Source organism: Chamaea fasciata, unplaced genomic scaffold, assembly GCF_029207755.1.
Source record: "Chamaea fasciata isolate MVZ Bird 193981 ecotype frontalis unplaced genomic scaffold, bChaFas1.0.hap1 SCAF_15, whole genome shotgun sequence".
Classification (NCBI taxonomy): Eukaryota; Metazoa; Chordata; class Aves; order Passeriformes; family Sylviidae; genus Chamaea; species Chamaea fasciata.
The window spans coordinates 51,194-112,141 of NW_027094100.1; the positions used below are offsets into that span (position 1 = coordinate 51,194).

Below are 60,948 nucleotides of genomic sequence, written 5' to 3' on the forward strand. Positions count from 1 at the left end.
GCAGCCCCTGCCAGGTGAGTGTCACCTGCTGCCACCTCCTGAGGGACATTTAAGGGGCCAAGAGGAGCTCAGGCAGGGCCTGGCCACAGACGGAGCTGCCCTGTACCTGTGCTCACGCTTCTTTGCTACTGTTGCACCCTGCCAGTGTGGGAGGGAGAAGCTGAGCCTGGTGGTGGGGCTTTTTATGGCCGGCCACAGGCATTTCAGGGGAAAAGGGTGAAAACCACATGCTGTGCTGGACTCTGACTCTTTCCTCTCCCTCTTCCCTTTCCGGCTGTGGATCCACTGCTTTTAGTTGACTAATAAAGTATTTTGTGTAGAAATCACCGTGCGTGCCTTTTCATGGGAAGGATAAATCCCTGTGCCCAGTCTCTTCCCCACAGGGGCTGAAGCAGACTTCCCCTCCACCTCATCCCCAAAAAATAAAGGTAAGCTCAGCCTCCCCAGTCCCAGGAGTGAGATACTGCTCAGAGGCAGACACTAAAAGAGCAACTACAACAAAGCCCCTGGGAGGAGGAAGGTCAGTGCAGTTACCTGGAAACAAGTTAAAAAAACAGGCTCCAGCTTGTTTTTACATAATCCTCTTGATTTTTTTGTGTTTCCTCTTCTGCAAGGGTGGTGCAAGGGACAGGCAGAGGGAGAAGGAAGGGAGTAGAGTGTGTTTCTACACTCACTGCTAGGCAAGATGAAGGCTGCAACACAGGAGTCACTGTGGAAGCTGCTGCTCCCCACACCTCTATGGCTGGAGCAGAACTTGTGCACACCAGCCTTTCTGCACCTTTGTCCACACTTAAAGAACTCAGAACTCGCTCAAGACCACCTACCCTGGCTGGGCAGTGGGCAGCTGTCCTCCTTCCCTGAGGAGCAGGGTTGTTCAAGCGCGTCTCTGCAACACTTGGGTGCAGGACATGGGGACACTGCTGTTCCCTGGAACTGCTGCCTTGCACAACGCTCGGGATGGGGAACAGCTCAGTCTGTGATTTGAGCTCACAGTGTTGGCCTGGGTGGCTGCAGGAGGACCAGGAGGTCAGAGAGCACACGAAGGCTGCAAAGGAAAGCCTCAGGCCCTGTGGCTCCAGCAGCAGGTGGCCCCACACAGCCAGATGCTCCAGGAGGTCACAGCTGGGGGACAAAGCACAGGGCTGAAGGGACTGATCTCCATCGCCACATGCCCCAGCCCTTCTGCAGGGACTCACAGCATCGCCTCCGTAACGGGGAGGGAGGCCTGGAGCCGGGTGGTGACTGTGCTGCCATGGGCCTCGTACAGCCAAACCACCAGAGCCTCAGCCCTGTCCTCGGCCTTTGGGGCAGCTCAGACAGACGAGACAGGCATCACCTCTCCAACACCAGTTGCTGTGCTCAGCTGAGCCTGGCCACCACTCGGTGTGGGTGAAAGAGCAAGCCCTGCCCAACAACAGCACCTCAGCCCCCTGCCCTCCCCTCGTCCACCCCAGCACCTGCCTGACAGTCTCCAGCACGATGGCGCGTGAGCTGACAGAAAAGGCACTCCAGGATGGGCACTGGGCACAGCTGGCTGGACCACATGGAGGGGGCAATTCAAACTGTGGGCTTGCTGAATCACACCAGCCTCCTGAACGGAACCTGCAGCACAAGAACCTCCCTCCAGTCAGCCTCTGTACACTGATGGGCCGCACGACGGAGAGGGATTAAAAAAGAACAGGGACAGCAAACAGGACACAAGGATCCCATGGGAAACAGTGGCACGGGGAGCACCACAAAGCCACAGAGAATAAGCATGAACACGAGGCGTGGAGAAAGATGGAGAAAAAGAGAGAGTGCCAAACACATGGCAAGGACAGAGGGATACAGAGACAAAGAGGGAAACAAGGACCCAGAGAGGAAATGACCACAGCACACCAGTGGGGAAAGACAGGCAAGATGCTTCTCACTCCAGCCACTACACAAGTGCAGCTTCCCTGGAATTTCATGCTCAGCATCTCTTCCAAGCTCAACAGGTGAACAAACAGGTACCGCAAACACCTCCTTTCTTTGGACAAACCCATTGGGAGAACCTGGAATCCAAGGATGGATCTTAACATGGCAGTCCCACTTGCTACTCTCCACCTTTTCTCCAGCTTAGTCCTGGGCTGGAAAACAAAAAACAACAAACACCTTAAAACCAATCTAGAGGTGTCTTGAGGATGGCCAGGCCTGGGAGAAAGAGAGGTCCCACTACGACCCTCTTGGCCTTTTCCCACTCTGAGGACCTGTGGAAATGCCCATACAGTTCCTAGGTGGACAGCCTGGGATGTTTTCTGCACACCAAATGCCACAGCCCTAAGCACCAGAAACCGGAAGATGGTCGGGATTGCAATTCACAGCCTCAGTGAAACCTGTGTGGGACAGCCAAATCATCAGTGTGCAGAGGAATTAAAAGTCACCATTTTTAAAAGTTAAAATATCCATGGAAGTTACTGGCTACTTAAAACAGTGTGCTTCATACAGCCTCCCATGCTTATGGATTTATCAAAAGAAGCAGCTTCAGGTTCCTTCCTTTTGGAGCCCAATTCCAAACAGGAAACTTCTCACATCTGCTCCTGAGAGAGACAAATGGAACTTCAGGAGCTCAGGAAAGCGACTCCCTCCCCTGAGTCACGTCTCACCTGTCCGAGCACCCACAGAGCTTTTATACTACCTCTCTCTCAGCTTTCCACGTTCATTTAAATGTAAGAAGCCTGCAAGCTCTGCCCCAGCCGCATCTTCCCTGCGCCCCAGCACTGCCCCACCCGCTCAGGTGCTGCTCCCTTCTGCTGCGCTGCCCCTCGCCACGGGGCCGAGGTGGGAGAAACCGCAGGTTTTGCTTCCCAGGAAAGGCTCCGCCGGGCGGCCCCAGCCGGCCCCGCTGCTCCTCCCCGGCTCCGTGCCCGCGTCGGGACCGCCTTCGCCCCACGCAGCCCCGGCCGCCCGCTCCCGGCCCGGCTCCGCTCGGGGCCGCCCCCCGCGGCTGCCACCGCCGTCCTCGGGGCTTCTCCCGGGACCGGCCGTTCTCCGCTCCGCTTCAACCGCGCTGCGGCAGCTCCCGCCCTCCTCCATTGTCAGCACAGCCCTCACGGCCGCCACTGCCGCAGCCGGGGCCCGCGCCCGGCGCTCCCGAGCCGCTGCCGGCGGCCCCGCGGGGTGTTACCGGTCAGTCTCCCTTTCTTTACCTGAGTCCCAGCCAGGTTTTCCGGGCAGCTTTCAAGAAATGTGGCTGTAACTGCAGATCAAAAATGAAGTAATTGTGATAGCATAACTGGGGTGAGGAATGACTTTCTGGGTGTGAACAGAAAGCAGCCGCTGCTGCTGGTCGGGCCGGCCGCCGCCCGGCTCCAGCAGCGACAGCGAGTGCTCCCGCTCCGGGCACAGCGGCCCCCGACATCGCCTTCGAACCGCCGGCCGAGGAAGCGACAGGGAGGGCGGGCACCGGTCCGGGATCACCCCGAACTGCCCTCGGCTGAGTCCGGCTGCTGGCCGAAAGTCGGCGATTTTCGTCAAGCCTCGGCTATTTTCGGCTGCACTCGGTTACAATAGGTTGCGAGCAGCGTGCCAAGACTTCCGCCCTTCCTCGCCGCCATACTGGTTGAGGCTGAAGCCACTTCCGGTCGAACCGTCATCTTCAGTGCGGGCACTCGCTGGGGTGCCCCCCCGCTGCTGGCACAGGCGCCTGGCTCAATGGACCGCCGGCAGCGGCGCGGTTGAGCCCCCATCCCGTGTCCGCACACCCGCAAACGCCGCGGAAAATCGCGCCCGGACGGCTCCGGGGTCCGGGTGGCGCGCGCAGGCAGCCGGCTGCCACGCGCCCGGGCTCCTTGCCTTTTTCCCTCCCTTTCGGCCCCGAGCTGCGGGCGGGCGGGCGGCAGCGCCGCCCCCGAGCTCACAGTGCGGGGCTGCCACGCGCGTCGGGGACGGGCACGGGGGACAGCTGCACTACCGCTCTTTGCCCACAGGGTGGCAGCACTGCCGCACGGCTCCGGCGGGACGGGCACGGGGGACAGCTGCACTGCCGCTCTTTGCCCACAGGGTGGCAGCATTGCCGCACAGATCAGGCGGGACGGGCGGGGGGGGAGCTGCACTACCGCTCTCTGCCCACAGGGTGGCAGCACTGCCGCGCGGCGGCGCGGAGCGGAGCCATAAACGAACGTGCCCAGGAATGCCCTGGCGAACAGCCTCCGGAATAAATGGCCCAAAAGACCCCCGAGCACACCTGCGAGAGCCCTGCCAGCAACCAGACCGAAACAAAACAGCCTTTCGTTCAGGCTCTATTTCAATATTTTTTATCTTTGTGATTCTGATATTTACATTCATCATTACAATTCATCTTTTATATTATGTACATTATACATCATGTATTATGTTTATTATACCATTATATTTATTATATATATTAAATATAGAAAGTTATATAAAAATAATTTATTATTTACTATGTAATGTTATAAATAATACATTTCATTTAAATATGATTATGTACACTATAGATGTTTATATTATGTATATTACATATATTTATAAAACGTGTAGTATGTAATAGTATATTGTGTATTTATTATTGATATTATTTTTCATATCCTATACTTTTTGTTATTTTTCTTTTTCATTATTTTTTAAATTCGTTTGTTTATATTTTAAACGATATTTTACACTAGATGAATTCATGAACCTAACACATCAGAAACACAATTAATTTGAATTAAATGAGCCTGGTTTTCTAAGGGGTAAAGTTTTAATCTTTATTTAGATAATATGGGCATATTTTCTCTATCTGTATGGGGTTTTTTTGGTGGGTTGCGGGGGAGTTTATTTTGGGGGTTTTCTTTTTTTGTTCGCTTTGTTTTGGATTTCTTTGCTAATAAACAAGCAGGGTCGGAGAGTTCAAAATAAAACGTCTACTTTGTTTTTATTGCTCCCTCTGAAATACGCCTCGACAGCCTGGACAGCAGGCTGCTGCTGGTAACACTGTGCACGGGTAGGAGGAGACCTGGTCGGGGCTGGGAAGGAAAAAACGGCACCACGGTGGTCACAGCTTTCTCCCTTCAGGAGTTTTATGGAGCAGAAAATACAGAGCTTTTGCCAACTGCGCTCTCTATGACATCCCGACGTCCAGCGGGCACCGAGGTCATTTCTCATCTTTCTTGCCAACAGCCAAACCCCCAGGCGCCCGGGGGAAGAAAGAGTATGGGGGAAAAAAAAAAGGAACAAAGAAAACATGAAAAAATAAACCAAAACTATAGAAAATAATAAATAAAATTAAAATACCAAAAGAAAAAAATTTCAAAGTAACAAAAAAGTGGAAAAAAAATTTAAACAAAAAATTAAAATAAAAAACGAAAAGTAGTTTTAACAAGTAAATAAATAGCTAAAGAAAAAAAATAAAAATTAAAAAACTGAAGAAAAAGTCTTTGAAAAACCACAAAACGCAACATGAAAAACCACAACAAAAGAGCACAAAAATACAAAAATAACAAAAAATAAAATACAAAATTAAATAAACGCAGCTCTCACCTCCTGCCACTGCCTAAAAAAGCGCCATGGCTTTCCTCAATTATGCAGCAATAAGGGAAACAAACCCAGTGCCCCCCAGAACAGAAGGTTTTCTAGACAATTCCCACTTCTGCTTGGAAACAAATTCTATTTTAGTGAGAAGCTCATTTTGGACAAACACCCAAATGTGCCAAGGTAGGAAAGAACCAGCCCCTTGTGTCCAAGGAACAGCAGCTAGGCCTGGATTCAGGTTTTAATGGCATTTATGTAATTAAAAATGCAGTAAATTGAACTTTACAAAGAGACGAATCGTGACAAATAAATACTTCAAAGTTTTCTTGGGAAATCACAGAATTTTGTGGAGATGGTGCTGGACAATTGCTGATTTACCAACATTAATTGGGTAAATTTCCTTGGAAATGTGCTCTACAAGGTACAAAAATTCCAATTAGGATGGAAAATTGGAATAAATAAATATTCCCTTACTAAAATCAGAGAGAAAATCAGAGTTATTCCTTCAATTAAAAGGAAGGAATAACATCCAAATCCAAGCCTGCCTGGAAAACAAGCTCAGGAATTTCTAACATTGAAAACTTTTGCAAGAGTCATGAAGTTGGTGAAAGTTCATGGAATGATGATTAAAAATCTGCTTCCTCTGCTCTAATTTTAAAGGGAAGTGGGAATTCAACAGGTCCAGTTACTCCTATCCAAGAATGATCTGTGTTTTGTGGGAGTACCAATGCAAAGAAACTCCAATCTTACTTGGATTTGACATCTGAAACTCTCAGCAGAGTTGGCAAGTTTCAGTGGAACAAAAGAGCCACAATTCCTGTAATAACCAAAATTCACCTTGGCAAAAACAGGAGGAGGAGGAGGAGGAGGAGGAGGAGGAGGAGGAGGAGGACACCAGGAACACACTCCGGCTGACAGCAAGGATTTCTTGGAAAAGGCAGGAAATCAAACTGACAGTCTCTGTCCAGTTATGGCCAGGCAATTATCCAGGAGTCAGAGAGAAAAGTGGGAACCTTGGACTGGGATAAGGCCTTCCAGTGGCTTCACTTCCTACTGGCTCTCTCCTTTTTTTGCCAGCTACCTGGAAGAGGAAAAACAACAGGAATAAAGTCTCAAACAGGATGGCCTTGGTCCAGGCAGACTGAAATGCAGCTCCCAGGGAGGGAGGCCAGGCTGTGCCTCGGGGAGCTCCGGGAATCTGGGATTGCCCGTGGGATTCAAGGGCTGGAAAAGCACACCCACCTGCCAGGTTCAGTGCTGGGACAGAGCAAGGCCGGGGCTCGGGGGCAGCAGTTAGAGCTGGGACTGCAGGAGAACACCCCAAACCCGGGTTAAACATCCGGCACGACACGCAGCACGCTCCGGGAGAAACTCGGGCGGGAGAAGCCCCGGGATGCTCCACGTTCCTTGCCCTTGGCAGCTGTGCCAGGGCCTCCCTCAGAATGCTGACCTCACCGTGCAGCTCCTACAAAACAGGAGAACTTATGGGAATCGCCCAGAATCCCTGGACTTCCAGTTATTAAGAACCACAGCTGCAGCGAAAGGTGCCCAAACTCTACTGCAAACCAGCAGGGCTGAGGAGACGCAGGGATTTATTCCCGAGGGGACACAAGGATCCCTCAGCCAGCCAGGATTTCTGGGCAGAATTCCTGCAATAACCAAAATTCACCTTGGCAAACAGAGGCGGAGGAGGAGGAGGAGGAGGAGGAGGAGGAGGAGGAGCAGGAGGAGGAGGAGGAGGAGGAGGAGGAGGAGGAGGAGACCAGGAACACACTCCAGCTGACAGTAAGGATTTCTTGGAAAAGGCAGGAAATCAAAGGGACAGTCTGTGTCCAGTTCTGGCCAGGTAATTACCCAGGAGTCAGAGAGAAAAGTGGGAACCTTGGACTGGGATGAGGCCTTCCAGGGGCTTCACTTCCTACTGGCTCTCTCCTCTTTTTGCCAACTGCCTGCAAGAGGAAAAACAACAGGAGTCAAGTTCAAACACGGACAGGATGTGCTGGCTTCAGGCAGACTGCAGTGCACCTCGCAGAAATCACTGAAAGGCATGAAAGGAACAAAAGGAAATTAAAGAAGAGCTGCCACCTCCAAGGGCTCTCCAAGGCAGGCTCAGAACCCTTACCAACGATTGGCTTTAATAAAGCAACTCACACAAAGTCACCAACACCACACGGACACAGCACCGTTCTTTTGGAGTGGAGTTCTAGAGAAATGCGGAAGAACGGAAAAGCCTTCCTAAACCCGGAAACTCCTTGAAGAGATAGACAGGGCACAGCTGCTGACAGAGCCTTGGGATTCAGGGGGAAAACCCCAAGTTTTCAGTCTTTAGCATCTTCCACTCTGCCATCGTTGACAGCAAACACGGCTTCAGCCTCAGGGAGACGCGGAGAACTCCGAGATTTTGCAGATCCTGCTCTCACCTCTTGCCCCATATTTTTCCTTTCTTCCAAAACGATGACAACAAGAAAAGTCAACTATTGCAGTTTTGCTTGCTTGATGTGTTTTTTGGTTTTACTTACACGTGACTTTCAGATCCCCATCCACACTCAGAATCATTCAAACCTTCGAGCACAGAGCCTCCAGGCACCGCTTATTTCTTCTGAGATTTGATTCAAGAAGACCATTTTTCAGAACCTGACATGAGATTGGCAACTAAGTTTCATTTTACAACTCTTCCCCTTTTTAAACTGTGTTTCCTCAAAGCTTCCCAATTGTGCTAAGCTTAGAATTCACCCCAAGGAAGACCTGAAAAATGCCTTGCCATTTCCTTTCCTCCTCCCCCAAGCCCCATCAGGCTGGCAGAAGGCATTAGTACTGTTTCCAGAGCAGTTGGCCTCACTTGGACTGTTGGTCTGTAACGGCTGCAACAAAATACGCCCTCCTGGAAGCAGTTCAGCACTTACTGATCACTTCTTTGTTTTGGCACTTCCCAGCCAGGGCCTGCGGGTCCTCCTGCAGATGCAGGTCTTCGCTGACAAGGCTCCACTTGTGCAGCAGCAGCAGGAGCAGGAGCAGCAGCAGCAGCAGCTCCCTGAAATTTTAGAAAATATTAGAAAAATACAGGCAAAAGCTCACCTCTGTCCTCCCCTAAGAACATCCCCAGGACATCATCCCAGTTTTTCCCAGCTAGGAGCTGCAAGGAATTCAGGCAGGGGAAATGACATCAGGGAACAGCTTTGTAAAGTCAAAGGCAGAAAGAGAAGATCCACCAGCAAAGGGCAGGAAAGGGGAAAGGTTTCTGAAAACATTTCTGCAGTCTAATTAATAATTATTTCCGCTTCCCCAGCGAGAAGAACACAGACTCACAGCCATTCAGGCCTGACAGTCCCCTGCAGCCAGAGCTCAGCACACATCCACAGAAGCAAGTCCAGCATCTGAAAGAAAAAAAAAAACAAAAAACAAACACAACAATCAAACCAGTAGGAAAAGGTGATTTCTTTGGCTTCAAAGTTATTTCAAGTTCTTAAAGCCCAACACAGCTGATAGGAGAAACAGAGCCAGGGCTCCTGGCAGACAGAGGGTGTTTTCCCCCCCAGGGGACTGCAGAGGAATTGTCTGGGACTTGGACTGTCCCTCGGGGTGACACCAGTTGCTGTGACTTCTATCATTCCATATGTTTGACTCCCAAAACTTCCCAGCCCAGGGGCTTGAGCTGACAGGGCAGCACAAAGATTGTTCTCTGTGTGGTGCCCAGATTTGGGGTTCACTGTCACCTTTGCTAGTTTAGATGAATCATACCCACGGCCCCGAATTCCCTGCTCAGTTCCCGCTGCAATAACCTCACAGTGCCTCACGGAGCACGGATATTCCCACGCAGAGCTGCTGCTTGAATGCCAGACGTGTCAGGAACCAGCAGAGCTTCCAAGGAAGCTCAGCAGGATGGGGACAGGATAGGTTTCTATTCCATAGATTTGGTTAATTATAACCCTCACCCCCTGGGGGTCACCTGTCAGATTTCCCTGGAATTCAGCCACCCCCTGAGCTCGGGCTCCAGGTGATGTTTCAGAGCAGGAGAAGGCACTGGCCGGCCTGTGCTGAGGCAGCCCCTGTGCCCTCGGGAGGACACAGCTCCCTGCAGGAGCTCAGCTCCTTTCCGAGCCCCAGCAGTGGCCTCTGCAAGTGCCTTTCCCTCAGGCAAGGGACGCCCATCCCTGCCTTCAGCACACCTCCAGTGGGACCCACCTGCAAAAGCTTTCCATCACTTCTGCACTCCGGCCGGCTCCCTGGAAAAGTCCAGACTTCATCCAAACGAAACTCCATCCCACTCAAACCTTTGATTTTGAGGCATCTCCGAGGGCCGTTGCTCTGGATTTAATTTCTGTGAGAGAGGAGCGCCTTGGCTTTAATGCTGCCGACGGGTGATGTCCTCAGGCTGAAAGGGAGGGGATTTGGGGTGGCCAGGACATCCCTGGCAACTGTGTGGGAGCTCCGGGAGGTGGGAATTGCTGTCTGAGCCCCTCTGCAGACAGCCCGAGCCGCCGTTCCCGGGCAATGCCAGCTGTTCCCCGGGGAGCTCTTGGGCTGTGGGTGCCTCTGTCCGGGCTGCAGCATCTCCCCGTGCCCGGCGGGAGCAGCCCCTGGCCGAGGAGCCGCGGCAGCCCCGGGGCCGTGTCCGTGCCAGCCCCGAGCCCGGCCCCGGGCCCTGCGTTTGGCCGCCGCTGCCACGGGCGGGGCCCCGCAGGCACAGCTCCTCCCTGCACATCATCCCAGGGCTGCTGGCCCCGCTGGGGCTGCCGGCCTCCTTCCTCCCTGCGCCTCCGGGCACCCGGGACACCTGCAGGAAACCCCGAGGGACACTGCAGGCGGCACGGGGGGGCACCGAGGCCTCCGGCCAGAAAAGCAGCCCCGGCCTCAGCAGCTGCCATCAGTTTGGCCCGGCAACACTCACCTGCAGGAAACGCCCCTGTGCGGGTGGGACCGGCCCTGCCTCTCTGCAGAGCTTTGGCCGTGGAAGAAGGGAAGCCTCAGGACTTGTCCTGCTCCTTTCCGCCCGGAAAGAGACTTTGTGTGAGTACTTTTACGGCAGCTGTTGGGTAAATCCTGGAAAGGACAGGAAATCAGCGTCACTGGAAGAGCTTTGTGCTGTCGTGAGCTGCCAGCCACTTCTGCCCTCGAGCCATTCCAGGGGCTGGTGTGTGAAGCAGCTTTGGCAGAGAAGGCGGCACTGCACTTACCTTAGTGGGGCCAAGCGTTGCCATCCTATGGAGGTCCATCCCCATAATGCAGAGATTGGTTCAGCTGCTTGGAGCAGAGTCCGGGTAATGCCAAGGTGCTGAGTTCGATTCTCAAACGGTCCGTCCGCTTGAGAGTCAGATTTTAGGATCCCTCTCAGCCTCAGTATATCCTGTGACCTGGAAATAAGAGGAAAATTCTCGGCTGAGTTTTAATAAAACAGCTTTTGCCATTGAAGGGTGTGAGCTGCACTCGGCGATTTTCGGCCGCGACGAGCCCCACGAGCCTTCCGCCCTTCCTTGCCGCCATCATGGTTGCGTCTGAGGCCACTTCCGGTTCCGCCGGCATCTTTTTTGCGGCACCTCTAAGGCGCCCGGCAGGTGTTTACACAGACGCCTGACTAAATCCGCGAATCCGAACGCAAGCGCGGCGCGGCTGAGCACACGGCCCGTGTCCCCACACCTGGAGACGCCGCGGAAAATTGCGCCTGGGCGGCGCCGTAGTCGGGGTTTCGTGCAGGCGTCTGGCTAAACGCCTATAGGGTCCTTATTTTTTCCAGCCCTTTTGGCCGCCCTTTTTCGAAGGTCGGGCGCCTCGCGCCTGGGCGCCATTTTGTGAGGGGCGTCGCGTGACTTCCGCTTTTGCTCGCCGCCATCTTGGCTGCGGCTGAGGCCACTTCCGTCCCGGCCGCCATGTTCTTGGCGGCTCGGCATAGGCCCTCGGCAGGTGTTTACACAGACGCCTGAATAAATCCACGAATTTAAAAGCAAGCGCGGCGCGGCTGAGCACACGGCCCGTGTCCCCACACCTGGAGACGCCGCGGAAAATTGCGCCCCGGCGGCGCCGTTGTCGGGGTTTCGTGCAGGCATCTGGCTAAACGCCTATAGGGTCCTTAATTTTTCGCGCCCTTTTGGCCGCCCTTTTTGGAAGGTCGGGCGCCTCGCGCCTGGGCGCCATTTTGTGAGGGGGTCGCGTGACTTCCGCTTTTGCTCGCCGCCATCTTGGCTGCGGCTGAGGCCACTTCCGTCCCGGCCGCCATGTTCTTGGCGGCTCGGCATAGGCCCCCGGCAGGTGTTTACACAGACGCCTGAATAAATCCGCGAATTTAAAAGCGAGCGCGGCGCGGCTGAGCACACGGCCCGTGTCCCCACACCTGGAGACGCCGCGGAAAATTGCGCCCGGGCGGCGCCGTAGTCGGGGTTTCGTGCAGGCGTCTGGCTAAACGCCTATAGGGTCCTTATTTTTTCCCGCCCTTTTGGCCGCCCTTTTTGGAAGGTCGGGCGCCTCGCGCCTGGGCGCCATTTTGTGAGGGGCGTCGCGTGACTTCCGCTTTTGGTCGCCGCCATCTTGGCTGCGGCTGAGGCCACTTCCGTCCCGGCCGCCATGTTCTTGGCGGCTCGGCATAGGCCCTCGGCAGGTGTTTACACAGACGCCTGAATAAATCCACGAATTTGAAAGCAAGCGCGGCGCGGCTGAGCACACGGCCCGTGTCCCCACACCTGGAGACGCCGCGGAAAATTGCGCCCCGGCGGCGCCGTAGTCGGGGTTTCGTGCAGGCATCTGGCTAAACGCCTATAGGGTCCTTATTTTTTCCCGCCTTTTTATGCCGCCTTATTTGGAAGGTCAGGCGCCTCGCGTCTCGCCGCCATCTTGGTAGTGGAACCCACTAAAATGCCCCCTCGGCTGCTCGGACAAGCGCCTGACTGAATGGACTGTCGCCCGCGGCGCCGCTGCGCCCCCATCCCGTGTCCGCACACCCGCAAACGCCGCGGAAAATCGCGCCCGGACGGCTCTGTGGTCCGGGTGGCGCGCGCAGGCAGCCGGCTGCCACGCGCCCGGGCTCCTTGCCTTTTTCCCTCCCTTTCGGCCCCGAGCTGCGGGCGGGCGGCAGCGCCGCCCCCGAGCTCACAATGCGGGGCTGCCACGCGCGTCGGGGACGGGCGGGGGGACAGCTGCACTACCGCTCTTTGCCCACACGGTGGCAGCATTGCCGCACAGATCAGGCGGGACGGGCGGGAGGGACAGCTGCACTACCGCTCTTTGCCCACCGGGTGGCAGCATTGCCGCACAGATCAGGCGGGACGGGCTGGAGGGACAGCTGCAGTACCGCTGTTTGCCCACGCGGTGGCAGCATTGCCGCACAGATCAGACGGGACGGGCGGGACGGGACAGCTGCACTACCGCTCTCTGCCCACAGGGTGGCAGCACTGCCACGCGGCGGCGCGGAGCGGAGCCATAAACGAACGTGCCCAGGAATGCCCTGGCGAACAGCCTCCGGAATAAATGGCCCAAAAGACCCCCGAGCACACCTGCGAGAGCCCTGCCAGCAACCAGACCGAAACAAAACAGCCTTTCGTTCAGGCTCTGTTTCAATATTTTTTATCTTTGTGATTCTGATATTTACATTCATCATTACAATTCATCTTTTATATTATGTACATTATACATCATGTATTATGTTTATTATACTATTACATTTATTATAGATATTTAATATATAAAACTAGATATGAAATAATTTATTATTTATAACGCTGTTATAAATATTACATTTAATTTAAATATCTTGTTTATTATGTACATTATAGATGTTTATATTATGTATATTAAATATATTTATAAAACGTGTAGTATGTAATAATATATTGTGTATTTTTTATTGATATTATTTTTCATATCCTATACTTTTTGTTATTTTTCTTTTTCATTATTTTTTAAATTCGTTTGTTTATATTTTAAACGATATTTTACACTAGATGAATTCATGAACCTAACACATCAGAAACACAATTAATTTGAATTAAATGAGCCTGGTTTTCTAAGGGGTAAAGTTTTAATCTTTATTTAAATAACATGGGCATATTTTCTCTATCTGTATGGGGTTTTTTTGGTGGGTTGCGGGGGAGTTTATTTTGGGGGTTTTCTTTTTTTGTTCGCTTTGTTTTGGATTTCTTTGCTAATAAACAAGCAGGGTCGGAGAGTTCAAAATAAAACGTCTACTTTGTTTTTATTGCTCCCTCTGAAATACGCCTCGACAGCCTGGACAGCAGGCTGCTGCTGGTAACACTGTGCACGGGTAGGAGGAGACCTGGTCGGGGCTGGGAAGGAAAAAACGGCACCACGGTGGTCACAGCTTTCTCCCTTCAGGAGTTTTATGGAGCAGAAAATACAGAGCTTTTGCCAACTGCGCTCTCTATGACATCCCGACGTCCAGCGGGCACCGAGGTCATTTCTCATCTTTCTTGCCAACAGCCAAACCCCCAGGCGCCCGGGGGAAGAAAGAGTATGGGGGAAAAAAAAAAGGAACAAAGAAAACATGAAAAAATAAACCAAAACTATAGAAAATAATAAATAAAATTAAAATACCAAAAGAAAAAAATTTCAAAGTAACAAAAAAGTGGAAAAAAAATTTAAACAAAAAATTAAAATAAAAAACTAAAAGTAGTTTTAACAAGTAAATAAATAGCTAAAGAAAAAAAATAAAAATTAAAAAACGGAAGAAAAAGTCTTTGAAAAACCACAAAACGCAACATGAGAAACCACAACAAAAGAGCACAAAAATACAAAAATAACAAAAAATAAAATACAAAATTAAATAAACGCAGCTCTCACCTCCTGCCACTGCCTAAAAAAGCGCCATGGCTTTCCTCAATTATGCAGCAATAAGGGAAACAAACCCAGTGCCCCCCAGAACAGAAGGTTTTCTAGACAATTCCCACTTCTGCTTGGAAACAAATTCTATTTTAGTGAGAAGCTCATTTTGGACAAACATCCAAATGTGCCAAGGTAGGAAAGAACCAGCCCCTTGTGTCCAAGGAACAGCAGCTAGGCCTGGATTCAGGTTTTAATGGCATTTATGTAATTAAAAATGCAGTAAATTGAACTTTACAAAGAGACGAATCGTGACAAATAAATACTTCAAAGTTTTCTTGGGAAATCACAGAATTTTGTGGAGATGGTGCTGGACAATTGCTGATTTACCAACATTAATTGGGTAAATTTCCTTGGAAATGTGCTCTACAAGGTACAAAAATTCCAATTAGGATGGAAAATTGGAATAAATAAATATTCCCTTACTAAAATCAGAGAGAAAATCAGAGTTATTCCTTCAATTAAAAGGAAGGAATAACATCCAAATCCAAGCCTGCCTGGAAAACAAGCTCAGGAATTTCTAACATTGAAAACTTTTGCAAGAGTCATGAAGTTGGTGAAAGTTCATGGAATGATGGTTTAAAATCTGCTTCCTCTGCTCTGATTTAAAGGGAAGTGGGAATTCAACAGGTCCAGTTACTCCCATCCAACCTTGGACTGGGATAAGGCCTTCCAGTGGCTTCACTTCCTACTGGCTCTCTCCTTTTCGCCAACTACCTGCAAGAGGAAAAGCAACAGGAATAAAGTCTCAAACAGGATGGCCTTGGTCCAGGCAGACTGAGGTGCAGCTCCCAGGGAGGGAGGCCAGGCTGTGCCTCGGGGAGCTCCGGGAATCTGGGATTGCCCGTGGGATTCAAGGGCTGGAAAAGCACACCCACCTGCCAGGTTCAGTGCTGGGACAGAGCAAGGCCGGGGCTCGGGGGCAGCAGTTAGAGCTGGGACTGCAGGAGAACACCCCAAACCCGGGTTAAACATCCGGCACGACACGCAGCACGCTCCGGGAGAAACTCGGGCGGGAGAAGCCCCGGGATGCTCCACGTTCCTTGCCCTTGGCAGCTGTGCCAGGGCCTCCCTCAGAATGCTGACCTCACCGTGCAGCTCCTACAAAACAGGAGAACTTATGGGAATCGCCCAGAATCCCTGGACTTCCAGTTATTAGGAACCACAGCTGCAGCGAAAGGTGCCCAAACTCTACTGCAAACCAGCAGGGCTGAGGAGACGCAGGGATTTATTCCCGAGGGGACACAAGGATCCCTCAGCCAGCCAGGATTTCTCCCAGGCTCTTCCCACTGCTCTCTAAGGACACAAACAGCAGTTTTTCCCTCGAGTTCCCCTTTCCATCAATGCCAAGACTCGTGTTCTCCTCCAACCCCAGGTTCAGGAAGGAAAGTAGGAATATTATCACTGCACAGACTGTCCAGGAGGGTGTGACTGAGGCAGCAGCACCAGCTCCCACTCCACTGCTGCTCTGGGTTCCTGAGCAGCTCCTTTCCATCCTGCCCTTCCCAGCATCATTCCCTGGGTGCCATGTCCACAGACACCTTCTCCATGCCGCTTAAAACCCACAGACACCAACAGAAAGGAGATCAAAAATCAATTCACATGTTGCTAGTCAGAGAGAATGGGAGAGGCCTAAAAATCTGCATTTATTTTAGAACACTAGAGCAATTTCTTCATGACCCTGACTATCAGTGATGGGCAGATAAACACCTTCTTTAACTTACTACCTGCAAAAACATCAAGTTTCAAGTTTAGTAAAGATAAAATTTTGCTGCAAAAATAAAAGAGGTGGGATGTTGGCGTTAGTGCTTTAACCTTCGGACATTAGCGGCTATTTGTAAAACAAATTCATTATTGAAGCAGCTAACTTGAAAATAAGGGGTTTTTACAATAAAGTTAACCAAAAAAGAGTCTCAAAATTAAGATATAGGCTGCACAAATATTTAAGAAAAAAAAAGTTGTCTTTCGTGCGTATAACCTGCCAGCCTCTCATGTTTTCAGTCCTTACCATTTATTTTTACCAAGGTGATGATTAAAACCTTGTCAAAAGCTCAAAAAAAAAAATTCCAGGACAAGGCAGGTGTTTTCCCAAGCACCCTCAGTGTGGAGCTGTGTCAGCCACAAGTGTTTGCTCCCTCAGCCCAGCCCGGAGCAGGCTCCAGCTGCTGCCCAGGGGGGTTACCAAGGGACTCACCTGTTTGAAGCTGTAAACGCAGGTGGCCTGCACTGGAGTGCCAATAAATGTGAAATGTGTGACTCTCACCTTGAATAGCGATCGATCTTCTCAGGGGAGCCCCTCACCCAGGATGGGGGGCTCTGCCACAGATTTCATCTCTCCGCATCTGAAACAAAGTCAGGACAACAGTCAGAGTGCTGCAGGATACCTTGACAGCTCCAGACATCTTGTGGCAATCTAGGAATACCCTCTACAGTCTAACCACACCCCACATCACAAATTTCAAGCCCCCAGGACTATTACCCTCGTACCCCTACACCCAGACTGAGCAGCAAGGCAGAGCAGCTCCGGGCCAAACACACACCAACACCCGTGACACAGCACAGGACAAACGAGGGGACGCAACAGGGACAGAAAACTCTGGCAAGAAGAACGACCCTGAGGGTCCAGAGAACTCGGAATGAGATGACCGAGGTAAGATGGAAGGTGAGCTGGCCAGGCTCAGAGAACCCTGCAGGAACAAGATGCCATCGGGATGACTTTTCCCAAGAGACGCAGAGACGGATGCCCGAGAATCCTACGGTCAGAATCCTCCACCTGTCTTTGCATTCTCACAAGACCTAACCCGCCGGAATGGATCAGGGCGGTGCACGGCTGTCAGTACAGCTCAGAACAAGACCTGAAAAGGCATCGGACCGGATGCTTGTGAAGAGAGATGGATTCTGATGAGTGTCCGAGCAGCTGAGACAAAGGCACCTGGCTGAGGAGCACAGAGATCAGAAATGCTAAGACTGATGCCAGGGGTTTTGATAGGCCCCTGAAAGGACTAAAGGAAAAGACAAGACACCAAACAGACAGAGTGCACAACAGACAAGTGACACAACACACACCAGGACTGCTCTGCCCTGCAGACCTCAGCACTGACATGAAAAATGAGACTTTCCCTTCATGTAGCCTAAGGGGTCACATCTTGGTGCCCCCAACTCCAAATCTGACTTAAAAAACCCCTCCCGGTGATCCCTGCCCTGGCATCCTGCTTTCATCCCCTCTGTGAGCCATAGCCCTCCACTTATCTCTCAGGCAACCAGGGAGGCAAATCCCTGCCAGGTCCAAAGAAGGCCGCCTCTCCCTCAGGGAAACTCCTGCTGTCGCCGGGCTGCTGTCTCTTAGTCAGCTACAACAAAGAAAACCAAACATGAATGCGTGATCTTAGCAGCCCATCACCCAAACCCCGACAATTCTGCTACTCACTGTCTCCTAAGCTTGCCTGTGTCCTCGGCCCCGCGCTTCAGCTGCGCTCAGAGGCCAACGCCGGCGTCGCAGGGTCTGCCTGGGTAAAGAGCAGACAAGGTGACGTGGCAGCGCTGGAACTTGAGGGGACCCTCCCTCCTTCTCCTCCCTGACTCACCTCAACTCCTCGGCCGTTATCCAAGCCTACCTGGATGGGGCCTTCACAAGGAGAAGATCAAGGCTCCATCACAGACTCCTGGAATGCTCCCGGAGGGCTCACGGGTGAGGTGACGCGGGTCTGTCGTCCCGTTGGTGAGAGGGGAGCTCGGCCTCCTGCGAGTGGACTCCCTAAAACGCACAATAACGGAGGCTTAGAGTTGCACCAGCGAGTGAGGCTTGAACAATAGCAACGGCTTCTGTCCACCCGTCACTGCTCACCTCGCCCACGTCAGCTTGACTGCTGAGATCCGGCTTCACCACCTAAAAATAAAGACAAAGAACAGAGCTGTAACACAGCCATCATTTACACCTCCCCTGCAAACAGAAACAGGGACTGACCTTCTCAGGGGAGCCCCCTCACCCAGGATGGGGGGCTCTGCCACAGATTTCATCTCTCTGCATCTGAAACAGAGTCAGGACAAAAGTCAGAGTGCTGCAGGATACCTTGACAGCTCCAGACATCTTGTGGCAATCTAGGAATACCCTCTACAGTCTAACCACACCCCACATCACAAATTTCAAGCCCCCGGCACTATTACCCTCGTACCCCTACACCCAGACTGAGCAGCAAGGCAGAGCAGCTCCGGGCCAAACACACACCAACACCCGTGACACAGCACAGGACAAACGAGGGGACGCAACAGGGACAGAAAACTCTGGCAAGAAGAACGACCCTGAGGGTCCAGAGAACTCGGAATGAGATGACCGAGGTAAGATGGAAGGTGAGCTGGCCAGGCTCAGAGAACCCTGCAGGAACAAGATGCCATCGGGATGACTTATCCCAAGAGACGCAGAGATGGATGCCCGAGAATCCTACGGTCAGAATCCTCCACCTGTCTTTGCATTCTCACAAGACCTAACCCGCCGGAATGGATCAGGGCGGTGCACGGCTGTCAATACAGCTCAGAACAAGACCTGAAAAGGCATCGGACCGGATGCTTGTGAAGAGAGATGGATTCTGATGAGTGTCCGAGCAGCTGAGACAAAGGCACCTGGCTGAGGAGCACAGAGATCAGAAATGCTAAGACTGATGCCAGGGGTTTGGACAGGCCCCTGAAAGGACTAAAGGAAAAGACAAGACACCAAACAGACAGAGTGCACAACAGACAAGTGACACAACACACACCAGGACTGCTCTGCCCTGCACACCTCAGCACTGACATGAAAAATGAGACTTTCCCCTTCATGTAGCCTAAGGGGTCACATCTGGGACATCCCCAGCTCCAAACCCGACTCGAAAAATCCCTCCCGCTGACCCCTGCCCTGGTACCCCGCTTTCATCCCCTCTGTGGCTCCAAGCCCTCCACTTATCTCTCAAATGTCTGGGGAGGTGAATCCACGCCGGGTGCCAAAGAAGGCTGCCTCTCCCTCAGAGAAATTCCTCCCGTCACTGGGCTGCTGTCTCCTAGTCAGCTACGATAAAGAAAACCAAATACCAAAGCATAATCTTAGCTGCACATCAGCCAAAACCCAGCAGCTCTGCTACTCACCGTCTCTTAAGCAGGACCGGGTCCTCGGGCCCCGTGCGTGCTTCAGCTGAGCTCGGAGGCCGACGCTCGCAGCGCCAAAGCCTTAGAGGCGTTACTGGCACCGAGCTCACCCACCGTGGCCTCCATTAGGGCTGTGAGCATCCCCGGTCAGAGCAGGACAGGAACGCAGGGTGGACATCCCCGGTGAACCTCAACCCTGTGGACTCTGCCCCACCACTGTCACTTCCTGCCTGGCCCTAGCTTAGGGCTACTGCCTGCACCTCTCAGGACTTCTGGCCTTGTCTTGCGTTAGGATTGCTGCCGGCACCTGCTCTCAGGGAAACGGTGTTGGCAGCAGCGCTGTGAGGGCCGGGATGCCTGTACTCTGACTTGTATCCTAGGCTGTACCCCTGATTTTCACTGTGTGTTCTCTAGTCCTTGAGTCCTTTACCTCAGCCTCTGTGTGTATCACTGTAACCTCCCCCCTTCTGAACCCTGCTTCTTCAGAGCCCTAGACCTTGCAGCCGGGGACGCTCTGCACCGTTAGGGTCCCAAGAGCTGTCCCGCACGCAGGACAGGTACATCCACAGTTGTTCCCTGCCTACCCTAAGAAACGTGGCCCTGAGACAGGGCAGAGGCTGACAGAGCCGAACTCTTTGCGGTGGCAAAAGGCACGAAGCCTTACCAACCGCCGCCTCGAGAGGGAATCAGGAGCACTTCCACCGGCTGCGGAGAGACAGGGAATCCCAGGGTGGGTGGGGCGGGAAACCCCCGTTATCCCCAGCCCTGTTGGATCCTGCTCCCCACTATCGCTTCCTGCCTGGCCCTAGCCTGACTGTGTCTGCACAGGTCAGAGCTTCTGGTGTGTTCCTGCACTAGGGCTGCTGCCTGCACCTGCTCTCAGGGGAAGTGTGCTGGTAGCAGTGCTGTGAGGGCCGCTACACCTGTACTCTGACTTGTATCCTAGCCTGCTCCCCTGAGTTTCACCGTGTGTCCTCTAGTCCTTGAGTCCTTTACCTCAGCCTCTGTGTGTGTGGCTACACCTCCCCCCTTCTAAACCCAACTTCTTTAGAGCCCTGCACCTCGCAGCCAGGCCTTCTGGCATTGTCCTGCATAAGGGCTCCTGCCTGTACCTGCACTCAGGGAAACGGGCATGTCTTTAGGGCTACTCCTTCGGGTCTGGGGTAGGGGTGGGGTCGGGCTGGTACACCTGTACTCTCAATTGGCACATCTTGGACATCCCTATCTCCACACCTGACTCAAAAACCCCTCCTGACAAGTCCTGACCCAGCACTCCACTTTCATCCCCTCTGTGGCTCTGAACCCTCCACTTATCTCTTGGACGTCTGGGGATGAGAATCCACGCCGGGTGCCAAAGAAGGCCGCCTCTCCCTCAGGGAAACTCCTGCTGTCGCCGGGCTGTTGTCTCTTAGTCAGCTACAACAAAGAAAACCAAACATGAATGCGTGATCTTAGCAGCCCATCACCCAAAACCCGACAATTCTGCTACTCACTGTCTCCTAAGCTTGCCTGTGTCCTCGGCCCCGCGCTTCAGCTGCGCTCAGAGGCCAACGCCGGCGTCGCAGGGTCTGCCTGGGTAAAGAGCAGACAAGGTGACGTGGCAGCGCTGGAACTTGAGGGGACCCTCCCTCCTCCTCCTCCCTGACTCACCTCAACTCCTCGGCCGTTATCCAAGCCTACCTGGATGGGGCCTTCACAAGGAGAAGATCAAGGCTCCATCACAGACTCCTGGAATGCTCCCGGAGGGCTCACGGGTGAGGTGACGCGGGTCTGTCGTCCCGTTGGTGAGAGGGGAGCTCGGCCTCCTGCGAGTGGACTCCCTAAAACGCACAATAACGGAGGCTTAGAGTTGCACCAGCGAGTGAGGCTTGAACAATAGCAACGGCTTCTGTCCACCCGTCACTGCTCACCTCGCCCACGTCAGCTTGACTGCTGAGATCCGGCTTCACCACCTAAAAATAAAGACAAAGAACAGAGCTGTAACACAGCCATCATTTACACCTCCCCTGCAAACAGAAACAGGGACTGACCTTCTCAGGGGAGCCCCCTCACCCAGGATGGGGGGCTCTGCCACAGATTTCATCTCTCTGCATCTGAAACAGAGTCAGGACAAAAGTCAGAGTGCTGCAGGATACCTTGACAGCTCCAGACATCTTGTGGCAATCTAGGAATACCCTCTACAGTCTAACCACACCCCACATCACAAATTTCAAGCCCCCGGGACTATTACCCTCGTACCCCTACACCCAGACTGAGCAGCAAGGCAGAGCAGCTCCGGGCCAAACACACACCAACACCCGTGACACAGCACAGGACAAACGAGGGGACGCAACAGGGACAGAAAACTCTGGCAAGAAGAACGACCCTGAGGGTCCAGAGAACTCGGAATGAGATGACCGAGGTAAGATGGAAGGTGAGCTGGCCAGGCTCAGAGAACCCTGCAGGAACAAGATGCCATCGGGATGACTTATCCCAAGAGACGCAGAGACGGATGCCCGAGAATCCTACGGTCAGAATCCTCCACCTGTCTTTGCATTCTCACAAGACCTAACCCGCCGGAATGGATCAGGGCGGTGCACGGCTGTCAATACAGCTCAGAACAAGACCTGAAAAGGCATCGGACCGGATGCTTGTGAAGAGAGATGGATTCTGATGAGTGTCCGAGCAGCTGAGACAAAGGCACCTGGCTGAGGAGCACAGAGATCAGAAATGCTAAGACTGATGCCAGGGGTTTGGACAGGCCCCTGAAAGGACTAAAGGAAAAGACAAGACACCAAACAGACAGAGTGCACAACAGACAAGTGACACAACACACACCAGGACTGCTCTGCCCTGCACACCTCAGCACTGACATGAAAAATGAGACTTTCCCTTCATGTAGCCTAAGGGGTCACATCTGGGACATCCCCAGCTCCAAACCCGACTCGAAAAATCCCTCCCGCTGACCCCTGCCCTGGTACCCCGCTTTCATCCCCTCTGTGGCTCCAAGCCCTCCACTTATCTCTCAAATGTCTGGGGAGGTGAATCCACGCCGGGTGCCAAAGAAGGCTGCCTCTCCCTCAGAGAAATTCCTCCCGTCACTGGGCTGCTGTCTCCTAGTCAGCTACGATAAAGAAAACCAAATATCAAAGCATAATCTTAGCTGCACATCAGCCAAAACCCAGCAGCTCTGCTACTCACCGTCTCTTAAGCAGGACCGGGCCCTCGGGCCCCGTGCGTGCTTCAGCTGAGCTCGGAGGCCGACGCTCGCAGCGCCAAAGCCTTAGAGGCGTTACTGGCACCGAGCTCACCCACCGTGGCCTCCATTAGGGCTGTGAGCATCCCCGGTTAGAGCAGGACAGGAACGCAGGGTGGACATCCCCGGTGAACCTCAACCCTGTGGACTCTGCCCCACCACTGTCACTTCCTGCCTGGCCCTAGCTTAGGGCTACTGCCTGCACCTCTCAGGACTTCTGGCCTTGTCTTGCGTTAGGATTGCTGCCGGCACCTGCTCTCAGGGAAACGGTGTTGGCAGCAGCGCTGTGAGGGCCGGGATGCCTGTACTCTGACTTGTATCCTAGGCTGTACCCCTGATTTTCACTGTGTGTTCTCTAGTCCTTGAGTCCTTTACCTCAGCCTCTGTGTGTATCACTGTAACCTCCCCCCTTCTGAACCCTGCTTCTTCAGAGCCCTAGACCTTGCAGCCGGGGACGCTCTGCACCGTTAGGGTCCCAAGAGCTGTCCCGCACGCAGGACAGGTACATCCACAGTTGTTCCCTGCCTACCCTAAGAAACGTGGCCCTGAGACAGGGCAGAGGCTGACAGAGCCGAACTCTTTGCGGTGGCAAAAGGCACGAAGCCTTACCAACCGCCGCCTCGAGAGGGAATCAGGAGCACTTCCACCGGCTGCGGAGAGACAGGGAATCCCAGGGTGGGTGGGGCGGGAAACCCCCGTTATCCCCAGCCCTGTTGGATCCTGCTCCCCACTATCGCTTCCTGCCTGGCCCTAGCCTGACTGTGTCTGCACAGGTCAGAGCTTCTGGTGTGTTCCTGCACTAGGGCTGCTGCCTGCACCTGCTCTCAGGGGAAGTGTGCTGGTAGCAGTGCTGTGAGGGCCGCTACACCTGTACTCTGACTTGTATCCTAGCCTGCTCCCCTGAGTTTCACCGTGTGTCCTCTAGTCCTTGAGTCCTTTACCTCAGCCTCTGTGTGTGTGGCTACACCTCCCCCCTTCTAAACCCAACTTCTTTAGAGCCCTGCACCTCGCAGCCAGGCCTTCTGGCATTGTCCTGCATAAGGGCTCCTGCCTGTACCTGCACTCAGGGAAACGGGCATGTCTTTAGGGCTACTCCTTCGGGTCTGGGGTAGGGGTGGGGTCGGGCTGGTACACCTGTACTCTCAATTGGCACATCTTGGACATCCCTATCTCCACACCTGACTCAAAAACCCCTCCTGACAAGTCCTGACCCAGCACTCCACTTTCATCCCCTCTGTGGCTCTGAACCCTCCACTTATCTCTTGGACGTCTGGGGATGAGAATCCACGCCGGGTGCCAAAGAAGGCCGCCTCTCCCTCAGGGAAACTCCTGCTGTCGCCGGGCTGTTGTCTCTTAGTCAGCTACAACAAAGAAAACCAAACATGAATGCGTGATCTTAGCAGCCCATCACCCAAAACCCGACAATTCTGCTACTCACTGTCTCCTAAGCTTGCCTGTGTCCTCGGCCCCGCGCTTCAGCTGCGCTCAGAGGCCAACGCCGGCGTCGCAGGGTCTGCCTGGGTAAAGAGCAGACAAGGTGACGTGGCAGCGCTGGAACTTGAGGGGACCCTCCCTCCTTCTCCTCCCTGACTCACCTCAACTCCTCGGCCGTTATCCAAGCCTACCTGGATGGGGCCTTCACAAGGAGAAGATCAAGGCTCCATCACAGACTCCTGGAATGCTCCCGGAGGGCTCACGGGTGAGGTGACGCGGGTCTGTCGTCCCGTTGGTGAGAGGGGAGCTCGGCCTCCTGCGAGTGGACTCCCTAAAACGCACAATAACGGAGGCTTAGAGTTGCACCAGCGAGTGAGGCTTGAACAATAGCAACGGCTTCTGTCCACCCGTCACTGCTCACCTCGCCCACGTCAGCTTGACTGCTGAGATCCGGCTTCACCACCTAAAAATAAAGACAAAGAACAGAGCTGTAACACAGCCATCATTTACACCTCCCCTGCAAACAGAAACAGGGACTGACCTTCTCAGGGGAGCCCCCTCACCCAGGATGGGGGGCTCTGCCACAGATTTCATCTCTCTGCATCTGAAACAGAGTCAGGACAAAAGTCAGAGTGCTGCAGGATACCTTGACAGCTCCAGACATCTTGTGGCAATCTAGGAATACCCTCTACAGTCTAACCACACCCCACATCACAAATTTCAAGCCCCCGGCACTATTACCCTCGTACCCCTACACCCAGACTGAGCAGCAAGGCAGAGCAGCTCCGGGCCAAACACACACCAACACCCGTGACACAGCACAGGACAAACGAGGGGACGCAACAGGGACAGAAAACTCTGGCAAGAAGAACGACCCTGAGGGTCCAGAGAACTCGGAATGAGATGACCGAGGTAAGATGGAAGGTGAGCTGGCCAGGCTCAGAGAACCCTGCAGGAACAAGATGCCATCGGGATGACTTATCCCAAGAGACGCAGAGATGGATGCCCGAGAATCCTACGGTCAGAATCCTCCACCTGTCTTTGCATTCTCACAAGACCTAACCCGCCGGAATGGATCAGGGCGGTGCACGGCTGTCAATACAGCTCAGAACAAGACCTGAAAAGGCATCGGACCGGATGCTTGTGAAGAGAGATGGATTCTGATGAGTGTCCGAGCAGCTGAGACAAAGGCACCTGGCTGAGGAGCACAGAGATCAGAAATGCTAAGACTGATGCCAGGGGTTTGGACAGGCCCCTGAAAGGACTAAAGGAAAAGACAAGACACCAAACAGACAGAGTGCACAACAGACAAGTGACACAACACACACCAGGACTGCTCTGCCCTGCACACCTCAGCACTGACATGAAAAATGAGACTTTCCCTTCATGTAGCCTAAGGGGTCACATCTGGGACATCCCCAGCTCCAAACCCGACTCGAAAAATCCCTCCCGCTGACCCCTGCCCTGGTACCCCGCTTTCATCCCCTCTGTGGCTCCAAGCCCTCCACTTATCTCTCAAATGTCTGGGGAGGTGAATCCACGCCGGGTGCCAAAGAAGGCTGCCTCTCCCTCAGAGAAATTCCTCCCGTCACTGGGCTGCTGTCTCCTAGTCAGCTACGATAAAGAAAACCAAATATCAAAGCATAATCTTAGCTGCACATCAGCCAAAACCCAGCAGCTCTGCTACTCACCGTCTCTTAAGCAGGACCGGGCCCTCGGGCCCCGTGCGTGCTTCAGCTGAGCTCGGAGGCCGACGCTCGCAGCGCCAAAGCCTTAGAGGCGTTACTGGCACCGAGCTCACCCACCGTGGCCTCCATTAGGGCTGTGAGCATCCCCGGTTAGAGCAGGACAGGAACGCAGGGTGGACATCCCCGGTGAACCTCAACCCTGTGGACTCTGCCCCACCACTGTCACTTCCTGCCTGGCCCTAGCTTAGGGCTACTGCCTGCACCTCTCAGGACTTCTGGCCTTGTCTTGCGTTAGGATTGCTGCCGGCACCTGCTCTCAGGGAAACGGTGTTGGCAGCAGCGCTGTGAGGGCCGGGATGCCTGTACTCTGACTTGTATCCTAGGCTGTACCCCTGATTTTCACTGTGTGTTCTCTAGTCCTTGAGTCCTTTACCTCAGCCTCTGTGTGTATCACTGTAACCTCCCCCCTTCTGAACCCTGCTTCTTCAGAGCCCTAGACCTTGCAGCCGGGGACGCTCTGCACCGTTAGGGTCCCAAGAGCTGTCCCGCACGCAGGACAGGTACATCCACAGTTGTTCCCTGCCTACCCTAAGAAACGTGGCCCTGAGACAGGGCAGAGGCTGACAGAGCCGAACTCTTTGCGGTGGCAAAAGGCACGAAGCCTTACCAACCGCCGCCTCGAGAGGGAATCAGGAGCACTTCCACCGGCTGCGGAGAGACAGGGAATCCCAGGGTGGGTGGGGCGGGAAACCCCCGTTATCCCCAGCCCTGTTGGATCCTGCTCCCCACTATCGCTTCCTGCCTGGCCCTAGCCTGACTGTGTCTGCACAGGTCAGAGCTTCTGGTGTGTTCCTGCACTAGGGCTGCTGCCTGCACCTGCTCTCAGGGGAAGTGTGCTGGTAGCAGTGCTGTGAGGGCCGCTACACCTGTACTCTGACTTGTATCCTAGCCTGCTCCCCTGAGTTTCACCGTGTGTCCTCTAGTCCTTGAGTCCTTTACCTCAGCCTCTGTGTGTGTGGCTACACCTCCCCCCTTCTAAACCCAACTTCTTTAGAGCCCTGCACCTCGCAGCCAGGCCTTCTGGCATTGTCCTGCATAAGGGCTCCTGCCTGTACCTGCACTCAGGGAAACGGGCATGTCTTTAGGGCTACTCCTTCGGGTCTGGGGTAGGGGTGGGGTCGGGCTGGTACACCTGTACTCTCAATTGGCACATCTTGGACATCCCTATCTCCACACCTGACTCAAAAACCCCTCCTGACAAGTCCTGACCCAGCACTCCACTTTCATCCCCTCTGTGGCTCTGAACCCTCCACTTATCTCTTGGACGTCTGGGGATGAGAATCCACGCCGGGTGCCAAAGAAGGCCGCCTCTCCCTCAGGGAAACTCCTGCTGTCGCCGGGCTGTTGTCTCTTAGTCAGCTACAACAAAGAAAACCAAACATGAATGCGTGATCTTAGCAGCCCATCACCCAAAACCCGACAATTCTGCTACTCACTGTCTCCTAAGCTTGCCTGTGTCCTCGGCCCCGCGCTTCAGCTGCGCTCAGAGGCCAACGCCGGCGTCGCAGGGTCTGCCTGGGTAAAGAGCAGACAAGGTGACGTGGCAGCGCTGGAACTTGAGGGGACCCTCCCTCCTTCTCCTCCCTGACTCACCTCAACTCCTCGGCCGTTATCCAAGCCTACCTGGATGGGGCCTTCACAAGGAGAAGATCAAGGCTCCATCACAGACTCCTGGAATGCTCCCGGAGGGCTCACGGGTGAGGTGACGCGGGTCTGTCGTCCCGTTGGTGAGAGGGGAGCTCGGCCTCCTGCGAGTGGACTCCCTAAAACGCACAATAACGGAGGCTTAGAGTTGCACCAGCGAGTGAGGCTTGAACAATAGCAACGGCTTCTGTCCACCCGTCACTGCTCACCTCGCCCACGTCAGCTTGACTGCTGAGATCCGGCTTCACCACCTAAAAATAAAGACAAAGAACAGAGCTGTAACACAGCCATCATTTACACCTCCCCTGCAAACAGAAACAGGGACTGACCTTCTCAGGGGAGCCCCCTCACCCAGGATGGGGGGCTCTGCCACAGATTTCATCTCTCTGCATCTGAAACAGAGTCAGGACAAAAGTCAGAGTGCTGCAGGATACCTTGACAGCTCCAGACATCTTGTGGCAATCTAGGAATACCCTCTACAGTCTAACCACACCCCACATCACAAATTTCAAGCCCCCGGCACTATTACCCTCGTACCCCTACACCCAGACTGAGCAGCAAGGCAGAGCAGCTCCGGGCCAAACACACACCAACACCCGTGACACAGCACAGGACAAACGAGGGGACGCAACAGGGACAGAAAACTCTGGCAAGAAGAACGACCCTGAGGGTCCAGAGAACTCGGAATGAGATGACCGAGGTAAGATGGAAGGTGAGCTGGCCAGGCTCAGAGAACCCTGCAGGAACAAGATGCCATCGGGATGACTTATCCCAAGAGACGCAGAGATGGATGCCCGAGAATCCTACGGTCAGAATCCTCCACCTGTCTTTGCATTCTCACAAGACCTAACCCGCCGGAATGGATCAGGGCGGTGCACGGCTGTCAATACAGCTCAGAACAAGACCTGAAAAGGCATCGGACCGGATGCTTGTGAAGAGAGATGGATTCTGATGAGTGTCCGAGCAGCTGAGACAAAGGCACCTGGCTGAGGAGCACAGAGATCAGAAATGCTAAGACTGATGCCAGGGGTTTGGACAGGCCCCTGAAAGGACTAAAGGAAAAGACAAGACACCAAACAGACAGAGTGCACAACAGACAAGTGACACAACACACACCAGGACTGCTCTGCCCTGCACACCTCAGCACTGACATGAAAAATGAGACTTTCCCTTCATGTAGCCTAAGGGGTCACATCTGGGACATCCCCAGCTCCAAACCCGACTCGAAAAATCCCTCCCGCTGACCCCTGCCCTGGTACCCCGCTTTCATCCCCTCTGTGGCTCCAAGCCCTCCACTTATCTCTCAAATGTCTGGGGAGGTGAATCCACGCCGGGTGCCAAAGAAGGCTGCCTCTCCCTCAGAGAAATTCCTCCCGTCACTGGGCTGCTGTCTCCTAGTCAGCTACGATAAAGAAAACCAAATATCAAAGCATAATCTTAGCTGCACATCAGCCAAAACCCAGCAGCTCTGCTACTCACCGTCTCTTAAGCAGGACCGGGCCCTCGGGCCCCGTGCGTGCTTCAGCTGAGCTCGGAGGCCGACGCTCGCAGCGCCAAAGCCTTAGAGGCGTTACTGGCACCGAGCTCACCCACCGTGGCCTCCATTAGGGCTGTGAGCATCCCCGGTTAGAGCAGGACAGGAACGCAGGGTGGACATCCCCGGTGAACCTCAACCCTGTGGACTCTGCCCCACCACTGTCACTTCCTGCCTGGCCCTAGCTTAGGGCTACTGCCTGCACCTCTCAGGACTTCTGGCCTTGTCTTGCGTTAGGATTGCTGCCGGCACCTGCTCTCAGGGAAACGGTGTTGGCAGCAGCGCTGTGAGGGCCGGGATGCCTGTACTCTGACTTGTATCCTAGGCTGTACCCCTGATTTTCACTGTGTGTTCTCTAGTCCTTGAGTCCTTTACCTCAGCCTCTGTGTGTATCACTGTAACCTCCCCCCTTCTGAACCCTGCTTCTTCAGAGCCCTAGACCTTGCAGCCGGGGACGCTCTGCACCGTTAGGGTCCCAAGAGCTGTCCCGCACGCAGGACAGGTACATCCACAGTTGTTCCCTGCCTACCCTAAGAAACGTGGCCCTGAGACAGGGCAGAGGCTGACAGAGCCGAACTCTTTGCGGTGGCAAAAGGCACGAAGCCTTACCAACCGCCGCCTCGAGAGGGAATCAGGAGCACTTCCACCGGCTGCGGAGAGACAGGGAATCCCAGGGTGGGTGGGGCGGGAAACCCCCGTTATCCCCAGCCCTGTTGGATCCTGCTCCCCACTATCGCTTCCTGCCTGGCCCTAGCCTGACTGTGTCTGCACAGGTCAGAGCTTCTGGTGTGTTCCTGCACTAGGGCTGCTGCCTGCACCTGCTCTCAGGGGAAGTGTGCTGGTAGCAGTGCTGTGAGGGCCGCTACACCTGTACTCTGACTTGTATCCTAGCCTGCTCCCCTGAGTTTCACCGTGTGTCCTCTAGTCCTTGAGTCCTTTACCTCAGCCTCTGTGTGTGTGGCTACACCTCCCCCCTTCTAAACCCAACTTCTTTAGAGCCCTGCACCTCGCAGCCAGGCCTTCTGGCATTGTCCTGCATAAGGGCTCCTGCCTGTACCTGCACTCAGGGAAACGGGCATGTCTTTAGGGCTACTCCTTCGGGTCTGGGGTAGGGGTGGGGTCGGGCTGGTACACCTGTACTCTCAATTGGCACATCTTGGACATCCCTATCTCCACACCTGACTCAAAAACCCCTCCTGACAAGTCCTGACCCAGCACTCCACTTTCATCCCCTCTGTGGCTCTGAACCCTCCACTTATCTCTTGGACGTCTGGGGATGAGAATCCACGCCGGGTGCCAAAGAAGGCCGCCTCTCCCTCAGGGAAACTCCTGCTGTCGCCGGGCTGTTGTCTCTTAGTCAGCTACAACAAAGAAAACCAAACATGAATGCGTGATCTTAGCAGCCCATCACCCAAAACCCGACAATTCTGCTACTCACTGTCTCCTAAGCTTGCCTGTGTCCTCGGCCCCGCGCTTCAGCTGCGCTCAGAGGCCAACGCCGGCGTCGCAGGGTCTGCCTGGGTAAAGAGCAGACAAGGTGACGTGGCAGCGCTGGAACTTGAGGGGACCCTCCCTCCTTCTCCTCCCTGACTCACCTCAACTCCTCGGCCGTTATCCAAGCCTACCTGGATGGGGCCTTCACAAGGAGAAGATCAAGGCTCCATCACAGACTCCTGGAATGCTCCCGGAGGGCTCACGGGTGAGGTGACGCGGGTCTGTCGTCCCGTTGGTGAGAGGGGAGCTCGGCCTCCTGCGAGTGGACTCCCTAAAACGCACAATAACGGAGGCTTAGAGTTGCACCAGCGAGTGAGGCTTGAACAATAGCAACGGCTTCTGTCCACCCGTCACTGCTCACCTCGCCCACGTCAGCTTGACTGCTGAGATCCGGCTTCACCACCTAAAAATAAAGACAAAGAACAGAGCTGTAACACAGCCATCATTTACACCTCCCCTGCAAACAGAAACAGGGACTGACCTTCTCAGGGGAGCCCCCTCACCCAGGATGGGGGGCTCTGCCACAGATTTCATCTCTCTGCATCTGAAACAGAGTCAGGACAAAAGTCAGAGTGCTGCAGGATACCTTGACAGCTCCAGACATCTTGTGGCAATCTAGGAATACCCTCTACAGTCTAACCACACCCCACATCACAAATTTCAAGCCCCCGGCACTATTACCCTCGTACCCCTACACCCAGACTGAGCAGCAAGGCAGAGCAGCTCCGGGCCAAACACACACCAACACCCGTGACACAGCACAGGACAAACGAGGGGACGCAACAGGGACAGAAAACTCTGGCAAGAAGAACGACCCTGAGGGTCCAGAGAACTCGGAATGAGATGACCGAGGTAAGATGGAAGGTGAGCTGGCCAGGCTCAGAGAACCCTGCAGGAACAAGATGCCATCGGGATGACTTATCCCAAGAGACGCAGAGATGGATGCCCGAGAATCCTACGGTCAGAATCCTCCACCTGTCTTTGCATTCTCACAAGACCTAACCCGCCGGAATGGATCAGGGCGGTGCACGGCTGTCAATACAGCTCAGAACAAGACCTGAAAAGGCATCGGACCGGATGCTTGTGAAGAGAGATGGATTCTGATGAGTGTCCGAGCAGCTGAGACAAAGGCACCTGGCTGAGGAGCACAGAGATCAGAAATGCTAAGACTGATGCCAGGGGTTTGGACAGGCCCCTGAAAGGACTAAAGGAAAAGACAAGACACCAAACAGACAGAGTGCACAACAGACAAGTGACACAACACACACCAGGACTGCTCTGCCCTGCACACCTCAGCACTGACATGAAAAATGAGACTTTCCCTTCATGTAGCCTAAGGGGTCACATCTGGGACATCCCCAGCTCCAAACCCGACTCGAAAAATCCCTCCCGCTGACCCCTGCCCTGGTACCCCGCTTTCATCCCCTCTGTGGCTCCAAGCCCTCCACTTATCTCTCAAATGTCTGGGGAGGTGAATCCACGCCGGGTGCCAAAGAAGGCTGCCTCTCCCTCAGAGAAATTCCTCCCGTCACTGGGCTGCTGTCTCCTAGTCAGCTACGATAAAGAAAACCAAATATCAAAGCATAATCTTAGCTGCACATCAGCCAAAACCCAGCAGCTCTGCTACTCACCGTCTCTTAAGCAGGACCGGGTCCTCGGGCCCCGTGCGTGCTTCAGCTGAGCTCGGAGGCCGACGCTCGCAGCGCCAAAGCCTTAGAGGCGTTACTGGCACCGAGCTCACCCACCGTGGCCTCCATTAGGGCTGTGAGCATCCCCGGTTAGAGCAGGACAGGAACGCAGGGTGGACATCCCCGGTGAACCTCAACCCTGTGGACTCTGCCCCACCACTGTCACTTCCTGCCTGGCCCTAGCTTAGGGCTACTGCCTGCACCTCTCAGGACTTCTGGCCTTGTCTTGCGTTAGGATTGCTGCCGGCACCTGCTCTCAGGGAAACGGTGTTGGCAGCAGCGCTGTGAGGGCCGGGATGCCTGTACTCTGACTTGTATCCTAGGCTGTACCCCTGATTTTCACTGTGTGTTCTCTAGTCCTTGAGTCCTTTACCTCAGCCTCTGTGTGTATCACTGTAACCTCCCCCCTTCTGAACCCTGCTTCTTCAGAGCCCTAGACCTTGCAGCCGGGGACGCTCTGCACCGTTAGGGTCCCAAGAGCTGTCCCGCACGCAGGACAGGTACATCCACAGTTGTTCCCTGCCTACCCTAAGAAACGTGGCCCTGAGACAGGGCAGAGGCTGACAGAGCCGAACTCTTTGCGGTGGCAAAAGGCACGAAGCCTTACCAACCGCCGCCTCGAGAGGGAATCAGGAGCACTTCCACCGGCTGCGGAGAGACAGGGAATCCCAGGGTGGGTGGGGCGGGAAACCCCCGTTATCCCCAGCCCTGTTGGATCCTGCTCCCCACTATCGCTTCCTGCCTGGCCCTAGCCTGACTGTGTCTGCACAGGTCAGAGCTTCTGGTGTGTTCCTGCACTAGGGCTGCTGCCTGCACCTGCTCTCAGGGGAAGTGTGCTGGTAGCAGTGCTGTGAGGGCCGCTACACCTGTACTCTGACTTGTATCCTAGCCTGCTCCCCTGAGTTTCACCGTGTGTCCTCTAGTCCTTGAGTCCTTTACCTCAGCCTCTGTGTGTGTGGCTACACCTCCCCCCTTCTAAACCCAACTTCTTTAGAGCCCTGCACCTCGCAGCCAGGCCTTCTGGCATTGTCCTGCATAAGGGCTCCTGCCTGTACCTGCACTCAGGGAAACGGGCATGTCTTTAGGGCTACTCCTTCGGGTCTGGGGTAGGGGTGGGGTCGGGCTGGTACACCTGTACTCTCAATTGGCACATCTTGGACATCCCTATCTCCACACCTGACTCAAAAACCCCTCCTGACAAGTCCTGACCCAGCACTCCACTTTCATCCCCTCTGTGGCTCTGAACCCTCCACTTATCTCTTGGACGTCTGGGGATGAGAATCCACGCCGGGTGCCAAAGAAGGCCGCCTCTCCCTCAGGGAAACTCCTGCTGTCGCCGGGCTGTTGTCTCTTAGTCAGCTACAACAAAGAAAACCAAACATGAATGCGTGATCTTAGCAGCCCATCACCCAAAACCCGACAATTCTGCTACTCACTGTCTCCTAAGCTTGCCTGTGTCCTCGGCCCCGCGCTTCAGCTGCGCTCAGAGGCCAACGCCGGCGTCGCAGGGTCTGCCTGGGTAAAGAGCAGACAAGGTGACGTGGCAGCGCTGGAACTTGAGGGGACCCTCCCTCCTTCTCCTCCCTGACTCACCTCAACTCCTCGGCCGTTATCCAAGCCTACCTGGATGGGGCCTTCACAAGGAGAAGATCAAGGCTCCATCACAGACTCCTGGAATGCTCCCGGAGGGCTCACGGGTGAGGTGACCCGGGTCTGTCGTCCCGTTGGCGAGAGGGGAGCTCGGCCTCCTGCGAGTGGACTCCCTAAAACGCACAATAACGGAGGCTTAGAGTTGCACCAGCGAGTGAGGCTTGAACAATAGCAACGGCTTCTGTCCACCCGTCACTGCTCACCTCGCCCACGTCAGCTTGACTGCTGAGATCCGGCTTCACCACCTAAAAATAAAGACAAAGAACAGAGCTGTAACACAGCCATCATTTACACCTCCCCTGCAAACAGAAACAGGGACTGACCTTCTCAGGGGAGCCCCCTCACCCAGGATGGGGGGCTCTGCCACAGATTTCATCTCTCCGCATCTGAAACAAAGTCAGGACAACAGTCAGAGTGCTGCAGGATACCTTGACAGCTCCACACATCTTGTGGCAATCTAGGAATACCCTCTACAGTCTAACCACACCCCACATCACAAATTTCAAGCCCCCAGGACTATTACCCTCGTACCCCTACACCCAGACTGAGCAGCAAGGCAGAGCAGCTCCGGGCCAAACACACACCAACACCCGTGACACAGCACAGGACAAACGAGGGGACGCAACAGGGACAGAAAACTCTGGCAAGAAGAACGACCCTGAGGGTCCAGAGAACTCGGAATGAGATGACCGAGGTAAGATGGAAGGTGAGCTGGCCAGGCTCAGAGAACCCTGCAGGAACAAGATGCCATCGGGATGACTTTTCCCAAGAGACGCAGAGACGGATGCCCGAGAATCCTACGGTCAGAATCCTCCACCTGTCTTTGCATTCTCACAAGACCTAACCCGCCGGAATGGATCAGGGCGGTGCACGGCTGTCAATACAGCTCAGAACAAGACCTGAAAAGGCATCGGACCGGATGCTTGTGAAGAGAGATGGATTCTGATGAGTGTCCGAGCAGCTGAGACAAAGGCACCTGGCTGAGGAGCACAGAGATCAGAAATGCTAAGACTGATGCCAGGGGTTTGGACAGGCCCCTGAAAGGACAAAAGGAAAAGACAAGACACCAAACAGACAGAGTGCACAACAGACAAGTGACACAACACACACCAGGACTGCTCTGCCCTGCAGACCTCAGCACTGACATGAAAAATGAGACTTTCCCTTCATGTAGCCTAAGGGGTCACATCTTGGTGCCCCCAACTCCAAATCTGACTTAAAAAACCCCTCCCGGTGATCCCTGCCCTGGCATCCTGCTTTCATCCCCTCTGTGAGCCATAGCCCTCCACTTATCTCTCAGGCAACCAGGGAGGCAAATCCCTGCCAGGTCCAAAGAAGGCCGCCTCTCCCTCAGGGAAACTCCTGCTGTCGCCGGGCTGCTGTCTCTTAGTCAGCTACAATAAAGAAAACCAAACATGAATGCGTGATCTTAGCAGCCCATCACCCAAAACCCGACAATTCTGCTACTCACTGTCTCCTAAGCTTGCCTGTGTCCTCGGCCCCGCGCTTCAGCTGCGCTCAGAGGCCAACGCCGGCGTCGCAGGGTCTGCCTGGGTAAAGAGCAGACAAGGTGACGTGGCAGCGCTGGAACTTGAGGGGACCCTCCCTCCTTCTCCTCCCTGACTCACCTCAACTCCTCGGCCGTTATCCAAGCCTACCTGGATGGGGCCTTCACAAGGAGAAGATCAAGGCTCCATCACAGACTCCTGGAATGCTCCCGGAGGGCTCACGGGTGAGGTGACGCGGGTCTGTCGTCCCGTTGGTGAGAGGGGAGCTCGGCCTCCTGCGAGTGGACTCCCTAAAACGCACAATAACGGAGGCTTAGAGTTGCACCAGCGAGTGAGGCTTGAACAATAGCAACGGCTTCTGTCCACCCGTCACTGCTCACCTCGCCCACGTCAGCTTGACTGCTGAGATCCGGCTTCACCACCTAAAAATAAAGACAAAGAACAGAGCTGTAACACAGCCATCATTTACACCTCCCCTGCAAACAGAAACAGGGACTGACCTTCTCAGGGGAGCCCCCTCACCCAGGATGGGGGGCTCTGCCACAGATTTCATCTCTCTGCATCTGAAACAGAGTCAGGACAAAAGTCAGAGTGCTGCAGGATACCTTGACAGCTCCAGACATCTTGTGGCAATCTAGGAATACCCTCTACAGTCTAACCACACCCCACATCACAAATTTCAAGCCCCCAGGACTATTACCCTCGTACCCCTACACCCAGACTGAGCAGCAAGGCAGAGCAGCTCCGGGCCAAACACACACCAACACCCGTGACACAGCACAGGACAAACGAGGGGACGCAACAGGGACAGAAAACTCTGGCAAGAAGAACGACCCTGAGGGTCCAGAGAACTCGGAATGAGATGACCGAGGTAAGATGGAAGGTGAGCTGGCCAGGCTCAGAGAACCCTGCAGGAACAAGATGCCATCGGGATGACTTATCCCAAGAGACGCAGAGATGGATGCCCGAGAATCCTACGGTCAGAATCCTCCACCTGTCTTTGCATTCTCACAAGACCTAACCCGCCGGAATGGATCAGGGCGGTGCACGGCTGTCAATACAGCTCAGAACAAGACCTGAAAAGGCATCGGACCGGATGCTTGTGAAGAGAGATGGATTCTGATGAGTGTCCGAGCAGCTGAGACAAAGGCACCTGGCTGAGGAGCACAGAGATCAGAAATGCTAAGACTGATGCCAGGGGTTTGGACAGGCCCCTGAAAGGACTAAAGGAAAAGACAAGACACCAAACAGACAGAGTGCACAACAGACAAGTGACACAACACACACCAGGACTGCTCTGCCCTGCACACCTCAGCACTGACATGAAAAATGAGACTTTCCCCTTCATGTAGCCTAAGGGGTCACATCTGGGACATCCCCAGCTCCAAACCCGACTCGAAAAATCCCTCCCGCTGACCCCTGCCCTGGTACCCCGCTTTCATCCCCTCTGTGGCTCCAAGCCCTCCACTTATCTCTCAAATGTCTGGGGAGGTGAATCCACGCCGGGTGCCAAAGAAGGCTGCCTCTCCCTCAGAGAAATTCCTCCCGTCACTGGGCTGCTGTCTCCTAGTCAGCTACGATAAAGAAAACCAAATATCAAAGCATAATCTTAGCTGCACATCAGCCAAAACCCAGCAGCTCTGCTACTCACCGTCTCTTAAGCAGGACCGGGTCCTCGGGCCCCGTGCGTGCTTCAGCTGAGCTCGGAGGCCGACGCTCGCAGCGCCAAAGCCTTAGAGGCGTTACTGGCACCGAGCTCACCCACCGTGGCCTCCATTAGGGCTGTGAGCATCCCCGGTTAGAGCAGGACAGGAACGCAGGGTGGACATCCCCGGTGAACCTCAACCCTGTGGACTCTGCCCCACCACTGTCACTTCCTGCCTGGCCCTAGCTTAGGGCTACTGCCTGCACCTCTCAGGACTTCTGGCCTTGTCTTGCGTTAGGATTGCTGCCGGCACCTGCTCTCAGGGAAACGGTGTTGGCAGCAGCGCTGTGAGGGCCGGGATGCCTGTACTCTGACTTGTATCCTAGGCTGTACCCCTGATTTTCACTGTGTGTTCTCTAGTCCTTGAGTCCTTTACCTCAGCCTCTGTGTGTATCACTGTAACCTCCCCCCTTCTGAACCCTGCTTCTTCAGAGCCCTAGACCTTGCAGCCGGGGACGCTCTGCACCGTTAGGGTCCCAAGAGCTGTCCCGCACGCAGGACAGGTACATCCACAGTTGTTCCCTGCCTACCCTAAGAAACGTGGCCCTGAGACAGGGCAGAGGCTGACAGAGCCGAACTCTTTGCGGTGGCAAAAGGCACGAAGCCTTACCAACCGCCGCCTCGAGAGGGAATCAGGAGCACTTCCACCGGCTGCGGAGAGACAGGGAATCCCAGGGTGGGTGGGGCGGGAAACCCCCGTTATCCCCAGCCCTGTTGGATCCTGCTCCCCACTATCGCTTCCTGCCTGGCCCTAGCCTGACTGTGTCTGCACAGGTCAGAGCTTCTGGTGTGTTCCTGCACTAGGGCTGCTGCCTGCACCTGCTCTCAGGGGAAGTGTGCTGGTAGCAGTGCTGTGAGGGCCGCTACACCTGTACTCTGACTTGTATCCTAGCCTGCTCCCCTGAGTTTCACCGTGTGTCCTCTAGTCCTTGAGTCCTTTACCTCAGCCTCTGTGTGTGTGGCTACACCTCCCCCCTTCTAAACCCAACTTCTTTAGAGCCCTGCACCTCGCAGCCAGGCCTTCTGGCATTGTCCTGCATAAGGGCTCCTGCCTGTACCTGCACTCAGGGAAACGGGCATGTCTTTAGGGCTACTCCTTCGGGTCTGGGGTAGGGGTGGGGTCGGGCTGGTACACCTGTACTCTCAATTGGCACATCTTGGACATCCCTATCTCCACACCTGACTCAAAAACCCCTCCTGACAAGTCCTGACCCAGCACTCCACTTTCATCCCCTCTGTGGCTCTGAACCCTCCACTTATCTCTTGGACGTCTGGGGATGAGAATCCACGCCGGGTGCCAAAGAAGGCCGCCTCTCCCTCAGGGAAACTCCTGCTGTCGCCGGGCTGTTGTCTCTTAGTCAGCTACAACAAAGAAAACCAAACATGAATGCGTGATCTTAGCAGCCCATCACCCAAAACCCGACAATTCTGCTACTCACTGTCTCCTAAGCTTGCCTGTGTCCTCGGCCCCGCGCTTCAGCTGCGCTCAGAGGCCAACGCCGGCGTCGCAGGGTCTGCCTGGGTAAAGAGCAGACAAGGTGACGTGGCAGCGCTGGAACTTGAGGGGACCCTCCCTCCTTCTCCTCCCTGACTCACCTCAACTCCTCGGCCGTTATCCAAGCCTACCTGGATGGGGCCTTCACAAGGAGAAGATCAAGGCTCCATCACAGACTCCTGGAATGCTCCCGGAGGGCTCACGGGTGAGGTGACCCGGGTCTGTCGTCCCGTTGGCGAGAGGGGAGCTCGGCCTCCTGCGAGTGGACTCCCTAAAACGCACAATAACGGAGGCTTAGAGTTGCACCAGCGAGTGAGGCTTGAACAATAGCAACGGCTTCTGTCCACCCGTCACTGCTCACCTCGCCCACGTCAGCTTGACTGCTGAGATCCGGCTTCACCACCTAAAAATAAAGACAAAGAACAGAGCTGTAACACAGCCATCATTTACACCTCCCCTGCAAACAGAAACAGGGACTGACCTTCTCAGGGGAGCCCCCTCACCCAGGATGGGGGGCTCTGCCACAGATTTCATCTCTCCGCATCTGAAACAAAGTCAGGACAACAGTCAGAGTGCTGCAGGATACCTTGACAGCTCCACACATCTTGTGGCAATCTAGGAATACCCTCTACAGTCTAACCACACCCCACATCACAAATTTCAAGCCCCCAGGACTATTACCCTCGTACCCCTACACCCAGACTGAGCAGCAAGGCAGAGCAGCTCCGGGCCAAACACACACCAACACCCGTGACACAGCACAGGACAAACGAGGGGACGCAACAGGGACAGAAAACTCTGGCAAGAAGAACGACCCTGAGGGTCCAGAGAACTCGGAATGAGATGACCGAGGTAAGATGGAAGGTGAGCTGGCCAGGCTCAGAGAACCCTGCAGGAACAAGATGCCATCGGGATGACTTTTCCCAAGAGACGCAGAGACGGATGCCCGAGAATCCTACGGTCAGAATCCTCCACCTGTCTTTGCATTCTCACAAGACCTAACCCGCCGGAATGGATCAGGGCGGTGCACGGCTGTCAATACAGCTCAGAACAAGACCTGAAAAGGCATCGGACCGGATGCTTGTGAAGAGAGATGGATTCTGATGAGTGTCCGAGCAGCTGAGACAAAGGCACCTGGCTGAGGAGCACAGAGATCAGAAATGCTAAGACTGATGCCAGGGGTTTGGACAGGCCCCTGAAAGGACAAAAGGAAAAGACAAGACACCAAACAGACAGAGTGCACAACAGACAAGTGACACAACACACACCAGGACTGCTCTGCCCTGCAGACCTCAGCACTGACATGAAAAATGAGACTTTCCCTTCATGTAGCCTAAGGGGTCACATCTTGGTGCCCCCAACTCCAAATCTGACTTAAAAAACCCCTCCCGGTGATCCCTGCCCTGGCATCCTGCTTTCATCCCCTCTGTGAGCCATAGCCCTCCACTTATCTCTCAGGCAACCAGGGAGGCAAATCCCTGCCAGGTCCAAAGAAGGCCGCCTCTCCCTCAGGGAAACTCCTGCTGTCGCCGGGCTGCTGTCTCTTAGTCAGCTACAATAAAGAAAACCAAACATGAATGCGTGATCTTAGCAGCCCATCACCCAAAACCCGACAATTCTGCTACTCACTGTCTCCTAAGCTTGCCTGTGTCCTCGGCCCCGCGCTTCAGCTGCGCTCAGAGGCCAACGCCGGCGTCGCAGGGTCTGCCTGGGTAAAGAGCAGACAAGGTGACGTGGCAGCGCTGGAACTTGAGGGGACCCTCCCTCCTTCTCCTCCCTGACTCACCTCAACTCCTCGGCCGTTATCCAAGCCTACCTGGATGGGGCCTTCACAAGGAGAAGATCAAGGCTCCATCACAGACTCCTGGAATGCTCCCGGAGGGCTCACGGGTGAGGTGACGCGGGTCTGTCGTCCCGTTGGTGAGAGGGGAGCTCGGCCTCCTGCGAGTGGACTCCCTAAAACGCACAATAACGGAGGCTTAGAGTTGCACCAGCGAGTGAGGCTTGAACAATAGCAACGGCTTCTGTCCACCCGTCACTGCTCACCTCGCCCACGTCAGCTTGACTGCTGAGATCCGGCTTCACCACCTAAAAATAAAGACAAAGAACAGAGCTGTAACACAGCCATCATTTACACCTCCCCTGCAAACAGAAACAGGGACTGACCTTCTCAGGGGAGCCCCCTCACCCAGGATGGGGGGCTCTGCCACAGATTTCATCTCTCTGCATCTGAAACAGAGTCAGGACAAAAGTCAGAGTGCTGCAGGATACCTTGACAGCTCCAGACATCTTGTGGCAATCTAGGAATACCCTCTACAGTCTAACCACACCCCACATCACAAATTTCAAGCCCCCAGGACTATTACCCTCGTACCCCTACACCCAGACTGAGCAGCAAGGCAGAGCAGCTCCGGGCCAAACACACACCAACACCCGTGACACAGCACAGGACAAACGAGGGGACGCAACAGGGACAGAAAACTCTGGCAAGAAGAACGACCCTGAGGGTCCAGAGAACTCGGAATGAGATGACCGAGGTAAGATGGAAGGTGAGCTGGCCAGGCTCAGAGAACCCTGCAGGAACAAGATGCCATCGGGATGACTTATCCCAAGAGACGCAGAGATGGATGCCCGAGAATCCTACGGTCAGAATCCTCCACCTGTCTTTGCATTCTCACAAGACCTAACCCGCCGGAATGGATCAGGGCGGTGCACGGCTGTCAATACAGCTCAGAACAAGACCTGAAAAGGCATCGGACCGGATGCTTGTGAAGAGAGATGGATTCTGATGAGTGTCCGAGCAGCTGAGACAAAGGCACCTGGCTGAGGAGCACAGAGATCAGAAATGCTAAGACTGATGCCAGGGGTTTGGACAGGCCCCTGAAAGGACTAAAGGAAAAGACAAGACACCAAACAGACAGAGTGCACAACAGACAAGTGACACAACACACACCAGGACTGCTCTGCCCTGCACACCTCAGCACTGACATGAAAAATGAGACTTTCCCCTTCATGTAGCCTAAGGGGTCACATCTGGGACATCCCCAGCTCCAAACCCGACTCGAAAAATCCCTCCCGCTGACCCCTGCCCTGGTACCCCGCTTTCATCCCCTCTGTGGCTCCAAGCCCTCCACTTATCTCTCAAATGTCTGGGGAGGTGAATCCACGCCGGGTGCCAAAGAAGGCTGCCTCTCCCTCAGAGAAATTCCTCCCGTCACTGGGCTGCTGTCTCCTAGTCAGCTACGATAAAGAAAACCAAATATCAAAGCATAATCTTAGCTGCACATCAGCCAAAACCCAGCAGCTCTGCTACTCACCGTCTCTTAAGCAGGACCGGGTCCTCGGGCCCCGTGCGTGCTTCAGCTGAGCTCGGAGGCCGACGCTCGCAGCGCCAAAGCCTTAGAGGCGTTACTGGCACCGAGCTCACCCACCGTGGCCTCCATTAGGGCTGTGAGCATCCCCGGTTAGAGCAGGACAGGAACGCAGGGTGGACATCCCCGGTGAACCTCAACCCTGTGGACTCTGCCCCACCACTGTCACTTCCTGCCTGGCCCTAGCTTAGGGCTACTGCCTGCACCTCTCAGGACTTCTGGCCTTGTCTTGCGTTAGGATTGCTGCCGGCACCTGCTCTCAGGGAAACGGTGTTGGCAGCAGCGCTGTGAGGGCCGGGATGCCTGTACTCTGACTTGTATCCTAGGCTGTACCCCTGATTTTCACTGTGTGTTCTCTAGTCCTTGAGTCCTTTACCTCAGCCTCTGTGTGTATCACTGTAACCTCCCCCCTTCTGAACCCTGCTTCTTCAGAGCCCTAGACCTTGCAGCCGGGGACGCTCTGCACCGTTAGGGTCCCAAGAGCTGTCCCGCACGCAGGACAGGTACATCCACAGTTGTTCCCTGCCTACCCTAAGAAACGTGGCCCTGAGACAGGGCAGAGGCTGACAGAGCCGAACTCTTTGCGGTGGCAAAAGGCACGAAGCCTTACCAACCGCCGCCTCGAGAGGGAATCAGGAGCACTTCCACCGGCTGCGGAGAGACAGGGAATCCCAGGGTGGGTGGGGCGGGAAACCCCCGTTATCCCCAGCCCTGTTGGATCCTGCTCCCCACTATCGCTTCCTGCCTGGCCCTAGCCTGACTGTGTCTGCACAGGTCAGAGCTTCTGGTGTGTTCCTGCACTAGGGCTGCTGCCTGCACCTGCTCTCAGGGGAAGTGTGCTGGTAGCAGTGCTGTGAGGGCCGCTACACCTGTACTCTGACTTGTATCCTAGCCTGCTCCCCTGAGTTTCACCGTGTGTCCTCTAGTCCTTGAGTCCTTTACCTCAGCCTCTGTGTGTGTGGCTACACCTCCCCCCTTCTAAACCCAACTTCTTTAGAGCCCTGCACCTCGCAGCCAGGCCTTCTGGCATTGTCCTGCATAAGGGCTCCTGCCTGTACCTGCACTCAGGGAAACGGGCATGTCTTTAGGGCTACTCCTTCGGGTCTGGGGTAGGGGTGGGGTCGGGCTGGTACACCTGTACTCTCAATTGGCACATCTTGGACATCCCTATCTCCACACCTGACTCAAAAACCCCTCCTGACAAGTCCTGACCCAGCACTCCACTTTCATCCCCTCTGTGGCTCTGAACCCTCCACTTATCTCTTGGACGTCTGGGGATGAGAATCCACGCCGGGTGCCACAGAATGCCGCCTTGCCCTCTGGGAATTTCCTGCTGTCACCGGGCTGCTGTCTCTTATTCGGCTACAAGAAATAAAACAAACATCGATGTATGATCTCAGCAGATCTCTTGGCCAATCGGTCAGGGCGTAAGAGAAGTGGACCACCTAAAACACACAAACAATAACATATGCTGAAGAGTTACACCAGAAACACCAGCACACTTAACTGCATAAATATATAAATTTTCAAACAGACAACCCCAAAAAAATTCCAGCAAAAAAAGCCAACTCTTATCACCCCTAGTCAAACTCCTGAATATAATAAAAACAACACCATGTCCAAACCCCTTAATAATACTCCAGAACATATACTCAGAGCCCCCCCAAAGTTAAAGACTTCCCTCTAGCCAAATAAAAAGGAAAAAGCCCATGTCTTGTGACCCATATTAATTCATTAACTTAAAACTTTAAAAATAAACATTAAAGTTTAAACCTTTAGACAACACTAGCACACCATAGACGCCAATCCCATCACTACATGCCAAACCAAAACTTATTTCAACCTTTTGTGCTGCTGCTGCTGCTGCTCGGCACAAAGGTTTGTCCCTCAGCACCTCCTGAAGTAATGTTCCACGCCCAAGGCCTCCCCCAGCCCCTGTGAGATGAACTCACCATCCTTCCATGAGCCTCACCTGGGAGCCCAGCATAAACCCCTCTCCTCCCGCAGCTCCGTGCCAAACTGAGCTCGGGCTCCCCTCTTAAAGCAGTGCTGGCAGGACCTGCCCCCTCGTTATCCTTTACAGCTTACACCTGTCCCCTCATCAGTGTGACAGCTCTCACCTGGGGCTGCTCTGTCCCCTCATCAGTGTGACAGCTCTCACCTGGGGCTGCTCTGTCCCCTCAATCATCCTGTGACAGCTCTCACCTGCAGCTGCTGCCAGTCCCTGCTGCTCATTTCCTGGACATTGCACTGTGTGCACTGACACGCTGGGGCACCGGGCTTTCCTTGCTGTGAATAAGGACCCCTCTGCTCCTGCACGTGCCCAAGGCTGAAACTGGGATTCCACCTCCTAAATTCCGTTTGTGTGAGGTTCACAATTCCTAAGGAAATTTCCCAGCAATCGTTACCCTTCATTTACATTTTCTCCTTTGGAATCATCACTACCTTGTCTTTCTGTGCAAGGGTTCCAAACGTTCATTGGGAGTTCAGTAGCCGGGTTGGCTTGTTTATAACTTAGCTGACAATCCCAGGCTAAATCCAAACACCCAGAATTACAGGCAAATACAGAGACAGTTTGTAAATACTGCCCTCCCCTGGTAGGTAGCTCTTCCTTGCACTTCCCTGGAGCAGATTTACTCCATCCTTTCTTCCCAAAAGCACCTCTCCAGCACAAATCCCACTTCTTGGACACAAACCAAACAGAAATCTACTACAGCGCGGCCTGGGGGGGGGCCGGGGTGGAGCCCAAGGCCACTGTCCAACCAGTGCTGCCTCTGGCTCCTCGTTATTTACACTGAGAGCATATTGTAGGACGCTCTGCAGCCTTTCTTTGCCATTCTGTATTGGAAAGAGGATGGATATTAATGACACACACGTCCAAAAACAGTCTTTACGGTTCTTCAAAAAGTTAATAATGCCTGTAACAAAAATGGTAAGTAATATTGTGTCTCAGATTGTTTAAGAAAGTGGAAGTTCGAGCTTTAATGTCCTCCTGAGAGACGCTGAATAAAATCTGTCCCCTGAGTTTGCACACAGAAATAAAATACCGATTTTTTTGATCAAACAAGTTAGGTCTGTATGAAAACAGCTGAGGAGGCTTTCATGGCTCAGTGTGATAATGGCAGAGCACAGAACATTAAAGATGGAATGTTAGTTCCCTGAATTAATGCCCTGATGGAGATAAATTCTTTTGCAAAGAGACACAATAGTTTCCTCTCCTTGTTTCTGAGTTTCCGAGCGATCCTGTAATTCCTAACCTGCACGAGTGCAGACCCATCTGACACGGGTAAGTGACATATCCGGCTCCTGGGCTCCAAGCCACGTGTCCCCGATGTCAATGGAAGTCAGGAACACAAAAACAGCTGTGGAAGAAAGTTGAGAGAAAAATCAGAACATATATTCTTCCCTTTCCACACAGTAATACCAAGCCAAGCTGTTCACCTCCAGGATTATGTTTTTAAATGGCTCCCTAACTACTTTTCCTAGATGGAAAATCTGGAGGTGCTTTGCCCATGCAAAACTAATGATCCTACTCACAAGAAGGAACAAACCAGTCTCCTGTTAAACAAAACAGTTTGAAATCTGACCTGTCAGCTGCTATCATTGACCAGCAATAGCAGTCAGCATCCAGGCCTAAGTGGACATTTTTTTGCAGACTATCTCCCCTCTTGAAATCATTTTGGGTTTTTTTTTTTTACACCTTTTGTTTCATTTTAGTCCTTGTGTCCCAACACAAAATTTTGTGTCCTAACACGATCAACAACAAATACAGAATTAGCTCAATAAAACCGCACTTTTCTGATGGAAATGTCACCTCTAGAAACTGCAAGGTTTTTATAGGAATACTGTCTCAAGAATTCAGTAACTTCAGGTATTCCATACCACATGATCCTGAGATTGCTTGGGCATCCAGAGTTTATAGTATTGGCTGAACTGGTAGAGCTGAGGATACTTAACAACTTTCAGGGACTTGAGATCTTTATCATAGGGCTGGAATATCAAGCAGAGAGCAAGTGGTTCTCTCTGAGAGGGCAGGAGGTCAGTGAAAACAGCAACAAGGTACTCCACGATGCGTGCTCCTAGAAAAGTAAAAATAAATTAAACTATTAACATGAGCACAGACACTGGGGCAACCCTCATTCCTTTGGGCCTCGGCAGCAGCCCACAAAGCATCACTCAGAAAAGTATTGAATAAGATCAAGAAGTGTTTGTAGTGACCTAGACAAATGTTCCTGACCACTGAGATACCTGAAAAATCCTCCACACATCAGTACTTGCTGAAGTAAATAATCCACCCTCACTGTGTTGTGCTAAACATGCCTGTATTTCAACAGCAAAACACCCCTGCCAAGCCCCACCTCAGCGAAGAGCTGATTTGCACCGGGGCACGCACCCCAGTGAACGTGTGCAAGTTAAATAGAATTTTCTTTCAGAATTGGGACTTCCAGTCCACCCCCGGTGCTACTCGATCGCCAAATACACCCAGAGAACGCAGTGAGGTGCTGTGGAGTTGGCAAGTCCTGCTCCAAGCCCGCCTGATGCCCCTGGGACTCCAGCGCTTTCTTCAAGGAGGTGGCAGAACTTTGCCACCAGAGCTTCATTTCTGAAATAGTTTTCTTTGGAAAATGCATCCATTTCCTATTTAACAGCGCAGTCCTCTCTCCCTGATCTCGGAAGAGCTGCCTACAGCCATGGAAACCACTTTCCTCTCCTGGTCTCCACACTCTGTCCTTTAAAACACTGTGTTACTGAAGCCAACTACCTCCAGACCCAGACTGTCCATGCAGGGACAGTGTCTCTTCTCTTCAAGGTCAGGGAAAAGTGGCAGAGGCACCTACAGAGCTTCAATGCCTCTCTTGAGCAAGAAACACCGTGGATTTGAATCTCCTTCTGCTTGCAGGGAAGATAATGTCATGTCTTAAGCTAAAAAACGATAAATGGTAAAAAAATTATTAAAAATGGGTAAAAATGATGCCACTTCTCACTCCACTGGTAGAAATGACACATTAAACCAAAAAATCTGTACCTGTTCCAGTTTCAGACTGAAGCAACAGCATATTCCTGGCTTCTAACGCAGCAGGAACAACAGCACTGAAGGGAAATGTTTGGACATCACATCTTCATTTAAAGAGAGCCCAATTTCTTCATCTAAGCCATCACTGCCCTCGATCAGGACATCCACCATATAATCAGGACATCTAATAAGTGAAGAAAAAAATCTAAGCAGAGGATCTAGACTAACTGGGAAAACAACAGAGGCAGAATGCAACACTCCAGGAATATAAGGCATTTTTTTTAAATTCAATCCCTCCAAAAAAAAAAAAAAATATCAAAGAAAGGATGAAAGCCCCATTTGTCACGCAATACATTGTTAAGTGCAACACAAAAATCACAGCTGAACTTCACTCTGCCTGTCAATGCTGCTGTCCAGCACAGGCTGCCCAGAGAAGCTGTCGCTGCCCCTGGATCCCCGGCAGTGCCCAAAGCCAGGCTGGATGGGGCTTGGAGCACCCTGGGCTACTGAAAGGTCTCCCTGTCCATAGCAGGGGGTGGAACTGACAAGCTTTAAGGGGCCTCCCCATCCAAACCATTCTGGGATTCCACAATTCTATGAACAGCCCCAGGCAGAAGGACTAAATTTCCATTTGAGTTCAAAAATGCTGCTGCAAGAGCATGAATAGAGACTTCAAATACTGTTAAAGTGGCACAACCACATCAGAAATTACTTTTGGGGGTTAAAGTGGTAACTGCAACTCCAACTTCTACTTCTGATACCAAGTTCACATGGAGGGCTGAGTCCTGGAGGTCCTTACTTAACAGGATTTCTATAGTTATCCATCCCCAGTTTGCTTACTGGGGATAGAAAATGTAGCCCCAAGTCGTGAAATTGTGTTTGAGGAGTCACCACATACCAGCAATGTGAGAGACGGGGATGCTGATGTTATCAGAGTCCTGTTTAATTAAACACGGCGACCTGGAGCATGCTGGCTTCCTGAACCAGGTCTGCTGCCTTGTCTGTGCAGGGGCAGGGCTCTGGCACCAGCTTCAGCAGGATCTGTCAGCAAAGGTGGAGAGGAAGGTAAGTGCGCTGGCTGTCAAGCGCAGGGGAAGCATATGCTGCTAAGAAAGACCGTGTGCAAAAAGGTGTTGGAAGATGGGCAGGTTTTAGAAGGACAACTTCCATATCACTTCTGCAGCATTCTGTCTACGGTTCCTTCTCTGCATGGGAGTGGAAAAAAGAAAGGTCCACGGCAATTTGGCATCCAGATTGCTACCACAGACTGAGTCCCTGGGGAGACCGCACTGGAAATGAAGCACTGGGCATTCAACATCCTGAAGAGTAACAGCAAGTGTCAGCTTTCCTTGTAAAAGACCACAATTCACTGAGGTCTGATAATTTTGGCACCTAAAGAGGAGATAAAAGGTACCACACATACGGCTCTCTACACTTATACCAACAATGCTGTAATAAGAACTGATCCTTTTGGATTGCATTTTCCTGCAAATAATTTTCCTGTCCTCCCATTTGAGACAAGAATGATGCCACCTCTGTATAAAGAACCCCAAACAATGCTTTTCTGAGAATCCATTCACTGGTCTTTGACAGGTTTCTCAACAACAGAACAAAATCTCTAGTTCCCACCAACATTATTCTTTGCATTGTTCATCCAGCTAATTTGAACACTGTTACCCTTTCCAAAAACTGAATCACTGCTTCCTTCTGGTCTTCTTTAGCATTATCCAAATGTTCCAGCCAAACTGAAAGTTCCCTTCCATGTGTACTCAAACACGCCACTGTCACGTAAAACCTGTCCAGGAAACAAAGGGGGAGGTGTGTAAATAAACCTCAAAACACCTCAAATACAAAACTCCAAGAGATGCAGATCTTTTTGTACAGTAACTTCATGATCCCTTCTTTTGGGAAAGGAAAGAGGAAGCGCAGGTCGATGAAAAGAAGTACCTGCCACTCTCCTCACCCCCTCAACTCAAGAGGCCTTTTCTTTCCACTCACTAGTGGGACTTGTCAACTGCATAGTGGACAATAAAAACCTTACCTCTATAATTTCTGGAAAGCAGGTTATACTGCTTTCAGAGGGTTGTACATCTTCATGTCATCACAGGCAGAAAAAAAGTGCGCCTTACAAATAGCCTGTAGGACAGTTTAGAAAACTACTGATCTAACAAAGAAAATCATCGCTAAATTAAACCTGAATCCGGTGTCGACCACACAATCATGCAGTAAAGGTATCTGCTGCTTCAAGAACAAATTTTACCATCCTGGCATTTCAGACCTGTGGGATATAGTGAATATCCCGATATTTCAATTCAAATACGTACCCTGAAGATTAATTGTTTGCTGGAAGTTTTCAGATGAGAGTGGGTACTTGTAACAAACATTTTCATCAGTAAATAGAAGACTGATTTTTCACCAGATAGCTTCTCTGTTTCAGAGATGTCCTACAAGAAAAATGTATTAGAATTCCTCTGCTACAGCAACACTGTATAGGACTATGTTGCACTGACAATGATACGCAAGGTAAGCGTGTTACTTTATAGACCTGCCCAAAAGTCCCAAGGCCAGAAACCAGTGGGATCATTCACACTACTTTGCAGTCAATGAGCCAGCATCGTTGCATTCATTTGCAAAATGTTTGCCCGAAAAGCGGAAGAAGACCGTAGTAACAGAAACCCCCAACTATTGAAAGGGCCCAAGACAAAGCAACTTCCCTCATCAATCATATTTCATTCCCTAATCATTCCATGTCTATCCCTGCTACCTCCTCAAAGCCAGGTCCACTCTTTTCTCCTGACGTGACAAGCCAAGTCTTGACAGAGTTCTTATTTGACAAGCCTGCAGTAAAATAGAGTTGGGGCCCTGATGGCTTCCACCAATTATGGAGAGCATTAAAAAATGTTGGAATCCTCCTTGGGAAGGGGTGGGACGGCTCCCATCAGTAGCTCATTTCCCTGGTCTGCAGCTCAGGCTTTCCAGACAAGTGGAATCCAGCACACTCTTTCTTGTGAGGGAACATCTCCAGAGACACAAAGAGCTACAGCAACATCCTCCTCCGTTCATCAGGGAGGCAAAAAATGTTTTCCCTGTAAAAAACCTTCCAGCTCAGAAGGGAGTTTTCACTACTGCTAAGACTGTAATTCCTGCTGCTTTACAAAAGGGTCACCCCTAAAATGTCTGGACTAATTTAAAACAAGGCGATGCCAGAGGTAAACATTTGAGGACAACAGAGCAAGCAAACATAACTTTGCACCAGCCTCTTACCTGTACTCTGAACCAGGCAAACTTGTTGGCAGGAAGTTCCAAAGCCACTTTCAGGATCTGGTGCTGCAGAAGAGGAGGGACCTCCTCCCGCAGGCCCTTTCCAGTGACGATACCTGAGGTGTGAACGCAAGAAACAAACTTCACATCGGTCCATCTGCCTGAGACTTCAGAACATTCCTGTTTTAGGGTTTAGAACACAACTGTGAGACAAGCTGGCAATTCACAGATCTTCATGTCATGGGATCCCCAGACACACTGCAGCGAAGGCTGGCCAACCCAAGGCGGGAATCCAGCCCTCAGAGGGAGATTTCATCACCTAACCCCAGCACAAAGCACTGGTCGTGCATGGAAATATAAAATCTCTTCTATCAGTCTCAGCAACCTTGAAAAGCTGTGACCTACAGGCAGGACAAAGGACAAACTGGAGAGCAAAATACAGAATTTAACTCAACAAATGCTTATACCACGACAATACTTGCTCCAGACAATGGAACTTCACACTCATGTCTCTCCCTGCATCCCTGCTATCACCAGCTCATGAATAACCTCACTTATTCTTGTGACAGGTCAGGGAGCTCTCGCAGTGCAATCAGAACCTGAGCTGCCCCCATCTGACCTGACATCAGCAGCACAAAGCACTGGTGTCTGAGCCTCTCGGAGCCTGGGTAGGGTCTTTGTGGCCCTCATCAGAGAAACAACAACACATTTTAAAAAGTCACCACCCAGGCAATCCAACAGTAAGACCAAACAACAAAAACTTAATAAATAATAAAAACAGAACAGAGAAACTAAAATGGGCTACTTTTAGAAAACAGTTCCTTTATCTCCACAGAAAAGCAAACCTTCCCTTCTGCTGTGGACTTTGTAAACAGCCAGAGAAAACACTGGAGGAAATACAAACCCCCATCACATACCTTTTAGCAGCTTGCTAAAATCAAAGTTGCTTTGTGCTACCAAGTGGGGCACAACCTTCTGATAAAGACATGACCTGAAGCAGTGCAGCTTTCAGAAGCAGCATCTCAGCATCATCTGAACCTAAACAAAATATTTCCATAATTGGCTTCTCCTTCCTTCACAGCAAGAGTGGAGTGTCACACCTCCATTACCCAGCACAAGCATTACCAACTTTATTTCCAGCACGCTTGCCTAGGAAATGACCTGCCGTCTTCCCAACAGGAATGAGAAAAACACCCACGGAATCCCCAGTTTCCTTCCCCACACCTTCCTGTATGAATACTTTCAAAACTAAATCCACTTATTCGGTGCTTAGATCGAGAGCTGCCGTTTCTAATTTGACTCACAAGTGCTCACACATATAAAGCACAACCTGAGCATCTGAATACTCCCGGTAAGAACCCCACCAGTCCCACTGCTGTTCAGTGCAGGGCTGAACAAGAGGAAAAAGCGAAGGAAAGGATATGGTCATGCTGCCGATTTCTGGGCGCGCTACTTTTAGCTAATGTCAGGTAGGTTTGGCTGGGGAAGTGCACGAGACAGTACACTACAGTTTGTGAAAAATTTATTATTTCAGTTAAAAATTTCTCTCTTTCCCTTTCCCCTTTTAAAATAAGACTTGTCAGCGTAAGCTTTTGGCAAGAGGCAGACAACAAATACCTGTCTGAGAGAAACAGCAGTAGCACTTAATGCAACTGTTCACTTCCTAGGAAAAGCCATCTCAGGTTTCAGTTGTAACAGGAGGAGGCATAAAAGCTACTTGTTATCCAGCCATTAATGAAAGCAAGCAAAGCACATGGACCAAAACAATCAACACCTAACTCTTCCCTGTTAACTTCATCTCCCTCAGGGAGCTAGAAAGAACTGGATGAATGCCACAAATAAACTTTGTTTGCCTGAGTCTCAGCTCCCATTAGAAAGGAATTCTCTAGAGGCCACAATGCAAATAAAGCTGTTAAAGGTGAACTGGGAGTAAGTGACAGCATGATGACCACAGAATGCTGAGGAACTACAGCTGCAGTCCTACAGAACCTAGCTGCCCCACTGGTTTCCAAGCCTTGGACTGCCAGTGCTGACATTTTGCTGCCCCATTAGTGCTCTCTACCTGGTTTGCATTTTAATTAGGTCATGTAAATGACCGTGCCTTAGAAAACAAAAACCCAAATGCAATTATGAAGTACCTTTTAATTCCAGCACCTGTGCCAAGACTGCACTGCCACCAGCAATGAGAAAGGAGAGAGCAAACTGAATACAGGCCATGCGGGCATCTGTTCTCCCCTGGAAACATAAAAATGTAAATATAAAATTAAAAAAAAAGCTGTCAGCACACAGGCGGTACCCAACTGCAGAATCAATACTGCAACTGCTGATTACCTGTACCAGTGCCACAAATGGGTAAATGAAACAACTTCTGTAAACATGCTGCATGCAGCCACAGACCCACATTTACATGCAATACATCCACAGTGTATTCAGCTAAAACGCTTCTGGCATGAAGCAGATCACTTTTACCTAAAAAGGAAAATGTGCTAGTTCACGTGCTCTTCAATTCCAGAGATATGAGACCAGGCCACAGATCTAAAGAAAAAGGAAACATGAACAGCAGTTTCATGCCAAACCCTGCGTCACTGAACCTCCTCACTTGTGCCCTGCTTGGTCAGGTCACAAAAATGCCCATTAAAAGGGGCAAGTATAAAACTACCAACTCAGGCACAGTGGAAGCAGCGACACCCTGACCTGTAACAGCACCACAGGATATGAACAACGGATCACGGAATGGTTCGAGTTGGAAAGGATCCTAAGGATCACCTCATTCACCTCCTGCCATGGGCAGAGATGGCTTCCACTATCCCAGGGTGCTCCAAGCCCTGTCCAACCTGACCTTGGACACTTCCAGGGACAGGGCAGTGACAGCTTCTCTGGGCAACCTGTGCTGGACAGCGTCTCACCACCCTCATGGCCAAGAATCTCCCCCCAATATCCTATGTAAATACACCCTCTTTTAAAAAAAACCTCATCCCTCATCCTATCACTACACTCCCTGACAGAGTCCCCCCATGGTTTACAATTTTTTATAAACCTGCTGTGCAAAATAATCTGCATGTAAAGATGATTCTGTGTATGCAAAAGATAAGGCAGCAGGGACTCATGAAAAGGCTGAAAGAAGAAATATAGAAACAAACAAAATTTTGCTGGAAGCTTTGGGCCTGGTATTTTTGTGTTAAAAACTCACCTCTGATAACCAGCTGTGACACAATTTCATGGAAAGCTGTACAAGAGTAAGACCTTTTGGATGCTTGTTTCCTTGTACCTTACTGGAGCACTTGAGCAGCTTGTGGTCAAAAGACTACACCCAAGCACTCAAAATTAAGGGTGGAGGTACTCCTGCAGACAACTCCTGCAGTGAGGTCAAAACTCGAGGAATCTGACAGTTCCAGAACTATAAAAGGTGGTTCCAGGGAAAAAGGGATGTTTGGTTTTTTGCCTTCCATTTGACTGCTTAATAAAGAAAACGTCTGAATTTTCACCTCACATGGCACAAACCTAACACAAACTTACACATTCACTCTGCAAGTAATCTTTAAAATCTAGAAACAATATGTCAACATTGCAAACAATACTGGATTAATTTTATACTTGCATTTGGAATGACACTTAGATATTCTTGTTCTGGTTTGTGTCAATCCTGACTATTTTTAGCAAACAGGGAGGAAACAAGAGATAGTTTCTTCAGGAAAAAGAGGAGTGACTTCTTCCCCTCACTCACATATTCCTCTTAAGGATTTCCAGTTAGAGATAATTTGGATTATTCTGTTTATGCTTTCAAACACAATTACCCTGTATTAGTACTGAGCAATATCCCCTCTCCAACTTCCATTTATTTCAGTGGGACCAAACCACAAAATGACTGACTAGTTTCCAGGAGTGTACTATCGCTTTCACTCTGTTTTAGACACCAGAAGGACAGTTCACAGAAACTGTACATTTATGTTTCTCCACAGCTCGTTGGCAACACGTAAGGCATTTTCATGTGCCCAGTTAGGCACAGTCAAGGACTTCAGCCTGACACAGGACAGGAAGGGAGAGTTAAGTTCTTGCAGATGAAAATACAACAAACATTGGCAACAGTTTGTTCCCAACAGTTAGCTAAAAATGCTGGTGGAGACATGGCATAGCATTTCATTGCATGCAGGACCTTAATTTACCTTCTTGCATCTTCTTTCCAACAATCCAGGCAGGTATTTCATTGAAATCGAAATGACTATATAGATCCCTTGCTGAACCCGGGCCCTGAGCCACCATTGCTGACAGCAGTGTAAGGCACCCCTGGCTCATCCTAAAAACACAAAGCAGAGGGAAAACCTGCAGGTTATTTCCAGGATCATGGTTATACTAATCACCAAACCAACAGATTAAAACTTCAAGAGAAAATAGAAGGGAAGTTAAATAATCAAAGCAATTATTTTAGGTAGTAATAACAGCAGCTGGGAAAGAGGGGTGAGGGAGGAAGGGAGAAGGAAATGCCTTTTCATATTCTTCCCCAAAATTAAGCCATAAGGTGAGGCTGGATATTCCCTTTATCAAGTAGTTTAAAAGGGTGAAAGTGTCAAAACGAACAACTCTAAGATGACCTGTTCATGGCAGTGGGGCTGGACTACACAAGCCTTAATTATGATTCTATGAACTCCTAAATTCATAGAGGTCTGCCATTTATTTCAACAGGAATACATAAGAGGACAGCAGACCTCCATCATCTGAACAGCCACTACCATGAACACATTTGTAACCTGTCCATCGTGCATCTGTCATGGACAATCTGTAAAAAGCCGTGTGGTTCAAGCAGAGATCCCATCTAGACATGCAATAAAGAAAATCCCTCTGCACAGCAAAGAGGTTGCACAGAAAATGCAGAGCATCTCCCACCAGAAATCTGCAGCCCCCTCTGTGCAGGTTCTAGAAGGATTCCTCCAGAACCTGCAATCTTTAAACATTTCATCAGAAGTGCACATCTTGCACAGCCTCAAAATTTGTTTCCAGTTTACACATTTGAGATTCTTTGTCAGGTTAAAAAGCCTGCTGCAATAAGATCAACTGCACAGCTCAGGAAGCACAGCTGTGCCTATGAACTAGGCAAGCAGAGAAAAGGTTTTCCAGTTCTGCTCAAAGACTGAAAGATGAGTCATTTGCCTCGGCCAAGTCAATTTCAGTCTGATTTTTTCTCTGCTTCCCTCTTCCTCCCAGGTCTGTACTGAAATGTCTCTGGCATTTGCAACTTTTTTCCCCATCCACAGGAGCATGAGAAATTGTTTGGTCTGGACTAAATAACAACAGTTATTGAGCAACCTAAAATGACCTCAGTTTTAGGAGACTGAAAAAATTACAGAAAAAGCCAGTCTGAAAGAGAAAAATCTATTATAAACATGGCAACCTGACTCCAAAAAAAATACAGGAAAACAAGGAACTCAAGAGCAGCTCTTTTTGCTGTCACAGGAAGACTGCCCAGCCCTGTTCCACGCAGTACATTCCACCCCACAAATCAAGCAGCAATAAATTAAGAGGACTCAAGGTACCACCAGTGTTAGCTCTCACCAGGGCAGGCCCAACCGATGAAAACTACACCTTCAGGAAATTATCCTACAGCACTGGATTGTATGATGCATCAGAGCTTTCACTTTGCAAAGACTTCCACAGGCAATTATTTTATGACAAGTGGAAAAGGATTATTAAATAAAGGTGGATTATTAGCAATAACTCAAGATGAATTTTGAAACGTCCCGTACAGTCCCTCCAGATCAACTGACAGAGATTCTCCAGCAGAGCACCAAGAAGACTTACTTGTGATTTTCAGAATACAAAGCAGCATAGACCAGTCTCATATAGGAATGAATCAACTTTCTGACGATGTTCATTCCCACAAATGTGAGCGGTCGCTGGCTGTCCTCAGTAAAATGGCTTCTAGGGCTTGAAAGACTAACAGCATCTGCCGGATAAAAAAGTATGTTAGTATCTGACAACATCAGGTAAGACTTGAAATTATTAGCTGAGCAAATAGTAATAACCACCATCGATAAAGGGTAACCCCACCCCAAGAGGAAAGCTTCCACACACGAAAGTGACATTAACTTTTAGATTCTCTCCCAAATTAATGCTTCCTCTCGGAAAAGATCACTTTGGAGAGCATGTAGTTTCAAGGAATCATTGCTTTAAGAGACGGCTGCTCCTAAGTGGACGACGAAAAACAAAATGTCCCCGAGAAAAACACTGGGGCTGTTCCGGTCTTGCAATTATTTCCCTGCAGAGGAATCCAGAAACCACACAGCACTGGGCTGCGCCCATTACAAACACCAGCCCCTGTGAGCAATGGGATATTGAGGGAAGGCTGTCACTGAACACGACACAGATAAAAATGATACTGGAAGACAAAGAATAGCAGGCGATGGTTAAAAAGCCACACAATACAGTACTATGTTGTAAGCAGTCAGCAATGCTGCACCAGCATTCAGAGTGAAAAATTATTGAACTCTTTGTTCATTCGTCATATTCTGATGAGGATAAATTGTGTCCAGCTAAAATAAGAAAAATGAGGTCAACTTTACCAGCGGCTTCCTAGAAATACTGATATATCAGGGAGATACCTAAGAACATTTACTTTCACCAGACTATTGTTTTGCTTACTTAACTGCTTTTATTGATCCCCTTATTTCCTAAAAGATCTTTTGATAACATTTAAAGAACCTTAACAGCTTGATTTGGACGGGACGATTGGCTGTGTGTGTCATTAAATCCAGGAACATCTATGAACTGAAAAGAGCATCTCCCACTCGGTAGGTGCTTCTGCCACTGCTACTTCCAGAAAAAAAGAAAAAAACCAAACCAAAGCCATAATCAATTATCAGAGTTATCTACACCACAAAGCATTTATTCACAGAACCACAGAGTATCTTGAGCTGGACCCACAAGGATCATCCAGTCCAACTCCTGGTCCTGCACAGCCACCCCAACAGTCCCACGCCTGACAGCGCTGCCCAAACCTTCCTGGAGCTCTGGCAGCCTTGGCCACTGTGACCATTTTCTGGCAACCTTTTGTCGCTTCTTCTCCAGGGTGGGATTGTTGGGACTGCAGCCGCCAGTCCCTGAATTACAAGCCCCCTGTCCAACTTACTTCACTTTCCGGCTTCCTTTCTCCATCGAGAAGCTTGAATATCTCAGCACACTCCATGGAAATTTTCACGGATCTCTCCACGACATCGTACACTTGGGCCGATGGCAGCGTCCTGGCGACGGACACGAACGTCTCCAGCCCTGCAAAGGCGCAGCGTCAACCCGGGGCACCGGCGCCCCGTGCAGGGCCCGCTCCGGCCCGGCCGCGACCCTGAGGGGCCGAGCGGTGCCATGTGCGCCAGCCCCGCCAGCAGCAGCACCGGTGCCACGCACCCCCTGCGACGTGCCCCGGGACAGCCGCCTCCGCCCGGGACGGCGCGGCCGCCTCCGCCCGGGACGGGACGGCCGCCTCCGCCCGGGACGGCGCGGCGCGGCCGCCTCAGCCCGGGACGGCGCGGCCGCCTCTGCCCAGCGCAGCCGCCTCCGCCCGGGACGGCGCGGCCGCCTCTGCCCAGCGCAGCCGCCTCAGCCCGGGACGGCGCGGCCGCCTCAGCCCGGGACGGCGCGGCCGCCTCCGCCCGGGACGGCGCGGCCGCCTTTGTCCAGCGCGGCCGCCTCAGGGCGCGTCTTTCCCGCCACGCAGAGCCCCTCACCTTTGGCGGCGGCCGCGGGGTCCCGCAGCAGCGCCGTGAGGCGGGCGCCATCGAACTCCTCGTCCCGCGGGCCGCAGGCTCCCCGCTCCGCTTCCCGGCCATGCCCGGTTCGGAGCCGGCACGGCGGCACCCCGGAATCGCCGCAGCTCCCGCAGGCAGGGGCGGGCGGAGCGGGAGCGGCAGCGGCCCGGAGATATCGCGGCCCGGGCAGGGTGGTGCTGCGGTCCCGCCCCGGCCGAGTTGTCGGGCCTGCCCAGCGACCGGTGCTCAGGTGAGCAAAAAAGAGTTAAAAATAGTTACCATGGAACGGCACAGAGTCCCCCTCCGGTTCACAAATTCAGAGTGTGCAGAGCCCGTTTTTATACAGTTTTTGGGCTTGGGCAACCGATTACGTCATGGGTTCTTTGTGTGTATGATTCTTGATTCATATTCATCTAGGGTCTTTTACGGTTGCAAGTCAGGTGAATAGTTTTTTCCGGGGAGACAGAAGCTTTTGTCCGGGTTTGCTGGAACCGGGTATTGAGATGTATGTCCTTGACGACAGTCGGGATGATGGCTGTGGGGCGCTGAGCACTCGGCTGACGGTGGCTGATGGCGGTGCTCAGCTCCATCAGCCAGGGGTCACACCCTCCTTTCTCTCCGCGATGGGTGATTATCTTCCCTCTCGGCAGAGGAATGTCTTCCAGGAACCCCGCATTCCTTTACGCTTAAGAAAGTGATGTTATCCAGTAAAACACAAACTAACTCTAAAATATCTACTACACAGGCTTATAAAGTATATTATTAAAAAACCCACGAATTAATCTCAAAACATTCACCTCAATCTCGTTCCACCATCCCTTCCCACCCCCTGCCGTGGGCAGGACACCCAGGCGGCTTTACCTCTAGTTCAGTCAGGCCACAGGGATCCGGGGCAGCCACAGCTTCTCTGGGCCCTGTGCCAGGGCCTCAGCACCCTCACAGACGAGAATTCCTTCCCAGTATCCCATCTGCAGCGGTCTCTCTCTTTTGTTTCAGCCTTACAGTTTTCTTGAAACTTAAATTTATGCAGGTATCCAAATACACTGGCAATTCCAGAAATCGGTAAGCACATAATATGGAAAGTAAATAACATTCTCAAGAGGGAGTTGCTCTGTTTTTGAGGGGGTGAAAAGAAAGGCTAGTGCTAGCAGAACTAGGGAAAAAAAAAATTTGATTTAACTCTGTTATAAAAGGCTTAAAGTACCCATACTGAGATCTTCAAGGTAAAAGTCCTAGTTACCAGGCTTACAAGCCTGATAGTTATCATCACACCATATTTCATGGTTCTAGTATTTTAAAAGTACTGCAGAATGCTACTGAAAATTATTTTTATTTCAACTTGAAGTTAAATTATTCTCTCACCTCACTGCCTGTGGAGCTGTTAGAGGCTTCCAGGAGGCTGGGGAAGCAGACTACGGGTTTCATTTCCAGCCAGGTCACTTCCATGTTCTGCTGGAGTGGACTTTGAAGCCTGTGTCCTTTTCTTTCTCTATTATATCTGACAACTTTCCTCCCCCGAGTCTGCTTTTTGGCAAGACGCATTTACGGAGGGTCAGTCGAAGACCTCAGGCTCAGAAAAAAATCATCTGTTCTGCTGTGCTTACGTGTGCAACAGATGGGAGCAGCAATGAGTCGAGTAGTAACTTCTGAGCTGCCCGGTTTTTCAGTAAATCAAAATATTCTGTGATTCTTGCCAGATGAACTTATCATCATATCCAAGTTACACACACCCCTCTGGCATTTTCAAGGCTAAAAAGCAATTCCTGGTCCCTTGCATGAACCTCAGCTCCCCCCCTTGTTCAAGGAACAGTTCTAGATACAAGACTAACTGAGCCAAGCGACCCTTTCCTGCCTCAGTTACGTCCTCTGAGGCCTTTACTGTCCTGAACAGAAGGTAAACAGCTAAGCCCCAGCCCCGCAGTCCTGCCCAACTTGCCTTTGCTCCCAAACCTGAACCTTTTTCTTTGCTGTGGGATTCCTTACTCGTGCAATCCTGAAGACAAATATCTGATTTGGCAGATGAGACCATTTCTAACACAAAATCTTCACCGAGGTTTCTCTTCTGATTTCAGCCTTAAGCACTCCTGTCCTCCTCAGGCAGCCCCTATCTCCAGCCGTTAGCCATGGATCCTTGCTGTTCTCTAGCTGACACTGCCACCCCTCAAGTCTCTTGATACGCATTTACATCACTCCGTAACCGTGTCCTCCTGACCCTTCCCAAACTCAGCCTGATCTCCAGGCCTACAGCCTCTCCCTGCAGATGAGGGACTATGAGAAGGGCTGCAGACAGACCTTTGCATGACCCCAGCTATACAGCCCATGCTAATCCCAGCCCAAACCTGTCCTGCTGTTGGGATACCCCACTTACAGTTACAGTAACCCCTGTGGTGGTTTCACTTCACTTCATCTGTGAGTTGCAATCTCCCACCCTTCACTCCTTTGGTAAGAAACGCATTAGTGTCTTAAAATAAATGTTTCATTTTATGTATAAATTAAGTATAGAAAGCATTCAGAGGGAATACATTTAATCCAAAATCGCACCTTAAAACTATAGCTCTCAGTGTTCGCTCTCAGTTTACACAACTATTACACAGAAAAGTTTCCTTCAGTTTTTCCCCAAATTTCAAGTGTGATATAGAGCTCTTTGTCAAATCTTCCTGCTTTCCAGCCTTTGGCACCCTGAGGCATGGGATGACAGAAGGAGAGAGGGTGACGCTGCCCAGAGATGGGCTGACAGGACCACCTCCTCGGCACGGCCTCCCAAGAAGGGAATGCTCCCAACACTATCTCTTCTTTGTCATCACATGTCCAAATGCCCTGTGCCCTGCACCTCCATGATCCTTGCTGGGATCAGCCCAGTGCCAGCTCACACACTTGGACACATTCATTGCAGAGCTTGAATTCCAGGAGTTCGGCATCGAGGAGTCCAGGGTATGTGCAAGGTCCGTGTATGGACCCAGGAGACGAGTGGGCTGGCAAGGCTGAGGTAAAACCACAACTTTT

At 52.0% G+C, this 60,948-nt stretch overlaps 1 protein-coding gene and 9 long non-coding RNA genes across 10 annotated transcripts in view; all 10 read right to left on the reverse strand.

Annotated features, from left to right (window-relative positions):
* Positions 1-3,522, reverse strand: part of LOC136297344 (uncharacterized) — a 4,044-nt gene extending 522 nt beyond the window's left edge. The window contains exons 1-2 of the long non-coding RNA XR_010723139.1: positions 3,168-3,522; positions 1,462-2,108 (exon numbers count right to left, since the gene is read on the reverse strand). This is a non-coding gene — a long non-coding RNA (uncharacterized lncRNA). The remainder of the gene's footprint in view (positions 1-1,461; positions 2,109-3,167) is intronic.
* A 9,974-nt stretch (positions 3,523-13,496) lies between these two features.
* Positions 13,497-16,669, reverse strand: LOC136297365 (uncharacterized). The gene is made up of 4 exons (XR_010723142.1): positions 16,580-16,669; positions 15,195-15,417; positions 14,968-15,033; positions 13,497-13,902 (listed from the first exon to the last, which is right to left on the reverse strand). It is a non-coding gene; the product is annotated as an uncharacterized lncRNA (long non-coding RNA).
* A 1,237-nt stretch (positions 16,670-17,906) lies between these two features.
* On the reverse strand, positions 17,907-18,537 carry LOC136297442 (uncharacterized). Its single transcript, XR_010723166.1, has 3 exons — positions 18,281-18,537; positions 18,161-18,202; positions 17,907-18,070 (listed from the first exon to the last, which is right to left on the reverse strand). It is a non-coding gene; the product is annotated as an uncharacterized lncRNA (long non-coding RNA).
* Positions 18,538-21,087: 2,550 nt separating this feature from the next.
* On the reverse strand, positions 21,088-21,755 carry LOC136297548 (uncharacterized). Its single transcript, XR_010723189.1, has 3 exons — positions 21,462-21,755; positions 21,342-21,383; positions 21,088-21,251 (listed from the first exon to the last, which is right to left on the reverse strand). It is a non-coding gene; the product is annotated as an uncharacterized lncRNA (long non-coding RNA).
* Positions 21,756-24,266: 2,511 nt separating this feature from the next.
* On the reverse strand, positions 24,267-24,923 carry LOC136297541 (uncharacterized). The gene is made up of 3 exons (XR_010723185.1): positions 24,642-24,923; positions 24,522-24,563; positions 24,267-24,431 (listed from the first exon to the last, which is right to left on the reverse strand). It is a non-coding gene; the product is annotated as an uncharacterized lncRNA (long non-coding RNA).
* Positions 24,924-27,446: 2,523 nt separating this feature from the next.
* LOC136297539 (uncharacterized) lies at positions 27,447-28,103 on the reverse strand. Its single transcript, XR_010723183.1, has 3 exons — positions 27,822-28,103; positions 27,702-27,743; positions 27,447-27,611 (listed from the first exon to the last, which is right to left on the reverse strand). It is a non-coding gene; the product is annotated as an uncharacterized lncRNA (long non-coding RNA).
* A 2,523-nt stretch (positions 28,104-30,626) lies between these two features.
* On the reverse strand, positions 30,627-31,283 carry LOC136297540 (uncharacterized). The gene is made up of 3 exons (XR_010723184.1): positions 31,002-31,283; positions 30,882-30,923; positions 30,627-30,791 (listed from the first exon to the last, which is right to left on the reverse strand). It is a non-coding gene; the product is annotated as an uncharacterized lncRNA (long non-coding RNA).
* Positions 31,284-35,492: 4,209 nt separating this feature from the next.
* LOC136297461 (uncharacterized) lies at positions 35,493-36,136 on the reverse strand. Its single transcript, XR_010723174.1, has 3 exons — positions 35,867-36,136; positions 35,747-35,788; positions 35,493-35,656 (listed from the first exon to the last, which is right to left on the reverse strand). It is a non-coding gene; the product is annotated as an uncharacterized lncRNA (long non-coding RNA).
* A 4,222-nt stretch (positions 36,137-40,358) lies between these two features.
* Positions 40,359-41,002, reverse strand: LOC136297460 (uncharacterized). Its single transcript, XR_010723173.1, has 3 exons — positions 40,733-41,002; positions 40,613-40,654; positions 40,359-40,522 (listed from the first exon to the last, which is right to left on the reverse strand). It is a non-coding gene; the product is annotated as an uncharacterized lncRNA (long non-coding RNA).
* Positions 41,003-55,729: 14,727 nt separating this feature from the next.
* LOC136297499 (nucleolar pre-ribosomal-associated protein 1-like) lies at positions 55,730-59,370 on the reverse strand. Its single transcript, XM_066197442.1, has 4 exons — positions 59,308-59,370; positions 57,925-57,979; positions 57,333-57,472; positions 55,730-56,150 (listed from the first exon to the last, which is right to left on the reverse strand). The coding sequence occupies exons 1-4, from the start codon at positions 59,368-59,370 to the stop codon at positions 56,076-56,078; spliced, it is 333 nt and encodes a 110-aa protein (XP_066053539.1). The 3' UTR covers positions 55,730-56,075.
* Between the last annotated feature and the right edge of the window lie 1,578 nt (positions 59,371-60,948).

Bases quoted from the DNA above. Each gene is read 5' to 3' on its own strand.
- LOC136297499 (XM_066197442.1), bottom strand. From the start codon at position 59,370: ATGAAACCCGTAGTCTGCTTCCCCAGCCTCCTGGAAGCCTCTAACAGC. The intron at 57,473-57,924 runs GTGAGGGGCTCT...GCGCCTTTGCAG, and splicing joins CCCCGCGGCCGCCGCCAAAG to GGCTGGAGACGTTCGTGTCC. The intron at 56,151-57,332 runs GTAAGTTGGACA...TTTATCCGGCAG, and splicing joins AAAGGAAGCCGGAAAGTGAA to ATGCTGTTAGTCTTTCAAGC.